Source organism: Amblyomma mixtum, chromosome 2 (genome assembly GCF_055824585.1).
Source record: "Amblyomma mixtum isolate Tamu chromosome 2, ASM5582458v1, whole genome shotgun sequence".
NCBI lineage: Eukaryota > Metazoa > Arthropoda > Arachnida > Ixodida > Ixodidae > Amblyomma > Amblyomma mixtum.
In genome coordinates, this window is record NC_143013.1 from 190,895,445 (window position 1) to 190,967,533 (window position 72,089).

General features: G+C 46.5%; 1 protein-coding gene across 3 annotated transcripts; it reads left to right on the top strand.

Moving 5' to 3' along the window:
- Positions 1-22,211: 22,211 nt before the first annotated feature.
- On the top strand, positions 22,212-60,074 carry LOC149361893 (arylsulfatase B-like). 3 transcript variants are annotated; one of them, XM_089572868.1, is made up of 11 exons: positions 22,212-22,569; positions 30,501-30,609; positions 33,008-33,167; positions 36,117-36,229; positions 38,455-38,565; positions 47,146-47,271; positions 47,413-47,539; positions 48,850-49,143; positions 50,461-50,894; positions 53,639-53,822; positions 59,945-60,074. In XM_089572868.1, exons 2-11 carry the CDS (start codon positions 30,511-30,513, stop codon positions 60,028-60,030), a joined length of 1,734 nt encoding a protein of 577 aa, XP_089428994.1. In that variant the 5' UTR covers positions 22,212-22,569; positions 30,501-30,510; the 3' UTR covers positions 60,031-60,074. The 3 variants fall into 3 exon arrangements, with proteins under 3 accessions (XP_089428994.1, XP_089428995.1, XP_089428996.1); XM_089572869.1 differs by having other exon boundaries at positions 58,820-60,040; XM_089572870.1 differs by lacking the exon at positions 30,501-30,609.
- Positions 60,075-72,089: the final 12,015 nt, after the last annotated feature.

The following is a 72,089-nucleotide window of genomic DNA, read 5'->3' on the forward strand; positions in this document are numbered from 1 at the left end:
GTGGCAGCGGGGGATATGTGAAGGGTGGCAACCGGCTGGAGGGAGGGGTTTGTGATGGCTACAACCGCGTCTTCGCCTGTGCATGCAGCATCCACCCAAACGGCGAACGGTTCCGCGCCGCACTATTTGTGGAGCGCCCGAGCGCGAGCTCTGCGTCGGTGTTCATGGTAGGTGGGGTGCATGTTTTTGGGGAGAGGTTTGATAAGTAATCACCATCATCATCAGCCTGACTACACCCACTGCAGGGCAAAGGCCTCTCCCATGTCTCTCCAATTAACACTGTCCTTTTTCAGTTGCCGCCACTGTATCCCCGCAAACTTCTTAATCTCATCCGCCCACCTAACTTTCTGCCGTCCCCTCCTACGTTTGCTTTCTCTTGGAATCCACTCCATTAAAAATTAAGGACCAGCGGTTACCTTGCCTTCGCATTACATGCCCTGCCCAAGCCCATTTCTTCCTCTTGATTTCAACTAAGATGTCATTAACCCTCATTTGTTCCCTCACCCACTCCGCCCGCTTCCGATCTCTTAACGTTACACCTATCATTTTCCTTTCCATAGCTCGCTGCGTTGTTCTTAACTTAAGCTGAACCCTCTTTGTTAGACTCCACGTTTCTGGCCCATAAGTGAGTACCGGTAGGATACAGCTGTTGTATACTTTTATCTTCAGGGATATCGGTAAGCTACCATTCATGATCTGAGAGAACCTGCCATATGCGCTCAACCCCATTCTTATTCTTCTAATTATTTCCCTCTCATGATCCGGATCTGCGGTCACTACCTGCGCTAAGTAGACATATTCTCTTACTACTTCCAGCACCTCGCTACCAATTGCGAACTGCTGTTCCCTTGCTAGGCTGTTGAACATTACCTTGGTTTTCTGCATGTTAATTCTTAGCCCCACCGTTCTGCTCTGCCTGTCTAATTGATTGATCATGCTTTGCAGTTCTTGTCCTGAGTGGCTTAGCAAGGCAATGTCATCAGCGAATCGCAAATTACTCAGGTATTCTCCGTTAACTCTTATCCCCAACTTTTCCCATTCCAGGCACCGGAATACCTCCTGTAAGCAAGCAGTGAAGAGCATTGGCGAGATCGTGTCTCTCTGCCTGACACCTTTCCGTATTGAAATTTTATTGCTGACTTTATGGAGAACTATAGTAGCTGTGCAATCGTTATAGATATCTTCCAATATTTTCACGTAACACTCTTCTACACCCTGATTCCGCAATGCCTGCATGACAGCTGAGGTTTCCACTGAATCAAATGCTTTCTCGTAATCAATGAATGCTATATAAGGGGTTGGTAATATCCTGAGCATTTCTCTATCACCTGATTGATAGTGTGAATGTGGTCTATTGTCGAGTATCCTTTAGGAAAGCCTGCCTGATTACTTGGTTGACTAAAGTCCAAGGTTGTCCTGACTCTATTCGCGATTACCTTAGTAAATACCTTGTAGGCAACGGACAATAAGCTGATCGGTCTGCAATTCTTCAAGTCCTTGACGTCTCCTTTCTTATGAATTAAGATAATGTTAGCGTTCTTCCAAGCTTCTGGTACGCTCGAGGTCACAAGGCATTGCGTATACAGGGTGGCTAGTATTTGTAGCACAATCTCTCCTCCGTCCTTCAACAAATCTGCTGTTACCTGATCCTCACCAGCTGCTTTCCCTCTTTGCATTGCTCCTAAGGCTTTCTTTACTTCCTCCTTCGTTACTGGCAGGATGTCCCATTGCTGTGCTCGACTGCCTCCCTCAGTAACTTGATGATTACGTTCGCTACTGTATAGATTTGTGTAGAACTCTTCGGCTAATTCGACTATCTTATCCATATTGTTGATGACATTGCCCTGTTTGCCTTTTAGCGCATACATCTGGTTTTTACCTACGTCCAGTTCTCTCCTCACTGATTTTAGGCTACCTACGTTCCTTAGAGCATGCTCGATTTTCTCCATGTGAAGTTTCTTATGTCGGCTACCTTGCGCTTATTCATTAACTTCGATAGCTCTGCTAGTTCTATCCTGTCTGTGGAGTTAGACGTCCTCATGCTTTGGCGTTTCTTAATCAGATCTTCAGTCTCCTGAGATAGCTTGCTGGTATCCTGTCGAACCATCCTACCACCTACTTCTGTGGCGCACTCTGTAACGCTAGCTGTAAGATTATCATTCATTGTTTCAACACTACGGTCGTCTTCTTCAGTTAAAGCAGAAATTCTGTTTTGCAGCGGCATTCTGAATTCCTCTACCTTCCCTCTCAATGCTAACTCGTTAATAGCCTTTCGCTTCACCAGTTTCCTCCGTTCCCTCTTCAAATCTAAGCTAACACGAGACCTTACCATTCTTTTGTCGCTACAACGGACCTTACCGAGGACCTCCACATCCTCTACAATGCCAGGGTGTGCACACAGTATGAAGTCTATTTCATTTTTAGTCCCACCATTGAGGCTCTTCCAGCGTTTGATAAGTAGTTGGCGGTGATTATGGCGGGGGACCTGGAGCTGTGTAGGATCCGTGACTGGTAGGCGTATACCGAGGGTCTGTAGGATGTGTCTCCCTGTGGTGGTTCTCCCGAGACATATGTATTGTGTCGGTCGGTGGGCCTCGATATGCTCCCCTATCGTATTGTGAGTCCTAGTTCAAGGAGTTTTTCGGTTGAGGCATTTAGGGGTAGGTGTAGTGCTGTCTTAAATGCTCTTCGAATCATGTCGAGCGAGTGCGACGTGGCCCGAAAGACGCGGCTTCGATCCCCGCCGTGGCGGCGGAATTTCGATGAAGGCGAAATTCTAGAGGCCCGTGTACTGTGCAATGTCAGTGCACGTTAAAGAATATCAGGTGGTTGAAATTTCCGGAGCTCTTCACTACGGCGCCGCTCATAGCCTGAGTTGCTTTGGGGCGTTAAACACCAATAAATTCTTCGCCCACAAAGCTTCCTTCATGACAATCAAGAAGTGTTAATGAAGTGTTTCTTGAAGAAGGAGTAAGTGCGAAAAATATCAAGTTGTCTGTAATTATACATACGTGTCTTGCTGTAATTATTTTCCTCAATCTACCGAAAAGCTGGGACCGCTGATGAGCTGCGCTCATATTTCCCATTAAGAAGTTACGCAATGGTCGGCAATTTTTTTCGAAGCGTCTACCGCTGTTTTCGCCCTGTCATTGAGGCAGGCTGCATTCCTAGTCCCTGCTGGAAAGAATAGCTGGGAAATTTTTTTGTATAGAAAACGCCATCGCTTTTCCAAACAAGAAATAACGATGGACTGGGTATGTCACATCTTTCTTCTTGAGGTGGTAGAATGTTTTACTAAAGGACACTTTAGCTCAGTTTTAATTATGGAAACAGCTTCATATCAAAAGGAAAGCAATGAACAAAGCATAAGTGTGTCTGACAGTAAAATCAGGTTGCAATGCGGCGTGCGTCCATGTTGTTTTTTTTTTAAATATAGTATTAGAATTATATACGCGCATTTTGCAATTTTACCAACAGTAACAGAAAATGCGTGTCATAGAGGTTTGGAAGGGTGTTTTGCAGAGCAACGGGACGGCGCAGAGAGGGAATGCGGAGGAGGAGAGCTGTAATCTATGCTGCCTGCAAGGGGGCATTTATTGGTGTTTGATGGATTTAGTCCAATGGGTGCGTTGGCATAGCTTGAAGCCTTCGCTAACTAGTGGAGTCTAAATGGCGCAGTGAATACATGAATACGTGAAGGAAACAAGCAGCTCTACCTGACCATGTAAACATATAGGAACGTTGCGAGCAGGAACCTTATACACGCAACCAAATGGCTTCATCAGAAAGCTGCAGTGAATATCCGTATAGTGGCCTCCACCCTCTCAAACCAAGGCGACCGATGTATGCAGGTATGCAGGTCTCGATGGCAATGTAAGGACCGACGCCCTTTCTCGAGAATATGCCTACAGAACGGGGTGCACCGACTGTACCGTCTAACCAACCTCAACCCATTTTCCACCCGCCTAAGTCAGCGTCTCTACGCCACGCCACATAAGGAACGTTCCCCGGAGAACTTCCACCAACTAGAAGCATCTAAATCTCACTTTCTGCAATTTCCACTACCTCCACCACGCTCATCCATCATTGTACGCAGATGCCAGTCCCTCGTGTGGTCATATTCCTACATTCACGCGCATTATATGAGCATGAAGAGCTAAACCCAACCACTTAAACTATCACAAAGCGGCGCTTGAGTAGTGGGAGGTGACGCTGACCAGTGGCACTCTGGAAGACGAGGACGCGCTAGTCGCCATCGCCAAAGAGTCGGCGGTAGTTGCTGAGGTCCTGGTCTGATGACCTCGCACAAAATCCGCTCTGGTCTCCTTTTGTACAATAAAAGTTCATCCTCTCCCCTCTCTTGTATGACCAAGGTGCTCTGCCATGAACTGCATATTTTCAAAGCCAGTGAGCACCTTAATTAAAACAAGGAGGTGACTGAGACTGGAAATTCCGTAACTACTTATGAGAAGTCCCGCCAGTGCTATTACCCTTATTAGTGTCATCTCTACAACACTACAACAGGGCGTATGTTTGGGCGTGTTGGTTCATTGATATACAGAAAGCACAACGCGGTAACTACAGAGGACGAGGGGAAGATAGGACAAGCGCTTGTCCTGTATCATCTCGTCCTCGGTAGTTACCGCGCTATGCTTTCTGTGCCTTCTCTACATTCTTCAGCGCTAGCCACATAAGGCTGACCTCGATCAAAGCGCTCTTTTTCCCTGCTCTAACACTTCGGCTAGATCCCCCCCTTGCTACGCGGTTGTGGAGAAGAGCACTCTGTTTGTGACGCCCTACGACGGAACATGAAAAAAATGAAGCAACCGCAAGAGGCCGCATGCATCTTCAGGGAACGGCACATCAGCCGATCCTGGAACCACTCTAGTCACGCCTAGTCACTCGACCTGGCTAGCACCGCGTCGCGGCACCTAACTGAATTCGGGCGTCAGAAGGGCTCCCCTGTGCGAAGGAAAGAGCAGTTAGTCCACAAAGAGCAGTTAGTCCGTGAAATAACTGAGGCAGCTTCGATAGTGAGGCTGCGCGACGACTGTGTCAGCACGCAGTCTGCTGCTTCAACAAAGAAAGCAATTGAGGCCCGTGTACTGTGCGATGTCAGTGCACGTTAAAGAACCCCAGGTGGTCGAAATTTCCGGAGCCCTCCACTACGGCGTCTCTCATAGCCTTAGTCGCTTTGGGACGTTAAACCCCATAAACCAACCAACCAACATGTTAAAAATTTGATGATAAATCTCTCTGATTATGCCTTAGGTTGTCATTTTAGAACGGTTGAACGGTATGGTTGTGATGCATGTGTTTTGAGAGTGTGAAGAAGGTATAAGAAGCAGTGTTTCTTCGAAATAAAATTCAGTTGTAAGTAAACAGCGCTTGTCTCTTGTCCCGGTGTTTTGCCCTGTTCTGTCACAAATGAGTAACCAACATCCTGGTGAAGCAAGCGATGCCGGCTTCATTGAAAAAATACAGGAGGCGCTCCCCGAATGCGATGATAGTAAACTGTTGTATTGTACGAAAGAAATCAAGAACCGTTGCCGCTATCGTTCAACAGGTGGACGCGTTCAGAAGAAGTCGGCCACTCAGTCTCGTTGGTCGCTCCGGCACGTGAGGGCCTGTCAATATGTTGTCTATTACGGCTTCAGCGTGACATCGTTCATGCTTTCTTGACTGTCCATTGCCACTACGTCGAGAATTTCAGCTATGCGACGAGCGCGTTCTGAAATACGGATATTGTACGTTTTGTCGGCAATGCCGCATTCCAGCTCATGAGGCTTTGAAGCTCATCGTCGCATGCGTGCTTCACGTGGCGCATGTGATTCCTGTATCCTCCAAACTCGCGAAAACAACAAATGTAGCAGCCAAACAGTGATTACAAAGTAGGAGATCCTTTACCAAATCTGCGCTGATTTTCACGATAGCAATACCGACGCAGCGCGCTCATCTTGAAGTCACTAGTCCTTTCCCTTGATTCTTCACGGGAAGACTACTAGCGCAGCGAGGGAACATCGGTCGCCTTGCATTGAAAGAGTGGCGGTCACTAAGACGGGTATTTATTGTGGCTTTCTGATGAAGTCATTTGGTCGCGGTTATAAGGTTCCTGCTCGCAATGTTTCTAAATGCATACGTAGTCCGGTAGAGCTGCTTGTCTCCTTCACGCATTCATGTATTCACCACGCCAATTTCGCTCCACCAGTTAGCGAAGGCCTCAAGCTATGTCAACACATCCACTGGACGCAGTCCATCAAACACACATAAATGCTCCCTTGTAGGCCGCAGAGAGTAGAGCTCTCCTCCTCTGCATTCTCTCTATGTGTCGTCCCGTTGCCCTGCCAAAGCCCCTTCCAAACTTCTATGAGACGCATTATGTGGCAATGTAGAGAAAATGACAAAAATGTGCCTACATAATTCCTATACCTTACTTCACAAAAACTACATGGACGCACGCCGCATTGCAACCCGATTTTTCTGTCAAACACATTTATGCTCAATGCATTACTTTCCTTGTCGCCTCAAGTTGTTTCCGCAGTTATTACTGAGCTAAAGTGTCGCTTAGGAAGGCATTTCATTAACTCAAAGATGAAACATGTGACATGCCCCGTCCATCTTTGTTTCTGGTTTGGAAAAGCGATGGTTTTTTCTAAACACAAATTTGCCTGACTATTCTTTCCAGTAGAGATTAGAAATATAGCCTGCCTTACTGACATGGTGAAAACAGCTGCAGTCACATGGAAAAAATCTTTTTAATTGTCGCGTGCATAATCGTAGACGCCGTGCCGCAGGGGGCTAAGCTTGTATAGACGATGGTGTGGAAATCCCGACTAAGCCGGGAATACACTGTACCCAATTTTTTATTACCACTCTCAAGCCGCTGAAGGTTTATATCATTTGAGGGGTTATACGATGAGAGAAAAAGTCTCTAAAAAATTACGACCTATATCTTCATAAGGCTTACAGCGCGTAAAAATAAATAGGCCCCAAAAAATTCTAACGTCGGTCAGTGGTAGGCGGAGAGCTCAGTGGCAGGCAAAATACCTTCTTGGTCATGTCGGCGCAAAAATGTGGCAGCAGAGTCTAAAGCAATGACACAGCCAGTCCCCTAAACGACAATTCAGGAAATGGAGTTCACATCCTGTCAGTGACATTTCCTTTGATGAAGCACTGCGTTAAATATAGCCCATTTTGTCATCCTGTAACAAACCCCCAAAAAACCTGTATTGGTATCCGCGCTTAACTCGACACTCAGGGAGGTACCCGCTAAAGCTACGCGTATTCGTCTAAGAGTGTAACGTCTCTCTCTGTACAACGATAGCAGTACTTAAGAACTCGCTTGCAGCACTCACCTTATGTATGCTATGCCTTCTGATAAATTGTATCGTATAGCGCGCACAATAGGCAAAATACCCGTGATATGAGTGCTGCCTGTGGGGTCTTATTCATACTAGCTGCCAGAAGATCCTGCGCGGCATGGCGCCCTAATGAATTGCTCCTAAGCGCGTATAGGTGTCATAAACTTTGGGAGACGCCCTTCCCTTAAATAATTTCGTGTCGATGACAGTGTTCAGCCAAATATATAGACTACATTTTACGGCGCCCTAGTTAGATTAAGAGCTGTGCGGCGAGAAGACTGTTTCAGCGATGTAGCAAGGTTCGTCGATGATTCATCCATCACAACAAAGACAACGCGCTTGCAGATGAGCATGGCGCAGCCATCCATTATGGAAAGGACAAGAGATGTTGCGTCGAAGGGGACGCCGCATATCTTAAAGTATCACTAATATGGCGGAAGAAATAGACATCTAGTTTCAGGTAATGTCTGTCACCAAGTGTTAGGCCGGCTGCAAGCTAAGCACCAGCACTACCTTATTCGTCACTGGGATGCAGCAGGAATAAAATACTGAGTGATATTTACTGTAACACTATTCGTGATAAAAATTAAACAGCATGGAATTCTCCCGCCTAAAGAGCCGACGTTAGCATCCCGTTTTCATTTCCATATACGGAATTGAATCTAGAGCGCTACAGTTTTAAGCAACTGTGTGCGATATGCGGCTATATCTAACATTCTGACCGGCACGTTAGCTTGTATATGTCAGCGGCAGCGAGAAAATTAGAAGGGGCACTCGAGCTCCACCTTAAGGCTCTGACGTGACAGCCTAAGGAGTTCATTGCCATATATGCAGAAGGTCATTCTGTAATCTACATTCCCCGCCATATTGGCTCAGTGGTTATGGTGCTCGGCTGCTGTCCCAAAAGACTAGGGTTCGAGATCAGGCAAGGCGGTCCCATTTAGATTGAGGCGAAATGCTAGAGGCCCGTGTACCATGCCATGCCAGTGCATGTTAACGAACCTCATGTCGTCGAAATTCTTGCAGTCCTACAATACGACGGCCCACATAGCCACAGTCGCTTTGGGACGTTAAACCTATACAAACCAAGCAAAAACCATCTACATTGCAATCCCAGATTCTTGGGAGTGCATACCGCTCCTGGCGCAGTGGTGCAGTGGTTAAGCGTTGCGCCACTGCCCTCGATGACGGTTGCTCTCAGCGGTGGGCCTTCTGCGGCCCACGTTGCTCCTTCCGAGCGACCAATCATTGATTTAAGTGCCCCCTGCCTCGGTGGGCAGTTAGATCGCTATCCGGTTGGTAGGTTGTGATGACATCACAGGATCACGTGACCAAGAATGCAGATGGGCAACCTCGGTCAGAGACCTTGCGTCGTCATCCCAACCTGCCTTCCGGATGGGGAGCAAACTGCCGCCTTTTGTGATGACGCCGCAACGTCACGTGACCTAGGTGTACCACCTGCACACTAGGTTCCTCTCGAGAGAGGACCTGCAACAACAAGGCCCGTGATTCCCCTCTCATAACGCAGAGGCCGGAATTTCTGGAGAACGGAGCCTTTAACGCTATTCCATTAAAATGCGTTGTCGGGTTAAAATGCGTTGTCGCATTAAAATACGAGGGCGGGCTATCCTCAGAGCCACGCAAAGCAGGAACGCGCAATCCTTTTCCCGCGCACCATAACTACATTCCTTTGCGGTGAACTTGGCCAGCCATTCGCGGGCCACCCAGCTAGCCGCAAGAATTACACAACATGCACTAAGTTACGTTAAGCATGCTCCGAGGATCCTAGGATTCCGCAGTGAGCTTTTAACAAGTTGCATGTCAGACTTTAAATAAAAGCCAGACGAAGGATATCAGACACAAAATGTGTCAAGGGTCGGGCGTCAACCGGCGCGGCAATGTTTCGGGAAGGCCGCCAATTGCGGTCGCAGTTTTTTACGCTCTCTGCTTCATTGCTTAAATGCCAGCCCCAAGGCAACAGAGGTGAACAGAACAGTAGGCGCGGAAAAGACAGGAAGGTTACAGGAATGAAACATAGGAGCTAAAGCTGCAACTTTCTTCAACACCAGCTGCTTTTTATAGCATCAAATGATGATAACTCTGCACGGCTCAACACCCACTCACAATGTCCACAAAAGAAAACAAACGCCTTCGGACGACACAGTAGGCCTACTCCACCCAAAGATACCTATCTGTAAAGTGATTTCAATGCAAAAACTACCGAGGCTGTTTACTACATGCGATTCAGGGCGAAAGCACGATAGCGAGCGGGCAGTGCGGCAGGACGCAGCGCTCGCGCTAGGTGAGCTGCGGCCACGCAAGACAATTTGGCTGGGGTCAGGATCACAGCATTAGTGCTTACGCACTTATACTGGAATAAACATTCAAGAAACTATGCTGCATACTCAAGGTAGTAAAAGATGGCTTTGTGCTTAAAACAGTTCTAAACACCTGGCAAGCTCAATTCCCATCAGCGGCACTGAATCAACTCCACAAAGGCTACGTACACAGCCTTGAGAGGTCACTCATGTCCATATCAATCGCATATCATTTGTGAACTTCACGACAGCACTAAATATTGAATATCCACCGAACGATTAAGAGCATTCGGGTTGTCAACAGGCGCTATTTTCTTTGAAGTCCATGAGGCGTTGCTACTGCAACAGTTTAACGTCGTGATAACAAAGCGACACTTGTATTGCGATTTCTTGCCTATAGCCGTTGCATCGTTATGGCCGTAGGCCAAATTTGTCGCACCTGTCTCATGTCAACACTCTTCGTGGCTCCGTATATAGAGACGGCAACAACGCTGGTTTTTAGTCCGCCGCCAATATGTGCCTAGGTAGCGATCAACCCCGCAGCAACAATGTCGAATATGGTACACCAACCGAACAAGTCAGCCTCGCCAATGACCGCACGTTCATTCTCTCGGAGCATAGAAAGCGAGCCTTCGGGTTATAATGCAGTAGGGGACAAGATAAGAATAAGGTCTGTCGAAAATATTTACCCTTACTTTCTGGGTGCTGAAGCCGATATGTAGTCCACTTCGAAAGCAAGCACGTGGCGGCTATTCGTTCTCGAGTGCCCTTTTTGATTTGTTTCCCCGAATGGCGCATAAACACTTTACCGCATTACAGGAATGGCCAGTGGAGAATGTGTACAGCAGACCGAAACCTCCCGTGTAGCTTTCTCGTAGTTTGATAAATGCTTCCTCAACTGGCTTTGAAGGCGAATGATCTCAGCCTTTTTCCTTGGTCGTTTCACATCGTGGGTGACGGCGCTAAAGGTTCATTTTCTTTTGTTGCAGAACAATAACTGCAGCCGCGTACTCGAAGCTACGTCAAAGCCCTTCTCTACCAGATACTTCTTTGTGGCCACTGCTAGAGCTAGGCTAGTGTCCACGTTCTCTTCAACGGATTTCGCATTGCACTTCTAGTTGCCACTGTTGTCACTAATCCCGACTTTTGCACTATGCCGTCGCTGAAAGGCCCAAGAAAGACTCTCTTTAAATAGCCACATCACGCCGGGAAAACCTAAGCTTAACTTCACTCGGCTAAACACACGGCACAAGAGAAACACAGCCCTTTCGCAGCGTGAAATGAGAGCAACGCTGTAGTTGTAGAGTGAAAAGAGCTCCATTGACCTTGGTAATTCAATCGACGCGCAGCGGGCAGTGAGCGCGCCAGGTTGCGCGACAACATTCAGAGGACACCGTACTCGCTTTTCGATAATGCGCACGCTGTAGTCAACAAACTGTCGCGCCGAAGCAGACTAATCATTTGGAGAAACGGTACATGCGGGGTCAGCATGTAGCAAGAGCATCCCGTGCGACAAAAACCTTGGACGCGTTTTTGCGACGCACTGCAGGAAGCAGCAGGCATTGCCAACCCGCTACAAAAATCGCTCTTTGCGCGAACATGAATCAGCAATATTTTTATTTATTTATTTATTTATTTATTTATTTATTTATGTACATAGTGCAGACCATGGTTAGGTCCAAGCAGGAAGGGCAGGTTCACAAAAAGCAAAATTGTAGCAAAATAATACAAAAATACAGCAACAATAATGTAGTAAAACAACAATACAGAAGTGCAAGACAAAGCAGAAAAAAAATTCACAAAACGCAATATAAAACATGGCTGAGGAACGCGTCTGATTTTTCATGGTTGATTCGGTTCGATTAATGAGTTCCAGTCGGATATGGTGCGTGGGAAAAAGGAAAGTTTGTACTAGTTGGTCCGGGCAAAATGTGGTTTTAAAAGAGCTTTGTGATAGTGTCGTGTATTCCGTGTTGGCATTGGGGAAAGATAAGCAGAAGAGTCAAGTCTGAGTTTATTGTTAAGAAGTAATGAAAGAAAATCTAAACGAAATTTTTGTCTTCTTATCTGTAGTTCTTCAATACCGTTAGCATGCATCAAGTCTGAGGGGGAGTCAGTGGGTAGATATTTTGAATATATGAATCTAATTGCTTTCCTTTGAATGTTCTCGAGCTTTCTTTGTTAGACTTTGTATACGGGTCCCAAATTATGCAAGGATATTCAAGGTTGGGTCTAATTAGAGTGTTATAGCCTAGGAGCTTAACGTTAGCGGGGGCGTTTCGAAGTTTATGCCTTATATAACAGAGCTTACAGAATGCGAGTGAACAGATGCTATCTATATGAGAGTTCCAAGAAAGGTTATTAGTAAGTGTTACACCCAAGTAGTTTACGGACGCTACTTGTTGCAATGGTGATGATTCTAATTTATATACACATTGTAGAGCGTTTATCTTGTTAGTTATGCGAAGAGAAACGCTTTTATCTGCGTTCAGTGTCATGTCCCAGCGATTGCACCACTGTACAATATTAGTAAGCGTATTTTGTAGATCACTGTGATTGTTTTCATTGCTAACATCGCGAAATAAGACACAGCCATCAGCATATAATCGAATATGTACGCCAGGGCAAACCTCACCGATGATGTTATGTATACTAGAAAGAGTAGTGGCCCCAACCCGCTTTGGCACACCTGATGTGATTGGAAGACAGCCAGACTGGTGCCGACCGACTGCAATATGTTGACTCCGGTTAGTTAAATAATCATTTATCCAGGAAATAAAAATAGGCGGAAGTCCAATAGTTTTTAGTTTCAGAATTAGGCTGTGGTGTAAAACTTTGTCGAACGCTTTACTGAAATCTAGAAAGATCGCGTCAATCTGCCTGTTATTGTCAAGTGATGGCGCAAATGAATGGATAACTGAAAGTAGTTGAGTTACTGTGGAAAACCCTTTACGAAAACCATGCTGGTAATCTGTCAGAATGTTGTTGCGATCTAAGAATTCATTAATGCTAGTTGCGACAATATCTTCCATTAATTTGCAGCAAGATGACGATAAGGATATAGGTCGATAATTGGTCACCTGAAGGCGGTCGCCTTTTTTAAATACAGGTACGACTCGGGCTATCTTCCAGTCCTCAGGTACACACCCGGTTAACAATGACGCGCGAAATATAATAACCAAAAACCTGGCCAGAGATTCAGCATACCTCCGAAGAAAACCGTTAGGAATATCGCCGGGCCCTGGGGATGGTTTAGTTTTCAGGTTTAGTAACATGGAAACGACACCATCATACGAGATGAAGTTAACTTCAGATGGATGTGCTGAAGTTGTGCTTGGTGCATCGTACGATTTTGATTGAGAAAATACGCTTTGAAAGTAATCGTTAAAATACTGAGCAATGGCAGACTGATTGGTAACCGTTGTACCGTTGATAGTTATTTCTGAGATAGGGGCATTTTTATCGCTAATGTGGCGCCAGAATTTACCCAAGTCATTTTTTATGAAGTTTGGCAGAGTTGTTTTAAAATGATAATCTTTTGAACGGCGTACAGCAAGGGCGAGGCTTTCTCTTAAATGGTTGATTGTGCTCTGCTATGCGTGGTGCTTTTTTAGCCTTTTGATTCGTGGTGTGGTGTGGTCTGATGTGATGATTCGTGGCGTAATGATTCGTGGTGTGATGTGGTGTTTAGCGCCCCGAAGCGAAATACCGGCTGCATGCGACGCCGTATTTGAAGGCTCTAGATTTATTTCGACCACATAGGGGTTTTTCAACGGGCGCTTGTGTACATTGCACAGCACGCGGGCGTCTTTGAATTTAGCCTCCATTGAAATGCAGCCGCAGCGTCCGCGAAGTCATCCTGCGAGCTCCGTATCAGCACGCGAACGCCAGAGCGAATAAGACGAAACTAGGTCATCCACTTCAGAATTCTGTAAAAAAAAAAAACATTCAAGACTCATTTTGTCCACAGTGATCACAGGCTACACATACGCCGCGCACTCTGCGCTGCACCTGCGCCCCAAAAGACGCGTTGCGACAGACGTCGCTCGGCCTATTCGATGGAAGGGCTCGGAGGTAGCCACTGGAAATATATTTCGTTGGGAACTACCAACAGATGCAGCGATGTAGGTTGCAGTGATGGCGCAGAGGTAGTGAATCCGCCTCGTATGCAAAGGACCAGGGTTCCAATGCCGATGCCACGCAGTTCTCACCTGGTTAAAAAAAAAACTCCGCGTGTCGATGGAATTGCTCAACCAGGCCAGGGGTGCGGCCTGATCTCGGTGACGAGACGCGACAATTCACTCCCTGACCAGGAAAGGATTTGACACCCTGGTGTAGTACTTGGCGGCAACCTTCTACGTACTAACCAATAAACCATTGGACCTATGTCCCTCTAACACCATATCTTAACGTGGGTATTCGGCTGCAGATTAAGTGACCAAGGCGGCAGGCAGTCATGCGACGCAGCGGAAGGCGCTAAGACTTTCTGGCTCTGGACAAGCCGCCATTTGAATCTGACACTGACAACGCTTAATGCTAGAACCTTATCCAGAGAGGCTTACCAGCCCTATTCGAGAAACTGTCGAGTATTAATTGGGATGTCATGGGGTTTTAGGGAGGTTAAGAGGACAAATGAGGCGTGTACAGTACTAAAGGGAGGGCACGTACTGTGCTACCGTGTATTAGCAAACAGACGCGAAATAGGTATGGGATTCCTCATCAGTGAGGATAGAGATGGCAATGTAGAGGAGTTTCATAGTATGAATGAGGGGGTGAGGGGGTGGCAACTATCGCAATTAGCCTTAATAAGAGGCACCACCAGAAGGTAGTGCCCGTAATGATGACCACACCGTTGAAAGCTTCTATAGGGCGTGGAATCGGTAATGAGCAAAGTAAAATTCACTGTGCACTGTACTGATGGGCGACTTCAATGCGAGGGTAGGAAAGGAACAGAGTGGAGACCAGGTGGTAGGCGACTATGGCATAGATGCTAGGAATAGCAGGGGAGAGCTAATAGTAGAGTTCCCAGATAGAAAAAAATATTTTAGAGCACTGCGGCGACACGCAGTGTAGCAGTGCAAGAGCAAAACATCCACATACTGTATCGACGTCCATGGCTGTTCTGACGTCTATGTATTATATCAACGTCCATGTCTATTTTAATGCATAAGTGTATTTTTTGGCGTGTTTTCGCGTTTGATTAATTAGCCAACTAGACCGTATCAATGAAATGTTTCCCTCGGCAACATCCTATCACATACTATCTTTCGCGATCACACTTTCCCACACTTATCTTCTCAAGCGCATTCAATTTTCTACACGATAAACGTTCGCTTCGACTTGCTTCGCCAGAAACAAAACTTCTGGCGTACTTCACTTGTGCTATCTGTGATAGAATGCAGTATTGCTAGCTGGATTCCCTACACCAAAAAATGCATGGTTAGATTAGAGAGTGTCCAGCGAAAAGCTTTAAGTTTTATCTTCAGTGAATAGAGCCGAAAAGAATCACCTACAGTGAATCTTCAAAAAGCCCGCCAACCTATGATATTACAGTAGCGAGATTGCTGCGGCTTCAGTTTCTTTTTCTTTTTCATGAATAAAACTGCACGAAACTTGATAAAACCGGATACCTGCCTGAGACGACTGCCCGCTTTACAAGAAGGAAGCATGCAAAACATCTAACCGAATACAGACCGCATGGTGATACATTCAAATTTTCTTTTCTCCCACATGGGATCGAAGAATAGAATTTGTTGCCTCGTGAAATAATCAACCAGACGTGCATTGAGCCACTTCTGTCACATTTGACAAGACACTTAGAAAATTCTTAACATTTCCACTACATACAATTAACCATACTGCTTCTTTTTTCTCTGCTCTTGAAAATTTATGTGAACCCAATCCTGTCACGGCCTCAAGGAGACCCCAGCAGTATGTACTCTATAAATAAATAAATAAATAATATTGCGGGCAAAGTTGTGGACACTTTTGGTCGTCGCGACAGAGCCACATACTGCTCTCGCATTAAAATTTAGTGATCATGCATACCTTCAACCGCAAAGGAGAGAACAGGAAGTTGACGAGGAAGATCCCCAATGGTGAGACTTAAAATGAAATATACTTCATACTGTGCGTTCACCCTGGCATCGTAGAGAATGTGGAGGTCCTCAGAAAGGTCCGCCGTAGCTACCACATAACACTAAGGTCTCTTATTAGCTTTGATTTGAAGAGGGAACGGAAGAAACTAGTGACGAGGAAGCCCATGAATGAGTCAGCGGTCAGAGGGAGAGTAAAGAAGTTCAGAATTTCGCCGCAGAACAGATATTCGGCTTTATCTGATAATCTCACAGCTATCGGTGCTAAGAGCGCCATAGAAGGGGGCGGTAGGATGGCTCGAAAAGATACCGGCAAGCTATCTCGGGCGACGAAAGATCTGATTAAGAAACGCCAAAACATGAGGGCGTCTAGCCCTACAGAAATGGTTGGTTGGTTTGGTTTATGGGGTTTAACGTCCCAAAGCGACTAAGGCTATGAGAGACGCCGTAGTGGAGGGCTCCGGAAATTTCGACCACCTGGGGTTCTTTAACGTGCACTGACATCGCACAGTACACGGGCCTCTAGAATTTCTCCTCCAAACAAATTCTAGCCGCCGCGACCGGGATCGAACCCGCGTCTTTTGGGTCAGCAGCCGAGCACCATAACCGCTGAGCCACCGCGGCGGCGATCCTACAGAAATAATATAACTAGCAGAGCTGTGAAAGTTAATAAATCAGATTAATGTAGCCGACATAACGAAGCTTAATATGGAGAGAATCGAGCACGCTATAAAGAAAGCAGGTAGCCTGAAAGCTGCCAAGTGGAAACCAGGCATAAGCAAAAGGCAGATGGATGCGTAAATCGACAAAGCGGGCAATGTCATTAGCCATATGAATAAGATAAGTAGACGGATAGTTCGGCACAACCCTATACAGCAGTCAATACAATCTGAAGGTCAATAAAATAGGCAGTAGCGCACAGCAATGGGATATCCCGCCAGTAACGAAGGAGGAAGTAAAGAAAGCCTTAGGAGCGATGCAAAAGGGGAAAACAGGAGTGGGGATCAGGTAACAGCAGATTTTCCGAAGGACGTAGTGTAGATTGTGCTAGAAAATGTAGCCACACTGTACACGCAACGCCTTGTGACCTCGAGCATACCAGAAGCTTGGAAGGGCGCTAACACCATCTTAACTCATAAGAAATGAGAAAGCAAGGACATGAATAATTAAAGACCAATCAGTTTACTGTCAGCAGACTACAAGCTATTTACTAAGGTAATCGCTTATAGAGTGAGGACACCCTTAGATTTCAGTCAACCAAATGATCAGGCAGGCTTTCGTAAATGTACTAGGCGATAGACCATGTTCACACTATCAATCATGTGATAGAGAAATGCGCAGAATATAACCAACCCATATATATTGCCACCTGGTGGTTTCACGTGGCGTCAGAAAGACAAAGAAGTAAGAGACGCGCTGGCTCTTCGAGTGTGCTTTTCCATTGAGAACAGCCGTTGACTCTGTGTTCGCTCGCCATTTACTTTGTGTGGTGCTCGCTACTTCCGTGACATTTTTGGTGGAGGTGCTGGGTACTCGATCTCTCGATGTCCCAGACCCCTCCACGCACCGCCGACACCGAGCTTCTACCTGTGGACACGCCGATGCATCGCGTCAGCCGGAGGAACCTGGGACTTCCTCCCGAGCACGGTCCGTTGGAATCCACCTCGACATCGATTCACCGGCCAGCCTCGGAAAACACCGCTTCAGCAATGCAAGGTACTCCAGTTTACACCCTCCAGAACCCCCGCATCCCGAAGTCGTTCCATGGCACTCCACACGAAGACGTGGAGGACTGGCTTGCTCAATTCGAACGAGTCGCGACCTATAATCAGTGGGACGACCAATTAAAGCTACGGAACGTCATTTTCTGCATGGAAGATCATGCATTCACATGGTTTGAAAACCGAGAAGGCGTTTTGACATCTTGGCTTGAGTTCCGCCGCCGTATCCTCGAGGCGTACATCAGCCCGGATTGGCGCGAACGAGCAGAACGGGCACTGCACTCCCGAATACACCTGCCAAATGAATCGATCATGATATATGTAGAAGACATGACGAAGCTGTTTCGACGTGCGGATCCAGCTATGTCTTAAGACAAAAAGCTGCGCCACTTGATGCGCGGCGTTAAGGAACAACTTTTTGCTGGCCTTGTGCGCAACCCACCAACTACTGTTGCCACGTTTTTAACAGAAGCAGTCACTATGGAAAAGCTCCTTCACCAGCGGTCGGCTGTCTATGTCCGACCAGTACTCACCGCGACTTCTGCCGAGCCTTTTCCAGCCGTCGCGAACAACACTGACCACCTATGTGGTATTATTCGCCGCATCGTACGCGAGGAACTTCAGAAGCTTTGTGGCGCATCCCAACCAGTGGACAGTTATCTCGCACATGTCATCCGTGAAGAGATTCAGCAAGTCGTGCGGCCATCACTACCCGTTGCCGAGGAGCAAAGTTCCCGTGCTCCTGACTATCCACGTCAGACCTATGCTGACGTCCTCCGACGCCGAGCTCCAGTTCGAGCTCCGTTGTCCGCCTTACCTCAGGAGTCGCCAGCCCAATACGTGTCCAATACAGTCGACACAGTATTTTCCGGTACAGCACCCGACCCGTTACGTACGGCCACCGCGACCACCCGTGCGAAGAACCGACTTCTGGAGAGCCTCGGACAACCGGCGCCTTTGCTTTCACTGCGGGGAACCTGGCCACATATTCCGGTGGTGCCCGTATCGACACCTCGGACAGGAGGGTTTTTCCTCCGATGCGCCCAGGCCCGCCTTTGGTCAACGACCCCGCGCGGCGGAAGACTATCTCGCACAACAGCGCGTTTCGACGACGCGCCGGCAATCAAGGTCTCCATCCCCACGTCGGCCAAATCCTTCGTCAGCCGGTGAATTCACGCGAGCCCAGCACTGTCGCTCGCCAAGTCCTCGCCGGGAAAACTGTGTAGAGCGACCTCCGGGGGCGGGGCCGCTAAGAATCAATGCCATGAAGTCCCCCCAACGAGAGAGACCAAACAGTTTAGAGCAGCAGCGACAGCACCAGAGTCGCGGGACCGGATATCAGTTGACATTGCTGTGTGCATTGATGGTGAAAACGTAAGAGCCTTAGTTGATACCGGAGCAGATTTTTCGATTTGGAGTGGGAAACTGGCAGCACATCTTAAAAAGGTTACGACACCGTGGTCTGGTACGCAGATTCGCACGGCTGGTGGGCATCTAATTACTCTTATTGGACAGTGCACAGCACGAGTCAAAATTCACACGTCTACGTTTGTCGTCTGCTGCGTCGTTCTCCGGGAGTGTTCACGTGATTTGATCCTCGGTGTGGACTTCTTGCGGGAATATGGTGCCATCATCGACCTCCGGCAGCGAACGGTCTCGTTCTCAACGGACAAAGCAGATGTCAGCCCCACTTACGGCCAACGTACATATCCCCTGCGAGTGGCAACTGAGCATGTTTTGATACCTCCCCGCTCCAGCGTTTTTGTGACTGTGGTGTGTGACGGGCTACGTGATGGGCCGATTATTGCTGAAGGCAACGTTTCGTTTTTATTTTCGCACGGCATCTGTGTAGCTCGAAGTTTAATTATTCTTTGCAACGGTTATTCTGAGCTCCTCCTCACGAACTTCACGAACGAACCTCGCCATTTTTATCGCTGTACTGCCATCGCGTTCGCTGAACAGTTGCAGGAAGTTTCTGAATGCTTTGCGTTTGAAGTTACTGCTGCTCCATCTCCGCCCTTGGATCGTATCGATGTCAGCTCTGACCTTTCTTCTTGTCAACAACGGGACCTGCGTGCCTTACTGCTCGAGTACGCCCCGTGCTTTGCCTCCTCATCGAAAGTTCGACAAACTCCTATCACCAAGCATCGAATCCTAACGTCCGATGACGCTCGACCCATTCGACAACAGCTGTACCGCATTTCAACCAAAGAACGTGAGGCAATCCGAACACAAGTCCAGGAAATGCTGAATGATGACGTTATTCAGCCGTCTAAAAGCCCATGGTCGTCTCCTGTAGTACTTGTTAAGAAAAAAGATGGCACGCTACGCTTTTGCGTCGATTACAGAAAGCTGAATGACATAACAAAAAAGGATGTATACCCCTGCCCCGTATTGATGACTCACTCGACCGGCTTCGCAACGCCAAGTTCTTTTCGTCCATCGATTTAAAAAGCGGCTACTGGCAGATTCAAGTCGACGAGCGTGACCGCGAAAAAACTGCCTTTGTCACTCCGGATGAATTATATGAATTTAAAGTGCTGTCATTCGGTCTGTGTTCAGCGCCCGCGACTTTCCAGCGAATGATGGACACCGTTCTTGCTGGGCTGAAATGGCAAACCTGTTTGGTGTATTTAGACGACGTCATCGTATATAGCCTTCAGTGATTACGAGAAAGCATTTGACTCAGTGGAAACCTCAGTTGTCATACAGACATTGAGGAATCACGGCATAGAATAGTTTTATGCGAAAATACTCGAAAATATCTATAACGACGGAACCGCTACAGTAGTCCTCCACAAAGGCAGCAATAAAATTCCAATAAGGAAGACTGTCAGTGAGGGAGACACTATCTCGCCAAAGCTATTCACCGCCTGTTTACAAGTGGTACTCCGAAGGCTGAAATGAAAACTGTTGGGGAAAACAGTTAACGAAGGATACCTAAGTAATCTGCGATGTGCTATTGACATTGCCTTGCTATGTCACTCAGGACGTGAACTGTAAAGCATGATCAATGAGTTAGGCAGAGCATGAGTTAGGCATGAAATTCACATGGAGAAACCCCAGGTAATATTCCTTTGTCTAGCACGGGAACTGCAGTCTGCAATTGGTAGCGAGGTGCAGGAAATAGTAACGGAATATATCTACTTACAAGAGGTAGTGACCGCTGACCCGGAACATGAGAGGGAATAACTAGAAAAATAGGAATGGGGTTGTTCGCATGCGGCAAGTTCTCGGAGATCACGAATGGCAGCGTTCCAATATCCCTCAAGAAAAGGAAAGCATACAACAGCTCTATCTTACCGGTACTCACCGATGGGGCAGAAACGTGCTCGCTAAAGGAAAGGGTTCAGCTTAAATTAAGGACAACGCAGCGAGCTATGAAGATCAAGATGGTAGGTGTAACGTTAAAAGACCGGAAGCGGGCAGAATGGATTAGGGAACAAAAGCGGGTTAGTGATATCCTAGTTGAAATCAAGAGGAAGAAATGGGCATAGGCAGGGCATGTAATGCGAAGGCATGATATTCGCTTGCCCTTAAAGGTAGTTGAGTGGATTTCAAGAGAAGGTAAGCGTAGCAGGGGGCGGCAGAAAGTTTGGTGGGCCGATGAGGCTTAGAAATTTCCCGGAATACGGCGGTTGCAGCTGTTAAAATACAGGGTTAATTGGAGAGACGTGCCAGAGGCATTTGCCCAGAAGTGGGCGTAGTCAGGCGGTTGATTATGATAGTGATTCTCACCATTTCCCCTAAAACATTTGACCACCACTGACAAACCTGTATGCGTTTATGAAACAAAGGTATCGCAGCGGTCATCGAAACGCCTTTTTCTGCGTACAGCCAGAAGTTTGAAACTTGCTCCATGAAAAATCAACGACGGTGAAACTTTCTTAATCTAGTGTGCACACTCTCAGAAAATAACCAAGGTCTTTTTCATGTTTCAAGAGGAAGAAATGGGCTTCCTCTTCTTAGATATTCTATTTACGGATACTTTCTTTTTAAATACAAATTGCCAACTCAATGCCATGGTATACAAATAAACTACAACTGGCGCTTCAAAGTTTTAAATTGTTTCTTTATGGAGCATAAGCTTCGGGTCACCTCGAACAGTTCATGTCAGATCTATCTTGCCGAAATATTTTCAGACCAGGATTACCAGCACCTCAATTAAGGACGAGATTTTTTAAGGGATTGGAAATACCACCCCTAAAGCGCAGAATTAAATAACGTTTCTGCTAACATAACCCATAAAATACGAGACCCAGCATTCCGGTACTTTTTTTTTTAAGGAGGCTATTGTTGGCAGAAAAGGTAAATCCCGAGCATTGAACTTCGCCACAAACTCGCAACGATTTCTGCGAACAAATTTCTTCAAATTCCGAAAGAATTCCACCCGCTTCAGCATTAAAAGAAAAGTTTTGTTCTTTTCCTTTCTCACCAGTACAGAAAATACGTTGTCATTCGTGAAGTTTTTCGTGTTACTACTACAGCTCTTTGAAAGGAATGTTCGAAAAATTCCCGCAGTTGTAGAAAAACAAAAACATGACTGTTTAGCGGCGACGCTAGGGAAAGACAGCACCCGTCCTCCTCTGATTCTCCTTTCCTGCGGCCACAGCTGCGCCGATGTCGTCAGATGGCCGCTTGCCATCTAGGCGCTTGAAACACGGGGTACGGGAAAAGAAGCTGCTTGTTTCGAGTTTTGCCAGCGCCACCGCCAGCGTCAACACGCGCGCACCGCTCTACCGTAGTAGCCTGCGTGGGAGCTCCTAGGACGCGCATGCCGCTTGATCGCCGGCGCAGTCAAGGCGCCGTATCGAGCGCCTGTGCGCGTGACACGAAGTGAGGGCTGCGAAAAGTAGGAGCTCCGAAGTGCATCAGCTGGCTGCTAATGTAGACGGAAATTACTCGACGCATGTTGTGCTCGAAGAGCAGCAGCGGAGAGCACGGTGTTTGGACAATCGGAAATAGTTTCCCTCTGCTCTGCAAGAAATAATGCGACTGCATTGATTGGAACGGCACGGCGTATGCGCATGGTTTGCGATTGAAGAAACATCTCAGCGACGCTCGGCACGAAAAGGTAAGGGGCTATTTTTTTTTACGTCCTTTCTTTGCGCGTTGAAGTGCGGTTATCACTGTCACATCCTCGAAGGCTTTTTTTTTTCTCGTGAGCATGCGCACGTCTCCTTTCTACTCGGATAACGATAAACCAGGCAGCCTCGGACTAGATCTAAGGCGTCAACAGTACGAATCACGGGGTGACTCTGTGGTACTTCGTTATATTATTCCAACGCGACGTGGACAACAGAGAAAGTAAAGACAACTGCAGCGTCCGTGTCAACTTTTTCCTGTCTCGTGTCCTCGTCGCGCTGGAACATTCTGATGAACAAAGGTGTTTTGGTTTGGTTTATTGGGGTTTAACGTCCCGAAGTAGCTCAGACTATGAGGGATGCTGTAGTGAAGGGCTCCAGAAATTTCGACCACCTGGGGTTCTTTAACGTGCACTGACATCGCACAGTACACGGGCCTCTAGAATTTCGCCTTCATCGAAATTCGGCCGCCACGGCCGGGATCGAATCCGCGTCGTTCGGGTCAGCAGCCGACTAACAGGGGTTGTACATTTCTGACGCAAGAAAAAAAAACGATTCAACAAGTTAGGACTCCACGACGAATGCGTACTTCTCAAACCGGGTGGTTACGCCATTGGGTTCGCTTATACGTCTGTGTATTCTGAATCATGTGTTATTTATTGCTTTCTACTCAGAATCGTCGTAGTTATTACACGCCCGAAGTTAGTCGGCAGTTAAAGAGCGTGATGTTTCAAGCATTCAAGACTGCGTTCAATACTTCGTAACCTGTTTACACTTGATCATGTTTTTCGGAACTTTTGCAACCAGTATAGCGTAACACCGCCATTTCGAGGTCATCGATTTTGTTTGTGTATGAAGATAGTGTGCCTCCTGCTGTTTTTCTTTAATCTTGCATATCTTATCGTATGTCTTTTTACGGAGCGCGTTGTTTCTACGTGAATTAGGCTTTTAATATTTCAGAGGACGCTTAACGCTAATGTTATGAATTTCACCTAGTAGCTATTTGCTGCACTGTGTTCTGATCAAATGATAACTACTTCGACGTGCTTCAGCAGAATTTTGCTGCTAGATGGCGCTTTTGCAGTGGTCATCCGCAGCCAGCTTTTCCTGCGCAAGCAGCACCAAGGCCATGACAGTGCTGTTGTTTTAAGTATAAAAAAATTGAAATTACATTAAAAAGGTCTGACATCGCACTATGGCGTACGGGCAGATGTCGCATGAAACAACCGTACGCAGCAGTAGGCCCTGGATTTTTTTACACCTAGAATGCATGCGTGCCAGCTAGCTGCACCGTTTTGACTGAGCGTTGCCAATAAAAACGCTATTATTTCCTCATTCTCTCGCGCTTCTCGTTGTTTCCTGCTTGAGAAGTCGTTCGCGTGCCCGTCGTTCGCAGTCCAAGCTCTCGCCTTTCCTTGTGAACTGAACACGTTCAGGGACGAGCAGCTCAGATGTAGTGAAAGCATTGGCCGATGTCAAATCCATTATCAGAGCTCGTCCGTAAGACGTTTGTCACTGAATCTTCATTGCATTCATATTCTTGAATTAAAAGAAACGTTGCAGAACTCTGCTTGGGCACACAGCGCGAAAAATAGCACATCGCTGTCAGACGGCATATGTAGCGCTATCTGTCGTCAATGTGGTCAACTGATTTTAAAGAAGTACAAATAAAACTAGAAGCTATGATAATAGCTTTGCTAGGCTGTGCGAGTGCTTTAAAGCTTCGATGAGGACGTTCAAGGCTGAGCGCCGAAGTAGCCTGGGTTCGGATCCCACTGAGGCCTAATTTGTTGTTTCGTGTTATTCTCGAGATTTCTGCCTTCGTGCGGACGTATAGACAAACATATGCAGAAGGACAGAGGGAATACATAGGTACATAACACATTCCCCTACAATTAGCGGAGGGCTTTTGAGGATATGTTCTAAGCAGTAGCCTGTAACGGGACCAGGACGTAGGCGAAGTTGTCGATCAGGTACAAGCACTGATGAGGTCTCGTTAGATTATAGGAAAGAAGAGAGGAGTTGGCAAAACCTGTGAATAATGCCTAGGAGAATGTTATTTTCTTCTTGTGCTTGAGCTAGAAAGATCAGTTGCTTTGTCGTTAAAGATGTCAGATAGTTACGCACGGTGTAGGCGAAAAAACAATTTGGCAGCTATGGGCAGCAAATTCACGACCTCCGCACATCGCGCTCAGTGCTCTGCTAACTCAGCCATCGAGGCAGCGGCCTCACCTTCTACTGTCCAATGACTGTATATTACGTATAGCCTAAACTCGAGAGTGTCCACTAGAGTCACCGTCAAGCTACCATCACGCACAGATATTTCTGCAAATCTCGGCAGCGCGGTCAGTGTTTCAGGAGGATTATGCAGCAAGCTGGTCGTTATCTTTAAATGGAGTGATGAGGTGCGACCAAGAGCTTCTGTTCCCTTAACGGCCGTAGTGCTGCTGTCGCCACTAGTTTTTTTTTTTGTCTTCTAGGTTTGAGGGGGGGGGGGGGGCACAAACAGTTTAAGTTCTGTGGTAGCCTGCTTATTTGCGGTCTACTACTGCGTCCTTCTTTGCCCTCGCATCCGTGGGACCTGTTGTTAGCTCAAAAACAATGTCGATCAGTGGTAGCGACTATAACGGCTCGATCACCCCGGTACTTTCCAAGGATTAGAGCTATGAACGGTTTCACTCTGAATGTAATTTCAGAATGGTAGGAAACGCGGCACCTTGGCCATCTGGTAGATTTTGGAATGCTGGCTTAAGAGCTTGAATACGGTGGGAGTTCTAGAATGATGGCAATTGCAGAAGGGACGGCAGGCTCTGATGTTAAGCAAGCTGACCGTTTGTGCTACTTCCGAATGGCTCATTTCTAGTGATAGACCGAGCAAGAAATTTCAGAACGGGTAAGACCAAATCAGCTTCACCGTAGTGGGTAGTTTTAGCCGTAGCAATCGGAACGTCTTCACTGCGGTGCTTTTTTTTTCATTGTTCGAGGTAGGTACCTGATTGCTCGGGTACTTCCAGAATTTAGGCTATTATAACCGCTTCGCCGGCAGGCAGTATCCGAAAGGTAGCAGTCATAATAGGCGGACCACGCGGCTACTCTTGTAATGGGAAGCATCGTTGCGCATTCTTCGCGATCTAGTTTCAGAATCCTTGAAGTTAAAAAAGCCTCACTGTGTCGGTAGTTCCAGAAATTTGGTCATCATAGTGGCTCGGACGGCTTAGTAATTATAGCAGCTGCAACTATGATGTTCTGACCGCACTGATTTCTATGGAAACGCCGCGATTATTTCATCTTGATCACGCGGTCGTTTTAGTTTTCCGTTTTTAGAGATCACAAGAGCTAAGCGCACGAGTAGATTAGAAGCGGCTGCCGTCGTAACAGCTTTACATGGCGGGTAGTTGCGGGTTGCGATTGGTGAGAAGAGCCTGACTGTGCTTGCAGCTAGCAAATTGTAATGACTACAACTCAACCGCGGGAGCGGTTTCAGAATGGCGGCCAATAGTTTTTGACGGCGTGTGTGGTTTCGAAATAACAGCGATCGTTGGGAAATGACCACCGCATTAATTTCGGAATAACAGGAAGCATAATGTGTGGAGCTGCCGGAATGAATAACGGCCGTCTTTATGAATAAGCCTTTCGTTCGGGAGGCGGCTTTTGACCCAGAAATACGGTGGGACAACTGCCAAGCGCACTTTTCTGCATGCGACAGGTGCAGGATGGCCTTACTTGTGAGGCCACAAGTGCTCTGGCATGCTATAGTGACGCTCTCAAGCGGCTATGCTAGTGAGACATTTTTTTTTCACATAGAAAGTAAGAAGAGAAGCACTGAGAGCCAAATGCATTGCCTCCTTTTCGCTCCTTTCCCACTTTACGGAAGTTCACTCAATACCACGGCGGAAGGCACTTAGGCTGCCTACAGCACTTTTTGCCTTTCAGAAATGTCTTCCGGTGCTCCCTTTGCACTATAACACTTCTCTTAAGGGAGCTTTCCTCATACATTGCCCACACTAAATTTGTCTTGATTATCTTTATGTTTTAAACTTGCCTCACGAACTCCAACGTAATGAGGCATACGATCAATTACAATGTATTTTATTTGAAGTGACGACTAACGCAAGCAGATAGTATAATTCTGGGGCATATGAACTTACAATTCGCCCGTTTTTATGAGTACTAGCCCTTCCCCGTTATCGTTTACCGTAGATGCAAAAGAGCCCTTGTTCGCAATTCAAATTTGTTGTTCTGTTGCTATTTACTCCTGTGCATCCGTGCTAAGTTATATTATTACTAGGCATTTTGTTTCCTGATTACGTTAATTGCTGTTTCCTCCATAAATTGCAAAATTTGTTTATTTGCTAGTTTTTATGCATATCTTTAATTTAAATAGTGTTTTCTTCTACCCACTGTCCTCATCTTATGTCTATATATTCCTTGCTATTTGTTTTATTTATGTATCGTGTCGTTCCTCGGCTATTTAATAATATTATGTCGCCCTTAAAGATTTAACTTCAGGCCTTCGCATTCGGTACTGGAAACGCATTCAGTGCCTTTCTAGGAGGGTCATGAAATAAATCTGCGATCAGAAAAATAAAAGTAAAATCTGAAAGTGGCTGTCTCGCAGGGTCGGCGTTTCATAGTTTCCTGTACGCTGTTCCGCCCGATGAGAGAGAGCAGCTGAAAACAAATTTTCAGTGGTAACAATAAGCATGCTGACTTTCCTTTAGAAGCGTCTTACTTCCACCGTTAGACAGCATGTACAGCACCAACCACTTGCCTAACCCTGCGTTTTGGTTAGGTAGAACATGCTGCTTTATTGTTAGGTTATGCTGTGAAGGCGTCCGTGCTTATCGGAGTGCTTGTGCCAGCAACCCATCTACTGACGTTATACTTAGTACCGACTGCCTCAACTATCCCCCCTCGCATTTTACAAGTGCTCTATTGTTACTCCGTTATATGTATAAAGAAGCAAAACGCAGTGTGGTACCGGTCAACTGAAACAAGAACTTCTAGAAGCGTTAGAGATTAGATGACTGCCTGAGTAGATTCTAATTGTTTTGTCTGTCTGGATATCGTTTTATGGGTCACCTTACATATCGCCATGCACGAAAAATTCGCCGTATTTCAAATATTTCGTTCTGCTGTGTGTTTTCGCCCTTTCCCTTTCTATTTAACGTCTGTGAGCATATACTTGTTCGGAGCAGAAAATGAGCTTTCAAGTTCGGGCCACCTAATACAGCGCTGAACCGTGAAGAATGAAGGAGCCATTGCAAAGACAGACAACTTCGGTACACTTACCTGAACCAAGGAAAAATTCTAATTGCATTCGCATTCCGATCGTGCATCAATGAAGAATATTCGATTCGAATTTCATTTGAGATAATCAACAAATTGCACCAATTTCCTAGTCATGATGAGATCGGGAAGGCATCGGGGAACACGATTAAATTTATTTGTATTCAAGATATTTGCAAATGATTCTGGATGACGGCCTTTGATAAAAGCTGTCAATCACAGACAGGCAGAGTTATTGTTTTCAGGCAGCTCATGTGTGGCGGCCTTATCGAGGAGGATACTAGTGGTGTCGAAAAATATAAAAAAATCGTCAACAAAACGAAAGACCTTAAGGCCGAAGGAATCCAAACAGAGCTATGACATCCGGGGGCCGTACGTTGCGGCGAATACGGAAGGAGAGAGCACCGGCTTGGCAGATGGCGTTTCCAGTAAGAGACACCAGTAGACACGGATCCACATTCACACATACATTAGAGCCCATAGTACAATGGTTTGGTTTGGTTTACTGGGGTTTAACGTCCCAAAGCGACTGAGGCTATGAGAGACGCCGTATTGAAGGGCTCCGGAAATTTAGACCACCTGGGGTTCTTTAACGTGCACTGAAATCGCACAGCACACGGGCCTCTAGAATTTCGCCTTCAAGAAATTCAGTCGCCGCGGCCGGGATCGAAGACGCGGGTTCGATCCCGGCCGCGGCCGCGGGTTCAGCGGTCTTTCACGGAGTGTATTACCGACTAAAAGCAGCGCTATTATCTATTGTTCGCGCGACTTCCTTATGACAAACCATCGCGGACATAAACATACAGTAATAAAAAGAAGCCATCTATGCTCATGATAACCGAGCCAAAATAAATGCCGCATGCGCAGTCCCGTAGGGTCGGCACCTCAACGCTCGGGCGGTGCAGCTTGATAAAGCTTAGTTGCTGCCCCCCCCCCCCCCCCCCCCCCCCCCCCCCCCCCCTAGGCTGGAAACATGGAAACGGCCCGTCAGGCAGGTCTGCGAACCGCAGCGCCGCGTGGTGAGATGTCCCAATTCTGATCACCAGTAATCTGTGCTAATATTTTTGGGCTGCAACTGTATGTACTTTTTTCATATATGACGGTCTTCTGTAATAATTTTTATTCGTTCTTTGTTGTAGTGGTGAATTATGAAAATGTTTTTTTTTTAATCTAAAAGTTCTTTGTCATCTCGACCACCGATGTAGCTCAGGGGTAGGGAGCAGCGTCAAGACGCCAAACTGCGGCTTTTTTTCCTTCTTTTCAGCCATGTGATATACATGTATGAAATAAAAAAAAAACCTAGAAACCTACAGTGGGCTGCACACCCCTTTATAAATAAGAAGGATTAGCAGCAATAGTAACGAGTTAACAATTCAATGTAAGAAAAGGTGCCGTCCATTTAGATGCTCTTATTTTCATTATGATGCGCTACACCGCTGACAATGCTACACCGAAGAAACTGCTCTTCTAAGTCGAAATCCAGATTTTATAAATTGCAGAACGTTTTAGATGCAACACACGGCATACCCGCTAAACATCGTAAAGACATCCGTAAAGCATAGTCATAAAGCGCATACTGCTTACGCAGTCCGTTGGATCGGACCGTCTGGTAATCTGCCAATTTTATTTAAACCAGAAGCTCCACTTCAAGACCAAAGCTGCAAAAGCCGTCGCGTGGCTGGAGCCTGACCTTGGCTTAATGACTGGGTTTCGAACGCGCGGTGGCGTGAACGGACCAACTTCGTTGACCTGTGCACGAGAGCAGTATACTATCGCTATAGGCGATCATGTCTCATGTTAAGAGAGAGAGAGAGAGAAAAGGACGGAAAGGCAGGGAGGTTAACCAGGCGATGCCCAGTTGGCTACCCTACACTTGGGGAGGGGAACAAAGGGGAAAAAAGGAAAAAGAGCGGCAAAGAAATGAGTCTGTCAAGTGTCCATCGACCACTATGTCACAGGGACAGAGGGCGCGCACTGAAAACATAAAGATTATAGGCGGGAATACCCCGGGTCCCTTAGGAAATTCAGGAGCGCTTTCACCGCTTTACGTTGTCTGGAAGGTTGTGTCCAAGGCCCCAGAACGTTAGACTCTGTTAAAGGACGCGAGTCCAAGCGGAGCAGAGAAGCAACTAGGCAACCGCGCTCTCGCTCAAAACGAGGGCAGTCACAGAGGAGGTGGCTGATCGTCTCGTCACAACCACACTGTCCACACGCAGGAGAGTCAGCCATTGAGATGAGATGGGAATAGGCGTTTGTGAACGCCACTCCCAGCCACAGGCGGCAAACAGCGTAGTATCACTGCGGGGGAGGCCGAATGGTATATGATGTTGGAGCAAGAGGTTGAAGTGATGCGAGCGGGGTGTCCAACCTCCAGGGGCAGACCCCGACGTTACAGTCAGGTTTCGGGCGAGCAGTTGAAGGTGCCTTGCTCATGTAAAATGCAACACTCCCTGGGGTTGTGCATTGCATGCGTCGTCTTCATCAACTAATACAACTGTCGCGCTCATATCGTCGCCAGACGTGCCGACGACCCAGCAAAGCCGAGCCATGAGCCAACCAGGCTAAACACACGCTTTCGCACGTCTACTCGGTTTAACTAAGTTAAACCCCTGCTACTTTTTTTTTCTTCCAGGGGACTAAAAATGGCCAGTTCTCATCTGGCACTCGTGCATTTGCTTCTGCCCGTGGGTATATGTGCTACAGCGCAGCCTCACATAGTATTCTTCCTCGCCGACGACTTGGTATGTACTATGTCTTACCTATTTGGAGCTTTGACGTCGGAGCGCAAATTAAACCGAAATTTATGTGGCAGTAGCCTTTGTGCGCCAGGTATACACGCAGAAAAAATGTGCTTAATGAAACAAAAAAAAAACTATAGAATCATAACGGCAGTGCAAGAACCCGGTCTACATTAGGAAGGGGTGGGCGCGCGCTAGCAGATGCGCACTCACGCACCCACCCACCCACACAGATGCGCGCGAGCACGCACGAACCCAGAGACATACAAGCATGCACGCACAACCACCCACGCGCGACGAAACCGCGCACGTACCTTGTTTATTGGAAGAAGGCCTGCTGGATTGAATAGTTACATTGCTCACGCTCGCACAGAACTCAGTAAGCCAAATACAAATTAATCTGAGCTAAAAACTGAACTAGAGGGTACACGTAACGTTTGAAACATCCTATCGTGTGGCTCAGAAAAGGTCGTATGCCGATCTGTATGCGGCAATTCAGCCATGGATTACGCAGTCACTGCCCCCTTTCCTATTGTCCTATGCTTCCCGCAGTTCAAATGCGGTTTGGTATTTTACCATTGCCTGGAACATTTGCACTGTCGAAATGTAGCGCACATTTCTAGCGAAGATGTGCACAGAGTGTACAGGCGCGGCCATAAGTAAACGCCGCACGCTATTGGGTTTGAGGTGCAATCACGCTTTCTCCATTGGTAATGAAGAAACGTTTTTTGTCTACAAGAGAGCCCACCAACCTCTTCTACCAGCGTGCGCGCACCACTGCTGGAAATTTCAATTAGGCGACTCGAGAAAAATATTCGAAGACAATTGCGTGCTCCGTTTACTTTTGTCCGCGCCTGTACATCTTCATTCAGTTGCGCATTTTTTTTGCGGGGGGGGGGGGGGGGGGGGGGGGGGGGTAGGCTTCATCAACGTACAAGCGGCACAATTGCTGAGGCGCTGACCGACTTGCTCAGTTTCCCAGTGGATATGTTATTCATGCAGCATCCAGGGCTAATAAATATGCCAGTAACATGGGCAGTCCTACGATTCTCTCTCTCTATATATATATATATTGTTTCGGTCTGATGTTGCGGTTCTATTGGATAGATTATTGTGCAACTATAAGGTTCATAAATATCACAAGCTGCCTCGGAGATGTTACGTCAGGATACAAGGCTAGATATTAATGTAGCGAAGCTATTTTTGCTAGTTTCTGACGAGAAACGAAGTAAACCGAATTATTCGTTCCTTTGTCTGTCGTCCTCGTCATTTTGCTCAGTCTTTCTTTTCTTTTTTCTTAAAAGAGAAAGAAATACTGATATCAATCTTCCAACTACGAAAGGGTGAATTTCGACGAACGCATAAAGAATGGCAGGTTGCCAAGTACGTTCTAAGCAGCAAATAACTCTGCTGTTTGTTTTTCGACCAGCGAAGTCACATACACGATGGGGACGTTGATATATGTGTACTTGGCAGCAGTAGTTTTTCTATCATGTCATAAAGTTTAACATGGAGGCTTTTGGCATTTGATAAATATTGAGTATATTGCTGACTAGGTTAGTTTAGCATGCCCACTACTCGGGTTCCAATCGAATCATTTAAAATTGCTGAGGAAGGTTGCTTCCGGCAGATCACTATTGCTTGCGCAGGCCTTCCGTCTCAACTATTCTCAGTTGAAGCGCCCCGTACCTGCCACAGCTGAGCGTCTAACACAGAGTAAGGCATGAAACCCTTTGTAAAGATGCCTATATGAGCCGACTTTCAAGTATTACTTTGCCACTGCCATAGGACAGAGCCGGTTCAGAGCAAGAAACATTTGACCGAACGCCTTCCTCATATTTGAATCATCGCAGGCGAACTTGCCTCAGCAGTCATGATGAGCGCGGAGAGTTTCCTTAAAGGAATACAGAGGGCTGTTTTGTTCAATTTCTCGTCTTACTAGAAACTGGCTGTGAGGTTATGTTTTAATGAGATGAATTTATTCGGCAGCAAGGTCATTTATGTTTAGAAATCGCATTTCAAAATGAAATATACTGCTGTTGTCGCTACTTGGTTCAAATTTTCGTTGACAAGGCCAAACCAAAGCGCTTCATCACTCTTTGGAAAGTGAATGGGGGTGTGGCGTAGCTAAGTGTTTTGAGGTCAAAGCAATTAGCATGCCCATGCCGCAGGTGGCGGCTATACCTGTTTTCAACCATAGCACTGTTCGAGCCTTGTCTGTATTTTCGGTGATTGTAATTCTTTGGTCATACGGTTTATTTATCGTATAGATACGGACCAACTTAAATTTAAATTCAGTGCTCCTTTTTATTGCAGTGGGAGAGTATACAGGTAAAAGCAGTGTATTTTATATGATTACCTTTCGGAGAGTTGTGTACCTAACTGCTGTTGTGACCTGCAGGGATGGGACGACGTCAGTTTCCACGGGTCCTCCCAGATCCCGACGCCAAACTTGGATGCCCTCGCTGCAGATGGCATCATCCTTAACAGCCACTATGTGCAATCCTCCTGCGCACCTTCCAGGGCAGCTCTCATGACAGGGCTCTATCCAATACGTACAGGTACACTCGTAATCTTTGTTTCACAAAAAAAAATTCGTTTTAATGCAAGTTCCAGCTAAAATCTCTGTCGCAATATTTTTTCCGAAATGATGCTCGTTTTTACGTGGAGCACAAAATTTTGCAGCCTCATTCTCGCCTCGTTAACTGGAACTTGTATGGAACACGCTGATACTAGTGGAACAGCCAGCTAGTCATTTTTTCACGGTTCGGTTATGTGCAACTCGGTTTCAGTTGCTTCATGGCGTATTCCAGATTGAGCTAGGTCACTGCTCGCGAAAGGAAAGCGAGGCAAACACGGTACATTTTTGGGGGAAGTGGGCACGTGACATATTGGAGCCAGTGCCCTGAAAGTGTGTTTAATTTTAAACCTCTCTTCAACGGGACTAGTGCACGCAGACGAGTTTGCATGGTGCTGTTTTCTCATACCTATCATCCTTGTAAAATACCCGCAAAGTATTGCCGGTACAACAATTCAGATGCGCTTATGTGAAACCGAGTTCCACATTAAATTTACGTAACTTACCTGCAAAAATGGCGAGAATGGGGCTTAGCAGGTTTCTCATGACGGTTCAATGCGCTTAACATTTTGCAGTACAAGAGACGACACAGCAACACTCTGCGTTGGTGTTATTGTTTCGACTCTTATTCTGTAAAAAGTTAAGCGTGTTGAGCCATCATTAGCTGAAACATTTTCCCACATATGTCGCTTCTTTCTGTATCCGGAACGCACTTCTGTTGGTATATGTTTAACGCAAAGTGGTTCTAGTTAAATTCCAGTTACTAGCAGTCCCCTGTGTGCAATCCGATTAAGACTGTTGCTACCACTTACACTGCACTAGAAGTCGAATCGCGGACGGTAACGGCGCCACCAGCACACAGGATATGGACAGCGCAAAGAAAAGCGGATCCATTTCCACTATTCAAAGTTTGTAACATGCCTTAGATTACAGAGGTAAGTTTTTTTCTTCTCATTTTGCAATAATTGAAATGAGGCCACTACGGCTGGGATTCGATCAGTAGGCATCAGCTGTTCCCTGCGAGCAATCGTGGTGGGTTGTGTTTACACCTTGCAGTGCCAACAAGATGTGCTTATTGGACGCAAATACGCATGCTCCTGCCCGTAAGATTGGAAACGAGAGCGCAAACTGTGCGCAGGAAATCTGTGCAAGGTTAGGACTTCAAAATAATCCGTAGGCCTGGAGTCTCGGATTGCTATATGAGCAGCGGAATAGTTTTGCGTTTTTTTATTTTTTCGAAAAAAAAGGGTAAATGGTCGCAAATTTTACTCATAATTTCATCCTTGTTGCCCGCTTATTGGTGATTTCTACATCTCTACATTTAACTCTTGATTTGAGATTGCGAAAAGTAGATTTTTGCAGCTGCTGTAAAGAAAAAGATGGTTTCATGATTGGCGCCCACCATGAGGACTCCAGTGAGTGCTTAAAAATGGAATATTTAAAAAAAAAAACGAGTGCATAAATGCCTTAATTCAAGCTCTGTAATGTGTTAAAAATTTGCCCTGACGATTTCTTGTTTGAAGCGTTGTAAGAGGGGTAATGTAAGTGTCTGGGCTCATGTACAGCTCATTGTTTCTTAGAAAGAAATTTAGTTTTATGCTCTGGATCTTTCGGTGAAGTCGCAAGGTCCGAATCACATGAGTTCTCATGAGGCTAACTTTCGAGTCAGTCAGCTGACGCCTTGAACAAATAATGCCGATTGCTTTGCGTTGTATCATTTCAAGTGCTTCAATGTTTGGTTTATTTTTGAGGATACCAGATCGCGCATGGGAGTTCTAGTGTTGGAATTGTGCTTGAGAAGTAAGCTCTTTTTTTCCAGAAATTCGGCAGGGGGCTAGTTTCACTTTGTCCAAAGAAGGATAAATTCAAATCCATAATTTGATTTCAATATCCCAAATGCATTGCTCGTGCAACATTTGCCATGCAAAACTGGAAAGAATACCATAGAATCGACATCGGTTTTCAATATGTTTATCACATTGGGAACAGGTTTTCTTCGGAAACGCTCTCTCAAAATTAGATGGACGCACTGCTATAGGAATAAAGTTTCTTACTGTTAGTTTGAGGGAAAGCTGGCAGTGCTGCCCTTCAGCTACCATGGACGCTCAAAGTACAATGGGCGGGTGAGCTACCTGATGCGGGACAGAAGGATTTTTTGCGGAACACATAGCGGCGTTACTGATATGTCCCATTCCGAAAACGCTGTCGTCCGCCTGTGCGCGCACACGTCCTGCTTCTGAGAAGAGCGGATATAGCAGCTGCTCTTCAGGATCGTGTTGGAAATAACTTAAGCAACAGTTATGTTACTCAGTTGAAATTTTCCCGCCGATTTCGAAGCCGCGCGGTGGCCGCCATTTGGATGCAGACACGACTTCATGAAATCACGGATATACGTGCATGCTGTCAACCCGCACGTGTGGCACTTACCTGTGGTAGGACAGGTCTCCGCTTCATACTTTGTGATTCTCTTTGCTAAGTCCGTACGCGCAGCGCCAAGGCATGATAAGCCGGCAAATGGCGGGCCACGCACGCAGACGACTTTGGCGTGAATATAGTGCGCAAAAGCCATAGGAGCGAAAACGCAGCAGCACACGACGCCAATAAAAGATTTATGTTTTTCGAAATGCCATTAAAAACTTTTAAAGGTGTTTAAGCAGTAACATTGCGGCATCCATCCTCGATCGAGTGAGCCAGGTTTCTACACAGTCAAAATGCGAAAGAAAAATGCACCAGAGTCATATGCTTTGCTAGCGCAGGTTAAGGAAGCCCGCGTACACGGAATGTACCAGCGGCATTCCTATAGCAATGAGCAATTTCGGCGTACTGGTCCGCGGATACCTTATTTTGTAGCGTTTTCATCTGGTTTTCATCTTTAATCTAGTTTTCATCGCTTGTAATCTATCCCAATTGTTACCATTTGCCTGCTCCACAGGAATGCAGGGCATCCTACCTGGAATTGAGGGGCCCTGGGGCTTGCCCCTGAACGTGCGCATTCTTCCTCAGTACCTGAAGGAGCTTGGGTACGAGACACACTTGGTCGGAAAGGTATAAGTCACTTTGCGTCCAATGTTCTCCTCTTGCCTTAAACTAGCGCGAGTTTCCACGCTGCTGGAACACGCCCTCTTGCGGCGCGAACAAGCTTTTCAACTTTGGCGTATAAAGCCACTGTAGCACATAAACCCAGTATTGTGCAATTTATTAAGAAAGAAAATAAAATACTTCACTATATGACTGCAAGGAGCACAGATAGATGAGTCAGCGGTTCCTAGTAGATAAGTGTTAGTACTAGTTCGAAATGCACGGGTTTGATGAACTGTAAACGCTCAAGGATTCGGAGAAAGAAGCAAGTTTTTCTGCTGTTGCTTTCTGTGGCGGTCGCTGTTCGTGCTGTAAATTATGATTCTGAGCGCGCTAAGAAGAACGCCCAAAACGTGTTTATTATTAAGAAGAATTCGCAAGGACATCTGTTCACATTAAGTGTCGTAGATTGGTATTTTCCGAAAAGTCTTCTATTGCTATCACATTACCATTTTTATCATTAGCGCCCTTCTCTGCCCCTTGTTGGCTCTGTTGCTCTCTTCGACGAACGGGCACCTCCAGCTTGCGTTGCCGCTGTCCCACGCACTCTTCCCGTGCCTGTTGACTTTTCTCGCGTTCTTCCAAGCCGAGGTTCGGTTGAATCCTACTCTAACTTCAATGCGTGTCTGAAAGATGTTTCCCGTACGTCACAAATCCGCTTTTCTCCGAGTGATGCACGTCCAGGCCATGCCACAGTTGTTCAATGCCCACTGACAGCAAGCGCGGTGGGAGGAGTGGCTGCAAGGTAGAGAGTGTCCGAATAGTGGCACCCGTTTTTGCGCCGATCTCAGACAGCGGAATCTACCGTTTTCACACTGTACCCTATTGCCCAATTGTTCGCATCAAAAAGTTTGGTTCTGACCAACGAGGTTGCTCCCCACGTTTCATTTATAACTAGCGCTACCAAGTACGAAGACAGAAAATCAAGATGCATGAAAGAAGTTTGAATGTGCGCATCTTGATTGCAGCTCCATGTCGCCTGGAGTATGAGGTCCTAGCCAGGAGTGCAGTCAGGAAGAGAGAATAGATGCACATAATTAGTTAAAAAATGTCAGGCAGCCTTGCGCCTGCAGTTGGAAGAAATCAATTCCATAGAACGGCAGGGAGCCAGGTAGCAATTCGTGGCTGGTACCCTTTGCCGCTTATGCCCGCCGAAAGGACCCTCTTGCACTCAGCAAGAAGTGAAATTAGAAGCAAAGAATTTTAACCTAGTTCAACGGCAGTGTTCTGTCTGAGCGAAGATCTAGTTGCCTTTTAAGCCGCCGTGGTGGCTCAGTGGTTATGACACTCGTCTCTTCCCGCGAAAGTCTCAGGTTCGATCTCGGTCGCCGCGGTATCATTTCGATGTAGGCAAAATACTAGAGGCCCGTGAACTGTGCGATGTCACTGCATGCTAATTAACTCCAGGTGGTCGCAATTACTCAGTGTTCTTCACTACGGCGTCGCAATTAACAGAGTCGCTTTGGGACATCAATTCCCAAAACAAGCTGACAAACCAACGAAGTTCCTTACAAGGCGCACTGTAAAAACAAAATGTTTGGTTGGTTGGTTTATGGGGTTTAACGTCCCAAAGCGACTAAGGCTATGAGAGACGCCGTAGTGGAGGGCTCCGGAAATTTCGACCACCTGGGGTTCTTTAACGTGCACTGACATCGCACAGTACACGGGCCTCTAGAATTTCTCCTCCAAAAAAATTCGAGCCGCCGCGGCTGGGATCGAACCCACGTCTTTCGGGACAGCAGCCGAGCACCATAACCGCTGAGCCACCGCGGCGGCTGTAAAAACAAAATGTGCGCCCGTGTGCTGTGCCAAGTGAGCTGACATTAAAGATCCCAGGTGGTCGCAATTATTCCGGAGCCCTTCACTACGGTACTTCTTTCTCTCTTTCTTCTTTCAGTTCCACCTTCCTCCCTTCCCTGACGGTGCGGTTCAGGTGTCCACCGAAATGTTACACAATTACTGCGCCATTTCCTTTCCTCAAATAACAGTTTTCAATTTACGAGGATTATTACCAGTGTACATGAAGGCTGAAGAGATATAAGCACATATTTTTCTCCAAATTCACCATACACGTTCAGCTACAAACACGCGCCTGGTGAGCATATATGTGAGATTTTATGCCCAAGTTCCGTTCATGCTCAAGTTCCATTTTATCCCGGAGTTTATTATTCTCATTTTTTGTGCAATTGCAGTGGCACCTGGGATATTACATGGAAGACTTCACTCCAACCTTCAGGGGCTTCGACAGCTTTTACGGATACTACAATGGCGATGAAGACTATTACAGCCACAACATTCCTTACGTATGTTATTACAGTGTTCTTTTGTGGAACTCATTGAAAACCTGGTGTGATATTGCTGAGCATTGTCTCTTTATGACATCCACCGCGTAAGATCTGAAACTATCGCTGAAACTAGGTTGCTTTACAATGAATACTTTGCGTTTGCGCTCAAGGAGAGCTGTGTTGCATCTCGAATATTCGGGTCGGCACGAGCCCAGTGCTTGCGCTTTTGATCCCGAACGCAACGCTCGGCAGTGACGTCATGAAGGCCGCTTTCTTCCATGTCGTGAGACGAAACAACTGCCGCAGCAAGTGTGCGCCGCTCTTCATGCCTCTCCGTAGACACTGCGCTGCACCACTGGCGCTCTGGACACAAGCGCAAACGCCACGGTAGTGCCGACGCTCGCCTTCTATCTTGCTTTCTCTTTCGTGTTTCTATTTTTAGCGCGCAAAGTTGGCGGCACTTGGTCGAGGAAAATTGTAGATACAGCTCGCTCTGTAAAAGGCGTACTTTATGAGAGAACCGGTCCTAATGATGCATGTTCAGAGCGTAACTGTTAGGGCATGAAACAATAAAACTTGGGAAGATTTTACGCATCTAGAAAGCAGCTTCCTAGAACACTCGCAAAAGCGCCGGCCCTTTTGTTTATGCCTGGAAGTAGCTAAAATGCACAACTTCGTCACTGTTCTCTGCTGTGAGCTGTGGTCATTAAGGAAGGGTAGTTTCATAGATACAAATGTGGCGCTATATAGATATGACTTCGTTCCTTCAATAATAATTTTGCTGGCTTTTATCGTGCCTGCAACAGAATATTGGAAAACCGAGTTCCGAGCATGATATTTGAATGATATAGAGGCCACCAGATTCAGTGTTCGGATTAAGAAGGAATCAAATTTTTTTTGGCATTTGGATTACATCCTTGCTTCCGCAATGCTCGTTACTACTTTGTTTAAAATATAGGTGGGCTATCGTTCCAGCAATTGGTGAGAAAATACAAATGTGCTATGCTTTTTTCGATATCGGAAGCGTAAGCGTAGTGTTCAGATGGAGCAGTGCTATGCGCACCCGCTTTTTACGACAGTTTCTAATAAGTGGCGCCCTTTTAAGCGGGGTGTAATTAGAGTGCTAGATAAAGCCACCTGCGCCTCCGATGTTGACTCTCCTAACGTGGCACTCTTACTCCATTACGAAGATCGCTTCGAGAGTATTGCACATGGGGACAACTGAACGCGTGAATATGATTTTACCTTGGCATTTAAAAGCGGAAAATGTTCCGTTTGGAAGATATTTTGTGCCATTACTGATAGGAGTTCATAAAAAACATCCCTATGCAACGCTTTACTCCCTTTAACGGCATGTAAAGTACCAAAGCCCTTTTTTGACTTTTGACCCGTTTCGTCCGAGCTGGTCAGAGTTGCCTCCAACCCCTCCTGCGTTGGCTGGTCATCGCGCCGAACGGGTGGTGGCGTTCCTTGGACTCCCTGGCAGCGCTACAACACGCTGTCGCGTTCCACTCCTAACGGCGAAGCTTAAGCGTCATTAATTAACAGTTAATTAGTATTCAGACATTAATCAGTAACTAAACACTAATTAATTAAGCAAACAAGGGAAGGGGAATGAGGGGCTCCTTATAAATATGACAGAAGCCAACAGCCACAGAAACCAAGGAGCACAGGGGACTTTTTATTTTCATCAGCGCCACCCGTGGCGCTGATGAACACAGGACGTTCCACGTCCGCCGCTTATGAACGTGGGTGGCGCTGATGAACACTCTCAAGGTTAGGTTACTTGTAAACATAAATACCCCCGAAAAGCAGATTTGACAGCCGTCGCCGTAGCTCAGAGGTAGAGCACCGGACGCGTAATTCGGAGGTCGTGGGTTCGGATCCCACCGGCGGCATGTGGTTGTTTTTTCTTCTGCTTTTCTAATCAATTAGCATTAAGCGATAACATATTCAGTAATATTCTAAATTGATCAACAGCACAAATTAAATAAAAAAATTAAAAAAGTCCCCTGTGCTCCTTGATTTCTGTGGCTGTTGGCTTCTGTCATAGACACTAATTAGTAATTTGTATTCACTTAGTAATTAGCTATTGATTATGCGTGACGTCATTCAATGGTGGCGTCACCAGTGTCACAGAGGCAGTCAAAGTGGTGCGGAAAACGCTTTCGCCTCTACGCACTTTAGACACTCACAGTGCCCACTGAATTTTCTTTAATAGCGAAGGGATGCTGCCCAGTCGCGGCCTGAACAATACGGTGCAAGCCTTCTTATGCTCTACGTAAAGGCGATATAAACGGTCCGTTTCCTCGCGCGACCTCAGGGAAACCAGCAGCGCGAACGCAGTTTGATCGTCGGACCATGCCCCGCATTATTACAGTGCCAAGCACGAGTTGTAGGTCTCAGTGCGCAGAACAATAAATTCACGGGGCACTTTGTTGACCTAAAGAGCTGTGCTCTGCTTGTGTCACTGATGTGTGGTAACGATGTTTAGCTTCGCCTCTAAGAGTGGAACGCGACAGCGTCTTGAAACGCTGCCAGGGAGTCCATAGAACGCCATCGCCCCTTCGGCTCTACGCCTTGCTCGACGGTAAATTGGTTTTTGAGGAAGCGTCTTGCAACGCTGCCAGGGAGTCCACAGAACGCCATCGCCCGTTCTGCTGTACGCCTTGCTCGATGATAAATTGGTTTTTGAGGAAAGGAAATGCATCTGTCCCGCATATCTCGGGGGACATCTGAACCTCGCCATAAGGGAAGGGAGGAAGATGGGAGTGGAGGATGACGCCGTATTAGCTAGATGCGCCTTTGTTCACTCCAAGCCATCGAGCGGACTGGCGGAGTGGTTAGCGTGCTCGTCTCGCACTCCGGAGACCCTCGTTCGATTCCCCAACTCGTCCAATTTTCTACTCGGTTCTATTTATTTATTTATTTATGCCCTTATAAGGCATTCGTCTGAAACGCGGACACATTTGCTAACACGTCTTGGTCACGACAGTATGAGGTATTAAAGGCTTTCGCCTTAATACCCGAAGGCCAGCGTATGGTTACTTCGTAAAAGAGCGTTTCTTTCCCTTTCGGCGCTGCTTGTGCATACTGACACCACGCGAGTACATTTTATTCGACATGCAATTTGCGGCGCCTGGCTGTGCGCGGACCTGCAGTGAGTCGAGACGGTTGCGTGCGAATGGCAGGAATGGGCTGAGGCGAGACGCCCCTCGGCCTGCCCTTCCTTCGTTCGTTGCGTGGCGTTGAGTCTGCGAAGCCGCGCGACGATCGCGTGACGAAGATCGCGTGCGCGGCTGCAAGCGTCATTAGGCATCCCCCTCCTCCTCTTCTGCGTCCCGTAGCTCCAGAGCCCGCACGCCGATGCCGCACGGTGGTGAGGATGTTTTCTGCTACCGTGGGTGCCAGGAAAATGCCTTCCTTCAGCTTCCTCCTCTGTCTTCAGCTGTGTCTTCCCGCCATGGTACGTTGTCGGTAGGATGCACCGCAGAGAGAGAGAGAGAGAGAGAGAGAGAATGGTAATAAACAAGGGCGTCCGCAGAACCTTTTCCGGGGGGTGCACATGATGGCCAGGTATGGGGGAGGCGGTAGGTTAGCACCGAAAAGAAACTATTTGTGGTCTAAACGGCGCTCATGAAACAAAAATAGAAGCAGCAAATTAGTGCTAGGCTTGGAAAACAAACATTAGAATTTATTAATGAACAAAGAATTGAACTCAATAAGCAAAATCCGATAACTTAATATCACCTAAGCATGCTAATCAACCTGTATAGTTCTTTTCTACTAGTGCATAAATAATATCCGCAATTCCGGGGGCGAGGGGGGGGGGCAACCACCCCACCCCCTTGCCCCCCCCTCCTGGACGCCCATGGTAATAAACTAGACTAATGAGTGCCAGCAAATGAGCGCCGCGTCTCCCGTGCGAAACAGACCACGCCCGGGTTTCCAAACAGAGCGCCCGCCTTTCGTTGAGTTTGCACACGGGAGCGTACCGAGCGAGAACCATGCTATATACCACTTACTAGTACTCGCGTAAGCCTTGTACCAGTTATCGATTGGCGACAGTCGAAGCTTCAGCAGCGCGGAAACTGTTTGAAAAACAAACAATGAAAAGGAAGTGTTGCTCGGCTTCTTGATGTTCCAGCTATATTTAGGAAACACCTGGGAAGCTTGGCGTCTTCTTTTTCCCGCTAGTTAGTATCGCTGTTCCCTAATAATCCTGTGGTGAGCAAAACATCTATGGGCGCCCTCTGTATTCTTCCCCGCCAGTCGTTAGCGTGCACGAAGGCGTCGTTTCGGAAAAAAAAAACACTGCATCGTCGCGACCTTCACGGGAGTCCTTCGGTACCTCTGGTCAACCCCTGCCATAACGGTGCCGGTGGGAATTCCCCACGCCCTATCGCTGGCGGGCTGTTCACGCGAGGGGAAAATCGACGCTGCAGCTGCGTGTTGCCGAAATCATTTCCACCCCGCCTGCCTGTATTGCTCGCCTTTCTCTTGTCGCCATTGGCAGAAGCAGCGAGTCAGACGTGCACGGCTTCACCTCCCTAATTCCAACCGGGAGTCTTGGCGCAGAAGAAAGAGCCGGAACTCCTGCCGTTGGCATGTCGGCTTTCAGGGAGCTTAGCGGGATCGTATGTTAAGGCGAAAGCATTTAATGCCTCCCCGTTGTCGACAGAAGACTGTCAGCAGAAGCTTATCAGCAGAGGTGTCACGCTTTTGGCGGGTGTCCACCGAGGTATGTGAGGCAGTTTCTGCTTCATTTCCTTTCCTCAAATATAATTTTCATTTTCTTCATTACAACCCCCTCTTTCTTCTTTCACTCCCACTTCCTCCCTTCCTTTACGGTACGGTTCAGGTGTCCACCGAGATGACACAGAATTACTGCGCCATTTCTTTTCCTCAAAAAGCGTTGCGTTCAATGGGCAAGGCTGGTTGGATGGTTTATGGGGTTTAACGTCCCAAAGCGACTAAGGCTATGAGAGACGCCGTAGTGGAGGGCATCGCGCCGAACGGGTGGCGGCGTTCCAAGACTCCCTGGCAGCGATACGACGCGCTGAAGCGTTCCACTCCTAAAGGGGAAGTTTAAGCGCCATTAATTAGCAGTTAATTAGTATTTAGTCATTAATCAGTAATTAGGCATTGATCAGTAGTTTGTAATTACTTAGTAATTAGTCATTAAGTATGTGTGACGTCATCCAGTGGTAACGTCACCAGTACCGCAGAGGCTGTCAAAGTGGTGCGGAAAACGCTTTCGCCTCTATTCACTTTAGACAGTCAAAGTGCACCCTGAATTTTATGCGAAGCATAATACTAGAGCTACACTACCGCCCGTCGAGCGCGGCGGTGGAGCTACCATTGACCTTTAGCGTGACCACGTGACAACATGACGTCACAGCAGAGGAGAGATGGGCTGCCGGCTCGCGCGGTCGGCCGCGGCGGTGGAGGCTCCATATCAGAGGCGCTGCAGCTGACCACGTGACGCTACAGCAGCGGTATAAAGCTGAACTTGCCTCGCGTCTGTCCTCGCTTCGGCGAGCGCGGCTTCGGCCGCTTATCTGATGTTTTCAGCAGCGTCCGCTCCGGCGGACGCAGTTGTTGCTGCGACGCACGTCTTTTCTTGCCTTTTTCTCTTTCCTCTGATCTCTTACCTCTCCTCTATCTGTACGTGGCAGCGGTGGTGGCTTGGCTAGAGCCAGTAGCAGGCCCGTGCAATTTCCTTTTTATCCTTCTCTCAGTCACAACAACAACAACAACTCTCCGGGCGCTTACGAGGCGGCCAGGTGTTGGGATGCCGCCTAGAAGCAGGGCTGATTTGAACGAGAAGCGAAAGCTTCAGCGTGCCACAGAGACCGATGAAAAGCGGGATGAACGTCTGGCTAAGCGACAACGTTCTACAACAACTGAAGAACAAAGAGAGGAACTTGGTTGGTTGGTTTATGGGGTTTAACGTCCCAAAGCGACTAAGGCTATGAGAGACGCCGTAGTGGAGGGCTCCGGAAATTTCGACCACCTGGGGTTCTTTAACGTGCTCTGACATCGCACAGTACACGGGCCTCGAATTTCTCCTCCAAAGAAATTCAGCCGCCGCGGCCGGGATCGAACCTTGTCAGCAATGCTTCCACTAGTGCTGCCACCGAGTCCGTCAGTAGTTCTACAAGTTCGGAACGCTGGAATGCTGCGAAACGGAATAGGCGTGCCCGGGAAACTTCTGAAGAGCGACGGCAGCGACTTGAGAAAGAACGACCGATATTACCAAGCCTAGCCATCAATATGCTTCGCATCTGACTAGGCTTAACCTTAGCTAAGCCTCAGCCATTTTTTGTTTCTATGGACTTATTTAAGGCGAAAGCCTTTAATGGTTCATGCTCGCGGTGTCCGTCCATGCCCGCAGTGTCCATCCGTGCGCTGGAATCATGCATACTGTGGGCTCTCCTCCGCTCAGCGGCGCAACATCCTCCGTAATTTCCTTTCCTCAAATTCATTTTTTTTCCTACGGCCCCTCTTTCGGTTTCTTTCAACCCGACTTCCTCCCCTCCTCCCCAAACGGATGGCGGGCGTCCACCAAGATATGGGAGAAAGTTACTGAGTAATTTCCTTTCCTCAAATACAATTTTCATTTTCTTCACTATGGCCCCTCTGTCTTCTTTCACTCCCACTGCCTCCCTTCCTGAACAGTGTGGTTCGGGTGTCCACCACAATGGTTGCTAGGCAACGGCCAATACGGCCGCATCAACAACCCAACAACGCGATAAAGGCGTTCACTGACCCAGGGAGCCAGTTTGCGCACTTCCTTTCCTTAAAATGATCGGGAGTATAAAATTTCAACGCCAATGCCGATGACCACAATGAACGCCGAAAGGGCAATGGCGACGGCGACGCCGCGAAACGAGCGCCAAAGAGCTGTGCTCTCAAAACACTATCAAGAAAAAAATTAGTGGGGGCTTAGCTTTGGTTAAGCCCGGTAGCTTGTGAAAGCTTGTGTTTTATACTGCATATTCAGCGCCTCTAGTGGGAAGAGCGCGGCACGCCGTGCCAAGCAGCCGCCGTTACCCGATGAGCCGAGTTGGTAGCCCGTCTCTCGCTCTTGGTATGACGTCACGCTGCGACATCACTAGCATGTATGAAGTCAGGGGTCATTCTAAAGGTCAAACGTGCCAAGTGGCCGCCGCTACGCGAAAGGCCGTTTTTGTGAGTAGTATTGCTTTCGCAATAAAAGAGCGACCGCAGTCGCAAAATACTAAAAACCGCACATGCGGGAAGCCCGCCAAGCGCCAAGCGGTTCGGAGAAGCTGCAGTGGGTTGACCACAAGGCTTTCGCAAAGCACACTTTAGAATTTCCAAAATGCCTTAGGTAATTTTTTGCCTAGTTTTGTTACTTATCTTCTCAAGGGTATTAGCCGGCCGTGGCGGCCAACGACGAACAGGTCAAATAAAAATTAGGCAGTGGCTTAGCTCTGCTTAAGCCGGGATGTAGAAGGGAAACGCTTCAGTTACGCTTGGTTTGACGTCATGGCTGTCGCAGTTCGCGCACAATGCACTGGGAGCACGGCGATAACGATGGAGGCGTTTGGCCGTCCACACACTGTGCGGAGGCGGAGGAGGAGATAGAAATCGGTGTGGTTAAAATTCTAGGGGCAATTGGGCTGTCTAAAGTGCTGCAAGGTTAAAGCGTTTCCTGGCGCCACGCTTGTTTTTTTTTATTTTTCAAATTTAATTGTTTCATTCCATTTCTTTTTTTCGTTGTTTTTGTTTAATTTTTTTTTCTTAATATTTATTCTTTTTTAAATTTTTATTCCTTCATACATTATTTTTCATTCCATTTTTATTTCTTTTTTATTTTTCTTTCGTTACTTTTATTGTTTTCTATTTTTTTCCCTTGTTCTTATTTTTATTCCTTTAATTTCATTTATGAGAGCCACGCACTCCCAGATGCGCCTTTACTCATGCTGAAACGTTGAGCATTGGTGGTGTAGTGTTAGCGTCTCCACTTCAAAAGCCAAAGGCCCTGGTTCGATTCCCAGCTTCAGTTTCTTTTTAAGTAGCGTGCGGCTGCATCGAAAGGTTGAAGGAGTAGCGCGCGCAGCGGTACCGGCGGCGCACATGCGCAGTAGCGCGCGGCTGTGGCGAAAGGTCAGGCGACGGAGTCGGCGGCGACGGCTGCGGCCACCTGCGCCGCGTGTGACGTCAGTCGGTTTCGCGCATGCGCAGAACTGGCAAATCTGTGCACCGGCTCACGCGAAGCTCGGCTCCGACCCTCGTAGTGAAGCGTTTCGCTTCAAAATATCGACTCATGCGAGATTTCTGAGGATGAGCAGCGTTACTGATCTGTACCATTTATGTAGGATGAGGGTGGAAAAAATGCCAGCACGTACGTCTAAAGCCAAAAATGTCTCCGGCAAGCGTTGTGAACGAGCATTTCCTTTTCTATGCCTCTGTATTTATTGCGGCAAGGAATTTGTCCATTTGTTCGCAAAATCTTCATGGTATAGAAGCCCCGTGTACGACCACGCTTAAAAAGTGTACTGCTGAGTGAAAGTTGTTGCTTTCGCACTGAGTTATGAATGTAATGTGGCTTTTCTTCTTTTTTCCCAGGGAAACGACACATGCCTTGATTTCTGGTTTAACAGAAATCCTGTCCGGTCCGAAAATGGAACATATTCTACGACCCTTTTTACTGAAAGAGCCCGGCATGTTATTCGAAACCGCGACGAGTCAAAGGTAATCGCAGTATTGCAAACATGAATATGTTAAGCCTGCAATATTAGCGATTTGTGACAAAGCAAACTTGAGTGTGTGACGTTCTCGCGGTATCAGCAAATTTAACTACGTGTTAAGTTTTAAAACGCCTCTTTTAAACAGCCGCTGTTCCTGTTGGTGAGTTATCAGGCTGTTCATGGGGCAACGGGTCCCGAACCACTTCAAGCGCCCGAGGAGAATGTCGAGAAGTTCCGGTACATCGAAGAGAAAAACCGAACAATTTTTGCAGGTAAAGTGAACTTCACAGCTCTGGAGACATTCGGCCAGGCAGCTCTGTAGTCGCAGCCCCAAGGGCAGCAAGGTTCTGCCTGAGTAGCGAGGGAATTGCATCAAAATCTGAACAGAAACCTTCAATGAAACATTGCCAGTTTCCTTCTGAAAAGTTTGCACGACGAATGGCAGCTTTCCGTTACAAACGAAAAAGTAAAGTCGTGTAAATCTGGGTAAAGATTCATTTTGTTACGTGTCGTGAGGCTAACGCGACTTATGGCTTGAAATGGAGATCTTGCCTCTATCAACAAGTTGAGTGGTGAGCGCCTTATGTACCTTGCGGACACTGCCAACTAACACACATAACAAAGTAGTGTACTAAATTGAGTTCTTGAATCACCTAAAATGACATGCACTAACGAGCAGAGAAAAATATCTTCTGTCGAATGTTAGACTCTACGTTTTCGTAAGCTGAATTCTTCAACTGAGGCTGCTGAAGAGGAGCGATATCGCACAGCTGCCGGGTCGAGAGTGGAGGCAATGTGAAAGTGTATTAGGTAGGTTTGGTGCGGCTTCAAAGCGCCATAGTCATGCGAGCTTTATAAAATTAATGCGCACCTTCGCGAAGGCAAACCAGAACGCAGAAGGGACGGCTCCTATTGCTGATGCTTTATACCTGACTTCAAGGTACTGGTCAGATCGACCAGTGATCCGTTTTCTTACACCAGTGTTCGAATAATGTTGCACATGGATTGGGCGGTGCACTTTTATTAAATTTTGCTTTCTGCCTATGTTGCCACTTGGAGTAACAGGAGTACCTTGGGGTACAATGGCACTTTATAAGATTGGTCCAATGTTCGTGGGAATCCAGCTACTACGAATAGGTTTTTAATAACTGAGTAATTACTCATTGCTTGCTATTTACAGCCTAGATTTCATATTTTCAATAACGAAGTAATTACTCATTGCTTGCCAAACAACCCAAGATTTCATGATAGGCTAAATTTTAAAATCTTCTCAGTGAATAAGACAAAACATTTGTAAAGACGCTGGCGCATGATACCGCACTATTCATTGTCAAACGCAGGCAGATGTGGAGGGGACGGGTGAAGAGGTAAACCAGAAATAAGAGCGAGTGGCTAGAGCGTTTCTGAACGGTCAACATTTTGTAAATTCTACACAAGTAGGACAACAACTCTCCTATCAGGTGGCGCCAGACATTTTTTCGTGCAGTGATATGGACCTCTCACCTCTGCGCATATTTAGAAAATGTACAGCCTATTTATGTTCAGTGATTACCCTGAATAGCAATAAACCTCTCTTTCGCAGGGATGTTGGATGCATTGGACCAGTCTGTAGGCGAAATATTTCAGTTGCTGCACGACCGTCACATGCTGGAGAACACGGTAATAGTATTCAGCAGCGATAACGGTGGTATCCCTTGGGGGTCCCACGGCAGCCGCAGCATCAACTGGCCACTGCGCGGGGCAAAGAACACGCTCTGGGAAGGCGGAACGAGATCAGCTGCTTTCATCTGGAGTCCCCTGCTCGCTAACAACCGGACAGTATCTGGCGACCTCATGCATATCTCGGATTGGCTGCCCACTCTTTACACAGCTGCAGGTTAGTCCAGCGCTCTCTGTTCACTGAACGCACAGGTAAACCTTACAATTCACTGGTTAAAGGGTACCGCTGCAGAACTGTTGCAGTACTTAAGAACAGACGGAAACTGAACGCAATGTGAAGCGACCGTGAAAGAAGAAAATTTAAAAACCAACTGAAGGCAAACGGTTACGTCCCCAACAACACCTGGTGGATGAAGAGAGTATTAATGCATCATTATATATTCAGAAATCGGATATAGGTCCTTAGAATTCGTCATATTTTGAATTTATAAAAAAATGAAAATTAATTTTTTTTAACTACTGTATCATTGTATAGTGTGTGCGCGGATGAAGAAACTAGACGAAACCACTATTGCATCAATAATATGTGTGCGAACTGGCATATTTTTATGATTGACGCGTATTGGCCACGTCTTGACGCGTATTGACGCGATCGTATTGACGCGTTTTGACATATTGACGCGATCGGCAATGGGTTGATTAATAATAATAGTTTTAAACATTGTATCATATGTGCTGATATTTACTACCTTAAAAAGGTGGTAAGCCTGTATTAACTAATGTGATGTGCAGTTAATAAATAAATCCTACCGCCGTCCTGAAGCCTCAGGTTTGCTTCATTACGTGGATACATTTTAAATCTAGCGCCAATTAGTATCACAAATAAAAAATAGGCTGCCATAATTTTTTTCAATTGGGCTTCTTATGTGCACCACTAAATATGTGTGACCTCCCGTGCTTTCCATATTGCTTGTTTTTGTTTTATTTTGTAGATAGGGGCTACATCGACATCACTTCCAGCATAGCAGTAAGTCCACCCGCATGCAATGTAGCAAGATTTAGCTCCCTTGCTTGAGAGAGCTGGTCTTCGTAAGTAGCCTTCAGCCATGTGACTAACGCAACTGACTAGCAGTAGAAGTTTTAGTTAGAAAGCCTGCTTAGTCAGCCTGCCCTGTTTGCAGCCACTGCTATCAGCATTTCTTTCTCTCCCGCTAAGCATTAAGGTGTTAAGATTACATTTCACTTGACGGGCCGGCTTTAGCCGGCAAAGTGTGTTGTTCTCCTGTTCTGCGGCACACTCTGATTATTCAAACTAGTTCTGGAATGGAGGAAAAGACAAAAATGAGCCCAGTAAAAGGTTCCAGCAATCATATTCGGTCCGGATAGCCCCACTGCGACATCTCATTCTTCCATCATTTTTCCACCGCCTTCATTCGTACCCTCGCGGCATGGTTGACGTGTGTGAAAGATCGACCGCGATTTTGCTTTCTTCTAAGCTCATTTTTAAACTATGGTTCTCGTCATCTGTTTTCAGGGGGTGACGCAGCCAAACTTGGTAAGCTAGACGGACAAGATATGTGGCCACACCTGTCTCATGGCTCGGTGTCGCCGCGCACGGAGTTCATCTACGACATCGACCACAAGATAACGTTCGCCCGCGCACTGCGCTACTCGAAGTACAAGCTCGTTTTGGACAACAGCGGCTTCTATAACCAACACTACCGCCCTCCGAGTGGCAGTGTGAAGTACGAAGTGCTGGACGATCTCGTTGGGAAGTCGACGGTCGCGAGGGTTCTCAAGCGCTTGTACCGAAGGGACGACTTGAAACTTTCCAGAGACTGGAGGCGCGAGGCAACGCTACAGTGTGGATCGACCCAAACAACATTCGCTTTGAATGACTCGCTCTACCTCTTCGACATCGAGGCTGACCCTTGTGAGCTGAACAATTTAGCCAGCGCCCTTCCTGAGGTATGTACAGATGGGACCTCGGGTTGACGATGGACATTTCGCGCCTATAGAAAGCGGAACATTTATTTCGTGTTTACTGCTGCACTAAAGCTGTAGGAGATTCCTAGGCATTATCCGTGGAGAGAAAATTATTCCGTACAAAAAACGTCTCGTTTATACCATTATTAGTGTGTAATTATTGTCTGAATGCGAATAATATGTACACTTTAACATTTAACATTACTGTAATATTGGGGACCAAATTTCGGACACAAGGTGGACTCATAATCGATAGGCTCAATACACCTAGTGCCAAAGACTATTCTAAAATAGAGACCAGTTCTCGCGAATCTTTCCTTTATTTTCCTGAATGGTGCTTCGAACAGTCGACTTGGAAGAATGCGCAGTTAATTCCGGAAAGGTAACACATCACGCCTTTTGGCCTAGAGGGTGCAAGGGTTCGCGAATCTAGTATGATTCAGAGTCCACTTAGAGCGCCTTATAAACTATCCGAACCAAAAACCTGCTGGCGCTTTAAGCCTCCACAAAAACAGCGCATAGTCATTCTACATTGCAGCTCATCTGCTTGTCTGGTGTACTTAGTGCCTAAAATTCAAAGGCCCAAGAAACCGAGCCTTAACAGTACTGGTCGAGTTTCGTGCCTCCGGGTTATGCTGATTCCACGAATATAATCTGAAATGGCGGCCTCCATAGCAGCGACATTGTATCCCACTCGTTGTCATGGTAACCGAGGTAGTTACGTAATGGAATACGATAATATCAGGCGGCAGCGTCATGCCCGAGTAATCTAACTCCGAGCAAAACTATGTCGATCCGGTATATATCCCTGTTTAGCAGGTGTCAAAGTCGGGCCACTAAGTCCCGACATTGGTGTAAAATTTGCGGGCCAACCGTTTGCCGCTGAATGTTCTGGATAGTGCATACGATTGAGCGTTTCTTAGAGCATAAACTTACTAGTTATAAGTTTGAGCCTTGCTCATGGCAGGGATTCAAGCCGGTCACCTATATGGTCACAAATGACACGTCTTAACGAATTTTCAGTTGAACATTGCGGCTCAACCGTTTGTAGCAGAGTGTTCGCGGTGGTGGCATACGATTTTGTGTTTTTTGTGGCATAAACTTACTATTTAAGCTAAAGTCTAGCTAGCGGCAGGGATTGGAACCGCCGGCCTAAGTTAGCGCTTGATATTCGATCGCTGCCTCAGCGTCGGCTTGTTTTTTAATGAAACTAACGCGCCGTTTCTTTCACAGTCAGCACAGAACAAGTCTGGTGAGCACAAAACCAGTCTTACCATTACTTTTACTGACTCTTACCGCAGACACGCTCACGTTATCTGCGTTATCTCTGTACCCTATTGGCTCAGAGATGCTGATCTGGCTGGCATCGACATCGAGATAGGTACTAGGATATTCGAACAAAATATGTCGATTGATTCTTCATTTTTACAACGCACACGACACGAATCATGCTCGTGGTCTTATTTCGTCCTATAGTTGTGCGTTCAAGCCACTTTGATTTCCCTTAGAACAATGGAATATATGCGCAGTGAATTAATATAAAGCAATTCGATACAAAATATTCCTTGTTCCCTTTAAATATAGGGCCTTAATCGACCTATTTGCCATCGAGTTTGCCAACTGCATAACCTATACCTGTTTAACGCTGCCTTTTAAGCTAGGTTTCGTCTCCCACCATCCTAGTCTTCCACACTCCCATGAGAATAAGAAAACTGAAAGCGTATTTATGCGGAAGTTTAGAATTGGTGGGGCTTGAGTCAGTGATGATACTAAGCCGAACTGTTAAGGCAGACATTCCTGTGAGTTAGTTGGGTCATTTGCCGGACTCACAAATTTTATTTCGGTGACAAAAAAAAACAAGTGCTGCCGCCCACCCTCGCCTTGAGAGCCAGATTTAGAGGGACTTGCAGTTGTAATCATTTTTATAGCGCTGAGTTACGTCGAAATGAGAAATAAGAAGAAACACATAAGCTTTTTTTTGTAAGGTCAGGCACTAGAAAAGTACTCACGTCGCAAACGTTTTTTTAATGACATAATTTAACCGACGGAGCACAGATTGTACTTTTGCAGGCTGGACTGGCATTGCCTCAGACTCAGAACATAAAGCTCACCTTTCTGAATGTCACGCTCTTGTATCCAGAAGTCAAATCCATACGGCACTTATTTTGTGACATCGGCGCTTTAAAGAATACGTCGGGGGTAAAACTCTAGAGTTACGGAACCATCCATATGAGTACCTCGTTGCAGGCAGCACGATTTGTGACACAGAGCTCTCAGCACGAGCATTTCAAGAGTCTATATGGCGTTCTGAAGGCGTGAAGCGGTGGTTCCCTCGAACGAAACAACAGAAGGTCATGTGTAGCACGAGTATGCGCATGAAATCGTATGTCGTTGCGTGATACGACAAGAAAAAGAATGGTCAGCATGAATGACGCACGAATACACCACATATGCAATAAGAGTGGTATAGCTCATGCAGTGAAGCCGCAAGAGTGGTATTACACTACAATTGCTCATTGATATCTCCAAAACATTCCTTACAATTATCAATGCCCTGCTTCCCGATTGGCCTGTACGTCCGGCTCAAAAATTGATTCCATAATTAAGCACACTTCGGCGAGAAACACATTCCATGCTGAACACTTGCTCGCCATGGGAAGTAGGCGAGTAAATATCTTTTTCATGTATCGTTGCCACTGCCTTTTTTTTATTTTTCTGCTTTGCAGGTCGTCGAGTTCATGATGAAACACCTGGATGCCTACAACGCCTCTGCGGCGACGCCTTTGAACGAGCGGAAGCATACTTCAATTCCATTCCTCATTCAAGATGGCCTCTGTGCGCCTTGGGTTGCTTCAGACTTGATACCAGGGTCACCTGATGGCACATCATCAGCATTACCGATGATATCAGGTACTGTACGGTATTCCCTTAATGAGTGCTTTATGAGAGGCGTCAAAAAATATCACCGCTCTGCGAGGTTATAAGAGCAATGAAGCAGATGTGCTAAGAGGCGCGGCTCTAAAGGTTTGTATTACTGCGTTGTATTTAGATAGGCTACAGAAAAGAGGCAGCTTTGAACGATCTTCCTTACAAAGTGCAAATCGTTTTTGATTTCGTGCGCACTAGCATAAAATAGGACTACTTCCATCGGTGTAAACGGGCTCAGAAGGTCCTTGTGGAAGAATGAGGCTGCTGTTGCCAGAGCAACAAAGGGCAACTCAAATCTTTTATCGAGAGATAAAAGAATGCTGGCAGAGTAGGCGCTTTCTGTCAGGCGAAGAGGTCACCCTTGCTGGTGCCGTCAACAGCCGAACTCGTTGCTCTACGGGGTCTTTCAGCGGCTAACGCACAGCCGGTGCGATAGCCTGTGCTAAAAACTAACAGCAGTGATGCACTCCTAGGAATTAGGATACATTCCAACGTCAATTTTTTAACAGAGTATCAATAAACATAAAAGATCATAAATTCAAAGAAACTTGCATACAAAAATATGTTACAGCCCACGAGACAGACCTTTTCGAGCGCACCTGGTCCTTCCCATCTGCGCGCTATACTCCAGGGCCAGGGGTCTTGCGAAGTATTTCACTTCGTTTAGAGAATAAAACCTTAACGAACGTGGCTCAAGAAGTGGCTTTCATATCGTGGATGTTGTAACGCGTGTAGCCACGTCAGGCTGCCTATAAAGATGGCAGCGGAGTAAATGGCTTCAGATTTATTGGGCATGAACTCTAGAGATTAATATTTTTACTAATTCTTGGGTCCTTCGTCAAATACAGCATGTGCGCCAGCTGTTCCTGTAGACGTGTAAGCAATGAAACTAAAGCTCCCGGATTTTTAACCCTGCATTTTCATCCATCTGCCTTGCGAGTGCATGCACTCTTGTGTTTACCTGAACCGCGTGATTGACATAGTACATTCTTCAAAGCATCCAATTTTGTCCTACATGTACAGGGTCCGTCAAAAGTTCCCAGGCCACATGGTCCGCTTTTCATCGGTATATCCTGGCACTTAAGATTCCGATAGAGCTATCGAGGTTCTCAGATGGTAGAACGATCCTTCTTCTAATCTCTACAGATAATTTGAGCTTCGAGGGTATCTCAACAGCCCGACTATGCTGCTCAAAAGCAAACCCTGTGGCCTTGGAACTTTTGACGGACCCTGTACCTGATGGCTGCGTCATGCGTCGTGACATTTCACTCGGGTAGATGGGCAACGCTGGAGGTACTGTTACACATTGCTACGCCGACTATCATAATGGCGCTGCTTAACTATGAGAACGTAGCTTGCGCACATTTAACCATGAAACGTTCCCACCTGTATCTGCAACGATACATGCTAGGTAAAATATTTGCTTCCACAGCTATACTGTTATAGGTCTATACAAAACAAAAATGTTACGGGTGCATATGATATTTCACGCTACTATTTATTGAACCGAATGATGACAGCAGAAATGTATTTGCGCATTACATTAGTGATGCACTTTGGAGCATATTGATTGATTGATTGATTGATTGATTGATTGATTGATTGATTGACTCAATTTTATTTCTCAACATTCATACAAGGCATGCTTGTGAAAACATCTGGATCCCTAGCTAAAAGCTAGTTGGGATCCATGCAATTCAGTTTAAAAGAAAAATTGCAGGCATAACAAAAATTAATTACATACATATAAAAGCTCATGAAATTTGAAAGACATAAATGGGTACATAGAGCAACAATATTCAGAGCACCAAGCCTCTTTTACAAACACATAAAAGCACACAAAAATACATGAAAAGAAAAAAAAAACGCTGGCTTCACTCATTGTTTATAATATTTCTTCAGTGTAGAATGTTTAAGTTCACTTGGAAGCTTGTTCCATAGCTTAATACCAACATGGGCCATCCTTCTTTCTCCATAGATATTTTTCGTTTACGGAAGAAGGAAATTTCTATGAGTGGCGTTGCGAGTGCATAGTGGTGGGGTACAGAATATCGATGAGTGTAGCGGGTAATTGTCTTTAAGGCATGTGTGTATTGTAAAGATAGTCCTGTATTCAAGTAATGATTGTAGTGGCAGTATATCCATCTGTTTAAAAAGAGGAGCAGTGTGGGCGTTGTATCCTGAATGTGAAATGAATCGAATTACTCTTTTTTGCAAGACCCTAAGTTGTTCTAAATAAGATCGGTAGGTGTGGCCCCATGATTCGATGCAATATGATACCTGGCTTTGAAAAATTTAGAAATAAATAATTCTGAGTATGTCATTACCAAAACAATCTCGGCATTTGTACAGTGCAAAGCATGCTGCAGCTAACTTTCTACAAAGCGCTTGTATGTATGGCTTCCAGTGTAGGTTCTCATCTAGAATTATTCCAAGATAAGTACTGTGATTGACAAGTGCAATAGCTGTTCCCAGCCATTGCACGGAAGGCAGGTTTTGATGTATTGTTTTTCTGGAGCCCCTAAATATTATACATTTTGTCTTATTAACATTTACAACAAGTTTATTTGAAATAAACCAGCTACACAAAGTTTCCAATTCTCGGTTTGCGGTGCAAATAAGTTCTACTGTAGATTCAGGAGCACATAGAAGAGCAGTGCCGTCAGCATACATAAAAACGGAGAAGTGTTGTGTGAAATGCAGCAGGTCATTAATATACAAGGATAAAAAAATCGGACCAAGTACTGAACCCAGAGGTACACCCACCGTAACTGTTTCAAAGTCAGATTTTACACCACTAAGTTGGATCATTTGCCGCCGATTATTGAGATAACTTCTGATAATTCTAAACTAATACCTCTATACCCGTAATGCGCTAGCTTTTTCAGTAAAATTTCGTGATCAACAGTTTCGAATGCTTTCTTAATGTCCAAAAAATTCCTAAGACTATTTTATTATCAATTAGGAAAGTGTTGATCGTGTTTGTTACCGATATGACGGCCGTACCAGTTGATCTGTTTGGTCTAAAGCCGTGTTGTTGAGGAGATAGCAAGGCTTCTTTCTCGAGAAATATTTTCACTCTCTTTGCAACGAGTTTTTCAAAAAGTGTGTTTATGCAGCTTAAAATTCTCAACGTGCTTACGGCCACCATTTTTGTGAATCGGTACTATTCTAGCTAGCTTAAGCAGATCGGGATAGGTAGAGGAATAGAAGGCAAAGTTGAAGATTTTTTCAAGTGGCCCGCGTAAGATATCAATGCATTCCTTCAGCGCAATAGAGGCAATGCCATCACATCCAGTAGACAATTTCGATGGAAAATGATTAGCTGTATATACAATCTCATCCACTGTAATGTCATGGTATGCAAAGGTCACTACAATGTTTTGCGGAGGAGGGGGGTACTCAGTGCAGGGGCAAGTATTTCCTATACTTGCACCTATAGTGGAAAAATATACATTGATCGTTGTAACTAGATTTTCAATGGAGATCCCCAAGATTTCTATGTCAGGCATAATAAAACGATTTGCTACGGGTTTAATAACAAAGTTAATGATCTGCCACGTGACTTTCGTACTGTGGGCATTTTTCAAAATTAATTGGGAGTAATACTCTTTCTTGCGGAACCTTATGGCAGCAGTAACGAAGTTTCTTGCTCTCCGAAACTTTACTAAGTAATATGAATTACATCGCTTTTGTTTACATTTGGTATGCCAGTGATCTTTTTCCTTAATAAGCTTCATAATAGCTTGTGTCATCCAGGGACAGATAGGCGTACTATAGTATCTTTTTATTTGAGGTGTAGATGATTGCAAAACTGCCGTGGTTAGCCTGTCGTTAAATTCTTGGTATAGGTCGTTAACATCAGCTGAGTTGATCAAGCTAAAATCTACCGCTTGAAGACATTCCCTCAACTGAATAACATCGATGCTGCAGTGGGGGTCAGATGTTTTACCCGGGGCAGCTTGTCAAGAGGAAAAAATATCGCAACAGGATAATGATCTGTAAGGGATGCTTTATATATGGAGCTCAAACTAGATGATGTGTCAAAATTGCAGAGTATATGATCCAATGACGTCGAAGAAATGGGAGTCACTCGTTTAGGGCCTATAACTACATTACTGAAGCCATATGACTGTAATAAGTTAGTATATACCACACTGTTATTACTTAAACAACCAATATTTAAATCACCACAGATTAATACTTTGACTCTTGGATTAGATAAGTTCGTGCGCAGCGATTCAAAATGGTCAAAGAAGAGTGATAGAATGCTATTTGGAGCAGGATATACGACAGCAATTGTAAGGTTCATACACTGAACAACCAAAAAATCAAACCCAGCAGAATATGAATTTGTCAACCCAGGAAGGAGCGAGGAATACAACGATGTTTTTACGTATAGGCCAACTCCACCGCCTCTCGTAGAAGTTTTTCTACTACAGGAAAAGAATTTGAACCCTTGGATATTGTGGAATACCCCTTCATGTAGCCAAGTTTCAGAAACGGCTATGTAGTCAAACGTAAATGAGTGCTCAGCCATTAGACAGCAGACATTATCTATGTTCTTATTCAAGCTTCGAACATTGCAATAAAGCAGAGAGGCACATGCATTTTTTTCATAAATTGGTTTCCTAGCTGCACGCTGTCCATGATTTACTGTCGATTTTGGTTTAACAGATCAGAGCTAAGTCGGCCTCGGAACGGATCTGAATCAGATTCGAGTTCTCGGCCTTCCTAGCAAGGATCTTTCCATTAGCGACCCAGGTGAACTTCCAGCCCTTTTCTCGCTTTCGTGCAATTGCTTTTCAATACCTTATACTCAGGACAGAGGTGCTCATTATTATAGACTGTGTCTGTGCCTGTGTAGCCAAACTCCACCGGAGACAAACTGATCTTTTTCACTGCGTGTAGTATTCCGATACGCACGGAGCGAGATGTGAGCCTCACGATCACGTTTGGACTTTTCTTGTCCTTTCCAGGTACGCGATGAATCACATCAATATAAGAGATGGATATTGGAACACCGCGCGTTTCACCAAACTGTATTAAGGCGTCAGCAAGTTTTTCGTCAGTCCTGAGGGGTAGTCCTTTGATTTAGATGTTCTGTTGTCTTGAATACTGCTTTAACTCCACAATCTCAGTTTTTGCACTCTCTAGGGCTGCTCTAAGATCGTTGTTTTCTGTTTTCAGTGTCTGTTGTTCCCGCTTCATGTCTTCTACGGTGGACTTGAATGCTTCAAATTTATCATTTATGAACGACAGCGACTGTTTGATGTCTTGCAGTTCTGTCACAACGTTAGCTTTGTGGTCGTCAAACTTTGTGAAAAGTTCTGAGAGCATCTTTGCTACTTCTTTAATAGCTGATGGCTGTTTATCACCCATCTCAAGGCAAAAAAAAATCACCGCAGGGCAGCTCAGGAACGCGCTCGGGAAAAACTCAGGAAAAGCACGTACCTGCGCAAAGAAATCAATTCGGTCAACGACGTAAGGTGCCGAGGCGCGTGTGCCTGGGCTGCCCGCAGTTGTGATGGGGTCCGGGAACGCAGCTTGCTTATGAAGGCTTGCCCCGGAAGCTCACGCCCGCTTTTTGCGACGTGGTTCCGTCCTGTTCCGGTCCTTGTGATTGCAGCTTCCACCTTGCTAAGTTGATAACGGTTCGAGCTCAAGGTGACGAAGTTATCGCAGAGCCATAAAGATGGAATTTTCACCGAGCCATGAGCAGCGATCTGCGCAAAGAAATCAATTCGCTCAACGACGTAAGGTGCCGAGGCGCGTGTGCCTAAGCTGCCCGCAGTTGTGATGGGGTCCGGGAACGCAGCTACTAGGCTTAGTGAAAATCTGCTATATGTGGCTTTTCACCCCTGTGAAGATCCCGTGCACCATCGACCCGTTTCAGGTGTGAGTGGAGGCACGCTAAGAGAACCGTCGTATTCCACAACCACATTATGCTCATTCACTCACGTGCGCATCATGTTAAGAGGTGGATAACATTGCTATAAATGGCTAAATGAAGTTGCCTGCATGCTCTGATAGTTATTTTTATCATTGCTTTTTCAAATTTCAAGTTGCTAACTATATATACATATATGCATTTTCTTTTTCAGGAATGAACAATTGGCTCATCAATTTTGGCCTAGAACTTGTAATATGTTGCATATACCACTATACGCTAATAAAAAGTGTCACGTAAATATTAGTGATTTTTGAATAAGCCAATAAACAAGAGTATTTTTCCCGTATTGTCGAATCATGTGTTCATTACTCTTCACCAAGGGTCACTAAACCTTCTTTTTCCGCCGCCGCGGTGGCTCAGCGGTTATGGTGCTCGGCTGCTGACCCGAAAGACGCGGGTTCGATCCCGGCCACGGCGGCTGGAATTTCTTTGGAGGAGAAATTCTAGAGGCCCGTGTACAGTGCGATGTCAGTGCACGTTAAAGAACCCCAGGTGGTCGAAATTTCCGGAGCCCTTCACTACGGCGTCTCTCATAGCCTCAGTCGCTTTGGGACGTTAAACCCCATAAACCAAACCAAAACCTTCTTTTTCCCGCCTGACAGTTCAGTTTTCCGTGTGGCAGAATATATTGACATCTCCGGAGCATTTCATCTCGCGATCTGCAGTTAAAAGTCTTTAGTGGCGCTGCTACATATAAACGAGGAGGGCTGGTTCTGAAAAAAAAAACGATTGCTAGGAAATGTATCAGCAAACTTTATAACAGCACGGTGGATTGAATGCTCAAAATACAGTGAGAAAAGTGCTGAAAATATGGGCAAAAGAATGAGTCCGAAGAATATGTAGTTGCGTACGTAATTTTCTGAAAAGAAAAAGAAATATGAAGGAAAAAGTGAGGTCGTATTCATCATTGCGGAACGGAGAGCTGCGTACGCTTGAGACAACTTTACGGGCCACGCCAACCAGTTAAAAAAGTACTGATTAGAAGCGTCGGGTTCAAGGCACAGTAGATTTTTCTTATTCGTGAGTATAAGCATGCATTTTTTCATACCCTCAATTATTGACCGCAGCATTTATATTGTGCAGGAAATAATATTAACTCAATAAAGTTTTCAGAAATAAATTTTCATCCCTGGTTCAATCTGAAGGTGTTACTAGTTAGAGCGAAGGGCACACTCCCTAATCTGCTCCCAAACTGCCACTGGTAAAGTGGTTCTACGTCTATTAATGACGCCTATTGAGCAGAAAACCTTCTTGCAAGCAAAACTTTATATTGTTTCCATAGAAGATGTTCACCGAAAAGTATTCTCAGATATTTTTTGAAACTTTCCTGAACAAGGCACGTATCGACGAAGATTAGGAGGACGTTTTGGCCAACATTTTTCTGTTTGGCCCTGAATATATGGTATTTAGTTTTGTTCACGTTTAAAACACGGTCATTGGTGTTTCACCATCGAGTTAGGTCTTCTGACGAGGACTTTTCAACTTGCTCAATGCTTGAAGGTCCGGTCCCGTGAAAATGCATTGGTGTCTTCTACAAAGACATCTGCGCTAGGTGTGTGAGGAATATAGACTGTGTCATATATGTATATGAGAAAGCGAATTGTGCTTAAAATGGAGCCCTGTGGCACACCTGTAGTTATGAATCCAATTTCAGAGGCAAACTCATTTACCCTAGGGCATAAGATAATTTTCTATCAGTTTCAAGGCTCGTTCCCGTGACCCATAGAACTGCTTCTTTGGCCATATATATGTCTATCCGAATTGAAAACTTTGTGTAGATCTAAGAAAATACTTATCGTTAGGAAATTTTGGTTTGTTATCAACAATTTTTCTTTTATCTCAATCAGTGTTGATTCAGTAGTGCGACGTCTTTGAAAGCCGTATTGCTGTGGAACAATAATTTTGTTTTATAAGGAAATGAATTGGTTTTAATTACTCGTTCTGCCAATTTAGACAGTAATGTGAGTGCTTTGAGTTTTTGAACCTGCTCAAAATATTAGAAATTTTATATGCGGTTGAGCTTTTTATTGATGATCCAAAGCTTTCCAACGATTTGTTTTTGGTATTGCGACGGATATACTCTGCTCCAGTTCTTGTAGTTTTAAAATTTATAAGGTACTCATGTGTAAGGCAACCATGAAATACATTCCAGGATTTATATTGTGTTTTGCTTACCTACAATACATTCCTGCGTGCACCATACATATTCATTTTATCTTATAATTTGGGAATGATGAGAGACACCATAGTGTGCGGCAGCAAGGATACTGGACTTTTCATTTAGTTCACTGACGATGAGGTTTTTGAAAACTTATCGTACAGACTACCTTTTATTCTCTGAACAGTGCCCAGTCAGCTACGTGAAGCTTCATGCGTCGCGGTGTGCATGACCACTATGGTGCTGGTTTTCAGAACGTCCTGTTTAAAATTGGCGGCAAGAGATGGTGAACCTAAATACAAACCTAAGCAGCTCCCAGTGATCGGGGAGCAGTACATGTACTTGCCTGTATTCAGCAGGCAGACGTTATTACACAGAATAAAATCTTCCAATATAAGTCCACTAGCGTCAGTTTGTTCACTTCGTCAAAAAAGAGCAGTGGGCAAAAAAATACTAAACTATGAGTCGTGGCGCAGGTAGTTGATTTAAAAGGGCTTATAGATTACGAATTGTGATCCCTTAAATGTAGTTGAAGATATACGGAACTTATTATGTTATTTTTAGAATGAAGAATGGTGACTATGACGGAATCCGAGTACTGCATTTACTATATAACTGTTCTCAACAAAAACATTTTTCTACACATTTTGAAGAATCGCTTCTGTAATCGGCAAGTCCCGAAAGGTATAAAAATATTTATTTTCAACAACTCTGCAAAAATGCCTCGAAAAGGAGAACATATAATTTCCGAACTATTTCTCTGCTGCCTATTTAAAGTGTCAAACCGGACAAGATTGCTGATCAGTACTCGGTGTTCTTTTAGGAAAGGTTTGGTTTCCGCTGTGGGCTGCCAAAAACTATTTGACTACCTCCTGCTTAGACTGCTCAGCCCGGACATCTTGTTGCCATGTTAGATGCTAAAAATATCCCTGTTGTCTAAGTCCCAATGTGCATGCATTTCGCTTGGTATCGGCAACTAAGTAGGCTTAGGAAGTTTTTAACACTTGTGCTACAAGTTTTCGAACGAGCAAGAAAAGACACGCATTATTATAATGTAGCTGAAGTAGAGGCTATTTTCCCACACTCTATCTAGAATTTCCCACTTCCTGTAGTAAACGTCGAATCGTTGTGAGCAGAGAACAATGCCATCAATCTTCATGTAAGCTCGTAAATCTTCACTACTCCAGAAATCAATTATGCGATGAGCTTGCAGAGGAAGATAGATTTGAAACATCATAAAGACGTTACGGACAACCGACGTTGTGCTTTGCTGAATGGTTCCCAGCAAGGTTCGAGGAATGCTCGTGGTTTTGGTTAACCAAAATTTTTTGAGAGCTCCTCAAGAGTATATATTGCAGAGCAAATATATTGTTACGTTGCCCGAAAGGCTAGTCACAAGCAAGGGCGACCGGAGCGCAGAGAGAACAACACAGGAGACACCGAACACTAGCGCGCGCACACCAGTCAGGCACTTCCTTCTCATCGTCTTCTGTGAATATCCGTTGCATGGCCCCCCGTCCGGAAAAACACCGTCACGGTGTACTGGATGACGTTGAGGGGCATGGCGAGAGGTATGGTTTCAGGCGAGAGACGTGGACGATATATCACGTTGAAGGTGGCGGGAGGAAGCGTGCTGGAAGGCCGGAGCGATCTCGTAAGTGACAGCGGTTACCTGGCGCAGGACACGGTACGGGCCAACATAACGGGACAGAAGTTTTTCGGAGAGGCCGACGCGGCGAGATGGGGACCAAAGCAAGACGAGGGAGCCAGGAGAGAAAGAGACTGTGCGGTGACGGCGGTTGTAGAACTCCTGCTGGGAGGCCTGCGAGGCGAGAAGTCGGGAGCGTGCAAGTTGTCGGGCGTAGTCAGCACGGGCAATGGCGTCTTGGGCGTATTCAGAGGACGGAGCAGCAGGAGTAGGCAGTAGCGTGTCCAAAGGCAATTGGGGCTCGCGGCCGTATAAAAGGTAAAAAGGGGAGTAACCGGCAGTATCAGGGCGGGAGGAGTTGTACGCGAAGGTAACATACGGGAGAGCGAGGTCCCAGTCGCGGTGATCGGGGGAAACGTACATAGCGAGCATATCGGTCAGAGTGCGGTTGAGACGCTCAGTAAGTCCATTTGTCTGCGGGTGATAGGCGGTGGTGAGCTTGTGCTTAGTAGAGCAGGACCGAAGAATGTCGTAGACAACCTTGGACAGAAAGCAGCGGCCGCGGTCTGTAAGAAGTTGGCGGGGAGCACCATGGTGCAATATGAGGTCGTATAGCAAAAAGTCCGCAACATCTGTAGCTGTACTGGTTGGCAGTGCCCGCGTGATTGCATAACTGGTGGCGTAGTCCGTGGCAACTGCAACCCATCTGTTGCCGGAGGTGGACTCTGGAAACGGACCCAGAAGATCCAAGCCGACGCGATGGAAAGGTTCTGGGGGCACGTCAATAGGTTGAAGTGTGCCAGCTGGGAGAGTAGCAGGGCGTTTCCGGCGCTGACACTCATCACAGGCTGCAACATAGCGGCGTACGGAGCGGAACAGGCCGGGCCAAAAGAAGCGACGTCGCGCACGGTCGTATGTACGCGATACACCCAAGTGGCCAGCAGTGGGGAGATCATGGAGTTCATGAAGGATAGCAGGACGAAGGTGCTTGGGGACAACTAGTAGAAGGTTGGGGCCATCCGGATTGAGGCTGCGGCGATACAAGATTCCGTCAGAGAGCACAAAGCGCCGCATCGAGGGATCAGACGGAGTGGAATTGAGGCGGTCGATAATTGAGCGCAAATCGTCATCGCGGCGCTGTTCTTCGCCCATGTTGGCAAGGACAGATATAGAAAACAGGTGGGCTTCGGTGGCAGGGCCAAACAAGTCACACTGGCCAATGGGGTAACGGGAGAGGCAGTCGGCATCTTGGTGTAACCTGCCAGACTTGTAAGTCACGGTGTAATCATACTCTTGCAGACGCAATGCCCATCTCCCAAGCCGCCCTGCAGGGTCCTTCAGAGAGGAGAGCCAACATAGCGCATGGTGGTCGGTTTTAACCGTGAAAGGGCGGCCGTATAAATAAGGACGGAATTTGCCAACTGCCCAGACAAGGGCTAAGCACTCACGTTCTGTTATGGAGTAATTGCGCTCGGGCGCAGAAAGAAGGCGGCTGGCATAGGCGATGACACGGTCCAGACCGGATTGTCGCTGAGATAGCACAGCGCCGATGCCGTAGCCACTGGCGTCAGTACGGACTTCGGTGGGGGCCGCAACATCAAAGTGCGCCAAAACTGGTGTGGTGGTCAGCTTGGCGATCAAAGTGGAGAAGGCTCGTTCTTGGTCAGGTCCCCAGACGAAGGTGGCGTCTTTCTTCAATAGGTCGGTGAGGGGACGGGCGAGGTCAGCGAAGCCCTGAATGAATCGACGGAAGTACGAGCAGAGCCCCAAGAAGCTTCGGACGTCGTGGCAAGATCGGGGAAGGGGAAAGTCTTTCACGGCCCGGATCTTATCGGGATCAGGGTGAACCCCCTGGAAATCAACGATATGGCCCAAAATAGTGATCTGACGTCTCGCGAAACGGCACTTCGAGGAGTTAAGCTGTAGGCCGGCACGACGAAAGAGGGAGAGAATCTGGGAAAGGTCTTCGAGGTGGGATGAAAATGTAGGCGAAAATACAACGACGTCGTCCAGATAACACAGGCACGTGGTCCACTTAAATCCCTGCAAAAGGGCGTCCATCATGCGCTCAAATGTGGCTGGCGCGTTGCATAGGCCAAAAGGCATTACTTTGAACTGATATAGGCCATCAGGGGTCACAAAAGCGGTTTTCTCACGGTCCTTCTCATCGACGGCAATTTGCCAGTAGCCGGAACGAAGATCTATGGAGGAGAAGAATTTGGCTCCGTGTAGGCAGTCAAGGGCGTCGTCAATACGCGGCAGAGGATAGACGTCTTTTTTAGTTATCTTATTGAGGTGTCGATAATCAATGCAAAACCGCCAGGAGCCATCCTTTTTCTTCACTAGTACCACTGGAGAGGCCCAGGGACTGTGGGATGGTTCGATTATGTTCTTGGCAAGCATTTTTGTGACCTCGTTGTTTATGACCTTGCGCTCGGCGTGGGAGACACGGTAGGGCCTGCGGCGAATGGGAGGGGCATCGCCGGTGTCAATGCGGTGCGTCACAGCGAGAGTTTGGCCCAGTGAGGTGTTGTAGAGGTCAAAAATGTCGGAGAACGACTGGAGAAGGTCACGAAGCTGAGAAGTTTGGTCGGGGCGGAGATCGGTGGGCATCATGGTCGTGAATGCGTCCGAGGTCAGCGGAGTGGACCGCGGTGGGTCTAGGGGGTCGCGATTAGGAGAGGCATCGAATGGAGCCACAGGGCACTGGGCGAGTGGGGACAACGTAGCGACGCACATGCCGGCTGGAAGCAGCTGTGAGGAGAAGCCGAAGTTCAAGAAAGGTAGAGACAGGTTGTTGGCTGTGACGGTGGCGAAGGTATGGGGCAGGACAACACTGCGGGTCAGTGCGAGGTCAAGGACTGGCGCAACGATGTAGTCACCATCGGGAACAGGGCGAGACGGTGTGAGGGAAACGAAAGATAAGGCTTGAGGGGGCAGGTGGGCATAGTCGGGGCAGGTCAACCGGAGCGACGAGTCGATGGGGTCAGGATCGAGTTGGGGAAGCTCAAGGTGAAGGACACCCTGCGAGCAGTCAATCAGGGCAGAATGATCCGACAAAAAGTCTAAACCGAGAATGAGGTCATGGGCGCATGTGGTAAGGACGGTGAACTGAACCGGCGTACTGTGGTCTCCGATGGTCACGCGAGCGGTGCACAGTCCCTCGACAGCAGGCATGGCACCATCCGCGACGCGCACACGGGACGTTGCAGGCGTAAGTACTTTGCGTAGGCGACGGCGGAGGTCAGCACTCATCACGGAAATATGGGCACCGGTGTCAATAAGGGCGCGCACAGGAACACCGTCAACTGTAACGTCTAGCAGATTGGGTCGAGTCGTCAGTAGAGGGTTTGAGGTCCGGGTCGTTGATGCAGCGTCACCTCCGGGAGCTGCATCACTTAGTTTTCCCGATGAGAGGGGCGGTAGGACGCAGCAGTCGAAACACGAGGCGACTGCGGTGAGCGTGACCGGCGGGCTAGCGGCGAAGGCGAACGGGAGGACTGTCGTGGAGGTTGATCGGCGGCCTCAGACGTCTCGGATGGGCGGCGGGGTGAAAAGCGGCGAGTGTAGTTTGGACGGTAGTAGGAGGCGTCTCGCGGGGGTGACGTCCAGGGGCTGCGGCAGTGGCGGGCAATGTGGCCGACCCGAGAGCATTGAAAACAGATTGGGCGGTCGTCTGGCGTGCGCCACTCATTCGGATCACGGTAACGCCGTGGTGAATAATAGGTGGAACGGAAAGGAACTGGAGGTGGTTGCTGTGGGGACGAGTTTCCGATGGCGCACAAAGCCGGAGGGAGGTTGAGGTGGGCGAGTTCTTGCCGCACGACAGCCTGAATAAGCGACACGGAAGGCAGTGGGTCATTAGGTGTGGTCGATGATGTTACCACAGGGGCTAGGGCTTCGAGTTCACGGCGAACAATTCTTGTCACTGTGTCGGTGGCAGGAGGAGACTCTGAGGGCACTTGAGTTTGAAGTCGTTGGTCCTGGCAAGAAGATGTAGCGGCTGTGTTTGGAAGTCGGGAAAACTGTTGAGAAATGCGACGGCTTTTGACTTGTTCGAATCGACGGCACTCCTTGATAATGCTGTCAACAGTTGTGCAGTCTTTGCAAACGAGCAGATGAAAGGCATCGTCAGCAATGCCTTTCAGCACGTGGCCCACCTTGTCGGACTCGGTCATGGTGGCATCGACTTTGTGGCAAAGTGCCAATACGTCCTGTATATAGGCCACGTAACTTTCCGTCGACGACTGCGCACGAGAACCAAGCTGTTTTTTCGCAGTGGTCTGCCTATCGTCAGGTCTTCCGAAGAGTGCTCGCAATTTCTCTTTGAATATATCCCAACTGGTAAGTTCTTCTTCGTTGGTTTCAAACCACACCCTCGCCGTTCCATTCAGATAGAAAATGACGTTAGCAAGCATTAACGTTTGATCCCACCGGTTATATGCGCTTACTCTTTCGTAAAGGCTTAACCAGTCATCGACATCGGTGCCGTCGTTTCCCGAAAAAGTACCGGGGTCACGGGACGAAGCCATGACCACGAAAGGAGCAGCAGAAGTGGTCGGCGACTCGCTGGGTGGGGCCATGATGGTAGTAGCGCCGGTTTGACGACCGCTTCGGAGCTCCGTGGTACTGGGGACGATACCCGACACGCTCCACCAAAGATGTTACGTTGCCCGAAAGGCTAGTCACAAGCAAGGGCGACCGGAGCGCAGAGCGAACAACACAGGAGACACCGAACACTAGCGCGCGCACACCAGTCAGGCACTTCCTTCTCATCGTCTTCTGTGAATATCCGTTGCAATATTTAAAATTGCAGCAAGTGCCTAATAATCACAAAATGCCGGACAACACGCAGAATAGAGTTGATGGGGAGCAAACTCTTGGAGGAAGAAAAAAATGAACTGAAAAGTAGTTTACGACCTACAGTGTTGAACAAACGCCACTTCAGTGCTCAATCCGAAGCATGTGTGGCGCTTTACATAGCTTGGCTAGCACCGTAGCGCCGCTTCGGATGCTTCTAGAAGGAATTTAAACTTGCAGTAATCAGTGCTACAGGATGAGCGTTCAGTATCAACGGTTCCAGGCAAATAAGAAACGCGCTGAATGTATTAACAGAGGCAAGATACAGACTATCCAGATGAACGCCACATGAATTACAATCAAAAAGCTGCAGTGAGAATAAAATATGAATAAAGGGAGAACAGAGCTTAAATGACGTTCGTAGGCAATTTCACCTGGCTGCTACGAAGGGCGGGATAACGCAACAATAGCCTTAAGCTACTTCCATGGCGAAGTGATAGCGGTTGACAAATTGCTAGCGCAGAACGACGAAAACACAAGAAATGAAGTGGACAGGGCGCATTCCTGCTAACAACTCGCTCACGGGGATCCTGGCGGCATGCTGTAGCAAGGTTCCCACAGAAGTTGAAGATGGTAGACACTGACGACCAAGTTAGTATGAAAAATTGAAATAATGTTAATGACTTTCTTAAATGCGGCAGCACTCGGCGTACGCTAGCCGTCTCTGCTGATGTTGGGGACATAGCAAGCTATGCCTAAAGAAAGTCTTCTGATAAGTGTATGGGAGTACATTTATAGGCACTGAGCAGCAGCGTTTCAGAATACTGGAGGCGTTTTTGTGGACCACTTCATTAAGTTACTTTCCATGTGTCTGAATTGCACATATGCGCAGTGGAAAAGCACCTTCGTCATACAGAAGGAAAGAATATGAATCGGTTCGTGCCTAGCGCCTTGTCTCAGTGTCATGACATCTTTTTATCTGCATGTGACCAAGTCATTCATCATTGTTCTAAAGATCCTAACGTTCAAAGGATGTGACAAAGGATGTTTTTCTTCTAGTGTAAACCAGCATCTTTAGACGTTTTCATTGTCCCTTCCCAATCAACCAGTGTACATTCATCGGACGTCCGAAGAATGTCCTTCGCTGGATATACGGATATCCGGGGCAGATCCTCCGATATCCACCGGCCTTTGCACGGGCCTCCGCCGGAGGTACATGTATCGAGTGGAATAGTCGACGGCACGCCTTGTGTCACTTGCTAGGAAAAAAGTGAGCCCCAGCGTTTATTAAGCATTTATTAAGACAAGCGTTTATTAAGACAAGCGCATTTTAGCGCTTGTCTGCGTCGTTTACTTTCCGTCCCTTCTGTTCCCTGTGCGCTATATTTTACATCATGTTTATTAAGCACTTGTTTTATACACGATATGAATAGGCGGGTAACGCCCTTATCACATGGGGCGCATCTTGCCATGAACACAGAGTGCGCGACATGCTGGGCCGATTACGATACAGATAAGGATTCAGTAGAACTATACGTGTTTACACCACCGACAGATATCCATCCCGTATATTCGGCGGCGGATCTTTTGAGGATATTAGTAGGTAATGCCTTCTCCCCCATCATAAGGCAACCCACAACTGCAACCACCAATTAGTACATCTAGCAGCGTCCATGGGCTTATTAATGGAGCATAGACACCTAATTTTGGAGGGACGTTTCCTTCCCTACACTTATGCCGAAGACACTACTACGCAAGAAGCACCATGTGGTATGCGCATACGACGACGAAATATTTTATAATCCAGTTATTCGGTCGTGCTGTTTCGATTTCAACAGCCTAACGATAGCTGTGACGTCAAAGAGAGTTTTAGGTGACGTGAGGCATATAAAGTGCGGTATAATCGCTGCTTCATAATTTTAATTCACTACAGTGTTGAAGCCAGCCTTTCTCAAGAGGCGGAATGACAACGAACGGAGAAGCACCGATTATATTGCAGTTTTTAATGCCTCGCGTGCCCTACAACTCCTCTCTGACGTCACACTCCTCGTTCGGCTGTTGAAACCGAAGGAGCCCGAGAAAGAAATTTGATTACAAGTTTATTTAGTGGTCACAGGAGAATAACATGAAGTAATTCATGTATAATAATGCCTTACACCCCACTACATATAAGAAAACACGCATCCGAAAGTTAGAATCCTATACTCCTCTAAAAGCCTGTAGAGTGTCTGAAATCGGATATATGCCTTGCCGTATGTCATATGGATGAATCTGCAAAGCAATCAACTACCAAAATGGCAAAGTGTATCAAATTCGGGATGATTTTATTGTGATATGAATGCCGTCTTCAGTCTTCAAGAGAAATTCTTCAAGCTGGCCATACGAACCGCTTTGCGCAGCAAGAAGGATACTGTAGAGACCATGGATGAATTTGCAGCAGAACTGGGGTCGGTTTCGGCAGAAAACATTGGATACTATTTTCATTCACATTATGTTATTAGAGCAAGCGAGTTTAATCGACCACATTCATTTCTATGCAGTAACTCCACCGTGCTAGTGAGTTAGTCATCTGCAGCTGCGAGAGCAAGTTTACATCTTGAACAACTCATAACTTGTAAGCAACAGAGGTGAGAATATTCGTTGAAATGCGCAATACTTTGCTTCTCCAAAAAACACTGTACGAACGCCTCACTTCAAAGAGGTTTGTACCAGTTGACGAAAATGTGTTTACAGTGCAAGACACCACAACTGTTCCAAAAGGCAGTCACATTCATACCGAAGGCCTAAAAAAATCAAGTGTGAGAGTAGGAATTCTTGCCGCATAGCTGTCATCTACCTAATCACTTAAGTTGGGCGCAAGGTACACTCATAGAGAAAAGTTTGTGGGGTGTACATTTCCAGAAAAATATTTTTTCACTCCCTCGTTAGGCAGTCAGATGAAATTTGTTCATTAAATTATAGTATCCATGTCCCCTCATGATTCTAGGCTTTTGATTAAATTGCTTTGGCCAACAGCACAACGATAAATGTCTCCGCCGTACTCTCATCCCGTAAATTTTTATAGTTTGTAAGCACGCTGCAGTATAGCTAGGTACCCTCCACTGCAAAGAGCAAAGAAAAAGAAAGTATCCATTACGTAGCGGGGGTAAACTTGCACTGTAGTTCAAACTTACATGAAGGGTGCTGCTGTACACTGCAGGTACTATGTAGCTGCTAGCTTAGGTTAGTCACATTCGCACTGCATGGGCAAGAAAATAAAGTATGAGAGAGCGAGTTATACAGCATTTTGTCAAAAAAGTAGCAAGACACGATCTCTGTCAAAAACTACCCTACCCACACGGTTCAACGATGAATCACACATCAGGGCACTGACAACGTAATTGATGATCAACAGCTCCACAAGAGTAAGAAAGGCAGGTTTGCTCACAATCCAAGAACATTAGCTTTAGGAGTGCCATATATGGTCCTGCTATCGGGCTCAGCATTGAGCCTTGTGGGCATAAACATGTTTAACAAAGCTATACCAATGCACTGCATGATCTCAATGCACTCAGTGCCCAGTGATTGGGAAATAAGTGAAAAATCTGTGACTACCACCAGCAAATCTAACACAGCACTTAAGCAAAATATTGTGCAGTGGACGGTTGGAGACTTCCAATCGGCAGGCCTAGTGAACAAATTCATAAGCTC

Bases quoted from the DNA above. Each gene is read 5' to 3' on its own strand.
- LOC149361893 (XM_089572868.1), top strand. From the start codon at position 30,511: ATGGCCAGTTCTCATCTGGCACTCGTGCATTTGCTTCTGCCCGTGGGT. The intron at 47,272-47,412 runs GTAATCGCAGTA...TCTTTTAAACAG, and splicing joins GAAACCGCGACGAGTCAAAG to CCGCTGTTCCTGTTGGTGAG. The intron at 53,823-59,944 runs GTACTGTACGGT...TTTCTTTTTCAG, and splicing joins AGCATTACCGATGATATCAG to GAATGAACAATTGGCTCATC.